The 52,878-nt window shown below is 39.1% G+C and overlaps 2 protein-coding genes across 3 annotated transcripts; one reads left to right on the forward strand and one right to left on the reverse strand.

Annotated features, from left to right (window-relative positions):
- Positions 1-13,533: 13,533 nt before the first annotated feature.
- LOC111584633 (heparan sulfate glucosamine 3-O-sulfotransferase 2-like) lies at positions 13,534-36,134 on the reverse strand. Of its 2 annotated transcripts, XM_055004634.1 has the most exons (4): positions 32,980-36,134; positions 27,410-27,491; positions 19,382-19,750; positions 13,534-15,552 (listed from the first exon to the last, which is right to left on the reverse strand). In XM_055004634.1, exons 3-4 carry the CDS (start codon positions 19,741-19,743, stop codon positions 14,934-14,936), a joined length of 981 nt encoding a protein of 326 aa, XP_054860609.1. In that variant the 5' UTR covers positions 19,744-19,750; positions 27,410-27,491; positions 32,980-36,134; the 3' UTR covers positions 13,534-14,933. The 2 variants fall into 2 exon arrangements, with proteins under 2 accessions (XP_054860609.1, XP_023149584.1); XM_023293816.3 differs by lacking the exons at positions 27,410-27,491; positions 32,980-36,134 and having other exon boundaries at positions 19,382-20,461.
- Positions 36,135-36,234: 100 nt separating this feature from the next.
- On the forward strand, positions 36,235-44,796 carry lrrc4bb (leucine rich repeat containing 4Bb). Its single transcript, XM_023293804.3, has 3 exons — positions 36,235-36,666; positions 40,498-41,116; positions 41,351-44,796. The coding sequence occupies exons 2-3, from the start codon at positions 40,874-40,876 to the stop codon at positions 43,343-43,345; spliced, it is 2,238 nt and encodes a 745-aa protein (XP_023149572.1). The 5' UTR covers positions 36,235-36,666; positions 40,498-40,873; the 3' UTR covers positions 43,346-44,796.
- The last annotated feature ends 8,082 nt before the right edge of the window (positions 44,797-52,878 follow it).

Genomic DNA, 52,878 nt, shown 5'->3' on the forward strand with positions numbered 1-52,878 from the left:
TCATGAATATTGGCGCAAAAAAAACGCCTTACTATACTATGTCGAAAAAAAATGCAATTTTTCAAACATGTTGTAAAAACGTGCCATATGATGAAATAACGTAAAAGAGGCCATGAAAAAGACTCCAGAAAGGTTTTCTTTGAAAAAAAATCATCATGAATTTTGGCGCAAAAAAAACGCCTTACTATACTATGTCGAAAAAAAATGCGATTTTTCAAACATGTTGTAAAAACGTGCCATATGATGAAGTAATGTAAAGGAGGCCGTGAAAAACACTCCAGAAAGGTTTTCTTTGAAAAAAAAATCATCATGAATTTTGGCGCAAAAAAAACGCCTTACTATACTATGTCGAAAAAAAATGTGATTTTTCAAACATGTTGTAAAAACATGCCATATGATGAAATAATGTAAAGGAGGCCGTGAAAAACACTCCAGAAAGGTTTTCTTTAAAAAAAAAAATCATCATGAATTTTGGCGCAAAAAAATGCCTTACTATACTATGTCGAAAAAAAATGCGATTTTTCAAACATGTTGTAAAAACGTGCCATATGATGAAATAATGTAAAGGAGGCCATGAAAAAAAAACCATGGTAAGATTTTCTTTGAAAAAAAAAATCATCATGAATTTTGGCGCAAAAAAAACGCCTTACTATACTATGTCGAATAAAAATGCGATATTTCAAACATGTTGTAAAAACGTGCCATATGATGAAATAATGTAAAGGAGGCCGTGAAAAGCACTCCAGAAAGGATTTCTTTGAAAAAAAAATCATCATGAATTTTAGCGCAAAAAAAACGCCTTACTATACTATGTCAAAAAAAATGCGATTTTTCAAACATGTTGTAAAAACGTGCCATATGATGAAGTAATGTAAAGGAGGCCATGAAAAGCACTCCTGAAAGGTTTTCTTTGAAAAAAAAATCATCATGAATTTTGGCGCAAAAAAACGCCTTACTATACTATGTCGAAAAAAAATGCAATTTTTCAAACATGTTGTAAAAACGTGCCATATGATGAAATAATGTAAAGGAGGCCGTGAAAAACATTCCCCAAAGGGTTGCTTTGAAAAAAAAATCATCATGAATTTTGGCGCAAAAAAACGCCTTACTATACTATGTCGAAAAAAAATGCAATTTTTCAAACATGTAAAAACGTGCCATATGATGAAATAATGTAAAGGAGGCCGTAAAAAACACCATGGTAAGATTTTCTTTGAAAAAAAAATCGTGAATCATGATTTTTGGCGTAAAAAAACGCCATCGTATACTATGTCAAAACAAAAATGCGACTTTTCAGCATGTTGCAAAAACATGCCATATGATGAAATAATGTAAAGGAGGCTTTGAAAAACACTCCAGAAACGTTTTCTTTAAAAAAAAAATCATCATAAATCTTGGCGCAAAAAACGCCATAGTATACTATGTCGAAAAGACAATGCGATTTTTCAGCATGGCACGCCTATCTTCTCACCGAAAAAATCCTCTAATATATAAATATAAATATAAATAAATATATATATATATATAAATATATATATATATATAAATATATATATATATATATATATATATATATATATATATATATACAGTATATATATGTGTGTGAGTGTGAATGTACGTATGTGTGTGTGCGTGTGTGTGTGTGGAAAAGACCTCTGAGCTTGCATTGTGATAAAGGGAATCTTTTAAACTTGAAAAATGTAGCGAAAATGAGAAAAAATACACTGTACTAGCTCCCACTGTTCATGTTAGCTTGTTAGACGTACTAGCCCCCAGTGGTAATGTCGTCCACATTTTGGACGACATACTAAACTATGACGTTTTTGTCATATTTTGGATGACATACTAAACTATGACATTTTTGTCCACATTTTGGACGACATACTAAACTATGACGTGTTTTTCCATATTTTGGACGACATACTAAACTATGACGTTTTTGTCATATTTTGGACGACATACTAAACTAAGATGTTTTTGTCATATTTTGGACGACATACTAAACTATGACATTTTTTCCACTTTTTGGACGACATACTAAACTATGACATTTTTGTCATATTTTGGACGACATACTAAACTATGACGTGTTTTTCCATATTTTGGACGACATACCAAACTATGACCTTTTTTTCCACATTTTGGACGACATACTAAACTAAGATGTTTTTCTTTCTACTTCCTGAAAAGTTTGGTCAATAGAAAAGACAAAAACTATTATTTTCAGCTCAACTAAAGACAGACTTTGTGATTTCTCTGCTCAAATGTTGTATTGTAAACTTACTCTTTCAAATAAATAGCCACCTTACCCCCTGGAAACCAGCTTTTTTCCTGTGTTTGTGTTGCTCCTCGGCGACCCTAGACATCCGGGTTGTAATGTTTTTTGAGCAACACACCATACTATGACGTTTTTACAATGATGGTTCTACTATGGAACCAGTTTGACATGTTCAGGCGTTCTTTGTGTAAAAACTCAGAGATTTCAGGTATCAGAAGGTGGTTTTCAACTTTCTTTGTTAACTTTCTGCTTCAACTTTAAATTTCCTTGACTAACCCAGCCCTCTGGACTTCCAGTAAGCTGTGTTCCTATTGGCTGTCCAGGTGGCTGCTTGGTGTTATCAGGAACACCTGAGCAGCTCAGTGTCTTCCTGCTTTATTTAGCTGCAGGCAAACATTTCCTCTGCTTCTATTCACCACTGACCTGGGTTTGGCTCCGTTGCTTTAGGTTGTTCTTTAGGCGTTGGCTTGCAGCTTCCAGCTTCCAGCAGTAAAATCATCTTTAATGTGTTTCTTGGTGTGTTTTAAGGGCTTTGTACTGGATGGTTGTCTTGGTAAAGGTGGTTCTTTAGCCACGCAGTGATTAGTGGATTTGGTGCAGCTGAGTTGTGTCTTTATCTTGGCTGTAGTGAGTCTTTAGAGGTTTTTGGTCAGACACATTCTGTATTCTTGTTTGTGAACCCACGTTGGTTGTCCAGAAGGTAAGAGTTCCTGTCCTGATTCTCTGTTCTCAGAGGTTCTCTGGTAGGCTGCAGGAGACTTTAGCGTTTGGGTTGTGCTAGTCCTGTACCAAGAGTTTGAGCAGGTTGTGAAGAGTCTGTAGTTTTTTGGTCTGAAAGCACAAGAAGAGTCGACTCATTAAAGGAGAAGACGGGAGATGATATTGGTTCTTCTGTCGCTCTGCAGTTTCCTTAGACTGAATATCAAGTTTATATTTTAAATGATTTACCATGTGAGCCCAAGAAGACTTCAATAAACTCCCTCCATCCCCTGGACACAACATATTTTATTACCATGTTAAATCTTTTTTTTTTTTTTTTTTTTTTTTGAATATGTCTTTGAGTTTTAATCATAGTTTTAGCAGTTTTTTCTCTCTTTGCTTGTTTAGTTTTGTCGTCTGTGTGAAAGGTGCTAAACAAATAAAGTTGAATTGATAAACTGAATAATTGACTAACTCATGATTGTGACAATAGAAGTATTTTCATTGTGATTTAAGAGTTTGTTTCATTTTTAAGGTTGGGGTTAAAATCTTGACAGGAAAAAAAGATTAAAGAAATAAGCTACATTAAAAAAGAAATTAAATCAAAGGAAAAAACATTTAATACAATAAAACATTTAAAAAGAAAATTAAACATTAAATATAATTAAATTATATTTAACAGACAAAATATTTCATTAGATAATTAAACAGAAGATACAAAACATGTAATTATGAAATGAAACAAATTCTTTATACAAAAATATTAAACATTAAGGATAAAATATTTTAGATAAACATTTAAAAATACAATTAAACAAGAAGAATATTAAACATTTAAAAAAATACAAAACATTTAATTAGATTATTAAACCTTTAAAAAGACAAAACATTTAATTAAAAAATTCAATGTTTAATCAGAAAGTTAAATCTTAAAGACAATAAAATTTTAAATAGGAATTAAACAGAAAATACAATGAAGCATTTAAAAAGAAAATTAAACATTAAAAGGTGGTAAAACATTCAAAAAGACAAACCTTAAAGATTTAACTGAAAAATTAAACATTGGGAAAGAAAATGAAATTTTTCAAACAATCCGATAAAACATTTGAAACAACAACAATTAAACATTAAAAAGACAAGGCATTTGGAAATCAAATCAGACATTAGAAAAGAATAAAAGGTGAAAAAAAGGGAAAAACTAAACATTTAAGAAGAATCAAACTAAAGACAAAACATTTGAAAAGACATCAGTTAGACTTTAGAAGATGAAATTAAACAGAAGAGACAATAAAACAATCAAAAAGAGCAAAAACAGATAAAAGTCTTAAAGCATTTTCTAGTCTGAAATGAAAACATCAAGTTGTTTCTTCAAACATTTACTCTTTCTATGTTCTTGGTTTGATTGTGGACAGATTTACTAAGAACTCATTTCAGAAAACTGCTTTCCAGATAAAGTCTACTAGTAGTTGAAGGCATTGATCAAACTAATGTTACCTTCTGATCTCCACAAACTTTACTGTTCAGTGAAGAGAATCAAAGTTTGTTCGGGATTTCTAAAGAACCCACAGGTGAAAGTCTGAGAAGAACTCAGATTGTTGGTCTAAATGTGAAATCAAGGTTCATGGTCACAAGTTTTAAGGCTTCTGTTAACCAGAAAGTTCAAACTAACAGAGAAGTGCTGAGAAACTTTTAAAATTTCAGTCCTCAGACTGTCTAAAGGTTCAAACTAACAGAGAACTGCTCAAGAACTTTTAGATTTTCAGTCCTCAGACTGTCTAAAGGTACAAACTAACAGAGAGCTACTCAAGAACTTTTAAGATTTCAGTCCTCAGACTGTCGAAAGGTTCAAACTAACAGAGAACTACTCAGGAACTTAGAAGATATCAGTCCTTGGACTATCTAAAAGTTAAATCTAACAGAGAACTACTGTGGGACTTAGAAAATTTCAGCCCTCAGACTGTGTGAAAGCTCAGGTCTTGAGGACTCGGGAGGTGTGGAGGCTTTGGAAAGTCTTGGAACTGAAGGTTCAACCCACCAGCACAAACGCTGAAGCCCAACCTCCTGAGAAAAATGGTCGAGATGAGACTGGAGTTTAAAAAAAAAAAAAAAAAAAAAAAAAAAAATAGATGATAAATACGCAAAAAAAAGAAGAATTAGTATCTGAGCAGGTAGCTCGGGGGATAAGAAGAGAGACTACAGAGTGGAAGGTTGTAGGTTCAAGACCCACCACTGGCCTTTTTCTTTCTTTGTCTTTGTCAGGATTTTGATAAAAATTTAAGAAGGGTCTGGTCTTGAACCAGCAACCTGCAGCTCCACAGGTAAATCCTTAACTCACTGAGCTACAGATCAGATAAAAAGAAATAAATTCGTCCTCCCTTTGGCATCGTAGTTCCTGAAGTGACCACATGGGCAGAGCCAAGGCGGAGTCTGGGTGGAGTCAGGGCGGAGAGTGGGCGGGGAGGTGGGTGGCGGCCTCCCCCCTCTACTCCCCCACACACCCCCCACCACCCACCACACCTTCCCCCGCCCAACGAGTTCTTCGAGTCTCCACGAGTTCTTCGAGTCTCCACGGGTTTTCCCCAATTTCTGGAGTTTCCACCAAGTCAGAGGCAGAACAAGTTGTCATGAAGAGGTGTTGAAGTCGGCCAGGATGGACTGACTTTTTACAGCGACTAGAAGGAAGACCACTAGAAGAGCGGGTCTTTAACCACCATACATAAAATCCATGGAGTCATAATTTAAATATGACAAAAAATATATAAAGCGTCTTGAGACAACTTGACCTGTAACTGGCGTTATATAAATAAAACTGAATCAAAACTGTATGTATCTTGTAATGTTGGAGTAATTCAGCTATATGTTGGAAAACACATTTTCTTTGTCCATTAATCTGTTGATTGTTTTCTCCAGTAATTCATTTCTTGTTTTGGTTTATAAAATGTCAAACCCAAATATATTCAGTTTACTGTCATAAAAACCAAAAAGATTTACATTCATGATGCAGGAATCAGACAGTTTTTCACTTTTTATCTTAGTTTAGTCAGAAAGATAGTTGATAATGTGTGAATTGTTGCAGCTTGTGAGCCGTAAAAGGTTTTAATCTTTGGTGCCGGGAGTCAAAAAACATCTAGAAACAAACATCAACAAAACACTCAACAAAGATTTGAACATCATTAAAGGGAAATCCAACTTTTGCATGACAATGTCTAATAAAAGGACATTTATTTCCAAAGTAAATGTGTGATATTCATCCTCTGGAGCTTTCTCTTCACATCGTCTTCCACCTGGACTGGTTTGGTCGGGAGCATGTGCAACAAACATCTGAAAAACTGCACTTTAACATCAATGAATGACACTGAAGTTTAATCTCTACATAAATGAGACTGAGTCTGGATGTGCTGCTCTGTCATTAACTCCTAAGTTTAGGGAAAGTTCAAACAAAAGAGGACAGTTCAGATAAGACTTGAGAATGAGCTTATTCTGAACAAACATCTCAGACTTTATGAGCTTCAGCACCTCTAGCAAGATATTTTAACAACAAGCAACTCAAGAGATCCAGAAGTTGGAGAGAGTTAGCTTTAGCTGAGCCAAAGAACATGTGGGACGCTAACCTAGCAAACATTTCAGACTTTTCTCTGTGAATTCTGAGAAATAATTCCCTATTTAATGACAGAGCTACATATCTTAACTCAGTCTCATTAAAACAGACTCTAATTCAGTGTCATCCATCCATATTAAAGTGCAGTTACCCAAAATGTTTGTTGCATGAGCTCCAACAAAACCTGTCCAGGTAGAAGGCCACTTTGACAAACAGGAAGAGGAAGATTCCAAGCAGATTTATAGAAGGGGGAACCGGACTGTACTAAGTGTGGTGGAGTATAGAGGGGTGTTTTGTGGGTTTTTAAGGCTGATAATGATTATTAGTGAGACATTTGGAGTAGATATTCGTTTGCAGTAAATGAAAGTATTTAAAATCTTGGAGTTAAACTTAGAAGAACACAAACTCTAACAGAAGACTTTGTTGATACGTTTTAGTTTTGTTTACAGATGTTAAGTTAAAGGAGTTTTATTCATGACGTATAACCAATCAAATCACTCCAGAAGACAGAACGACCACAGGTAGATAAAGGTTCAGAGCCAAAGTAGCGGCATTTTTAAATTGATTTATTACCATAAATCAGTAAAAAATAAAATACTGATAATCAGTAAATCAGTCAGCCCACAATTACTACAATTCTACAATGTCTGTCTCTTTCCTTTGACTTGTTATTTGTACAATATACGATGTATATGATGCCGTTTTTTCATCCCAAAGGCTATACTATGATGTTTTCTAAGAGACATACGATGCAACTCTGCTTGTTCTGGCTCTGGGCTGCTGCACTCCTCCTCTGTTGTTTTCTGGATTGTACTCAGCTGCATGTCTTCGTCCACCAGGCCTCCGTTGACTCGTCCTGCCTGCCGTTTCTGGAGCTGAAGCTGGATTGGAACAGACCAAAGTACAGTCCAATCACGATGCCAGCTGCCTCTCAAAAGGCTCCTTCATCTGGCAGGTGGCGGCACTTCTTCTGACGGGAAGCTGAGCTGGCCCGGCAGAATTTTGGAGACGTGTTACAGTGGTTGGTGGATGTGTAGGGAGATAGAGAGGGACCTTTGAAATGTTAAGAAAGGAAAACAGGGAACCCATTGGTAGTTTTAGTTTAGGGTGCTACTGCGGTGTGTTTTTGGTTTTTAAGAGGTGAACAGGAAGAGTTCTTTTTCCTATTGATTATCTTTAACTTTGTTCCTGTTTGGAATGTCCATCAATGTCAACGTGAAGTTCACTGAAACTTTGCCCCCACTAGCTTAACCTTGCCGTAGCACGCAGCTCAAAGGGGTGTGTCCTATCTACTCATACTAAACTATGACGTTTTGGTGATATTTTGGACAACATACTAAACTATGGCGTGTTTTTCCACAGTTTGGATGACATACTAAACTATGACATTTTTGCCACATTTTGGACGACATACTAAACTATGAAATTTTTGTGTTATTTTGGACGACATACTAAACTATGACGTTTTTGTCATATTTTGGACGACATACTAAACCATGACGTTTTTGTCATATTTTGGACGACACTAAACTATGACATTTTTGTCACATTTTGGACGACATACTAAACTATGACATTTTGGTCACATTTTGGACGACATACTAAACTATGACATTTTTGTCATATTTTGGACGACATACTAAACTATGACATTTTTGTCATATTTTGGACGACATACTAAACTGACATTTTTGTCATATTTTGGACGACATACTAAACTATGAAATTTTTGTGTTATTTTGGACGACATACTAAACTATGACGTTTTTGTCATATTTTGGACGACATACTAAACCATGACGTTTTTGTCAAATTTTGGACGACACTAAACTATGACATTTTTGTCACATTTTGGACGACATACTAAACTATGACATTTTGGTCACATTTTGGACGACATACTAAACTGACATTTTTGTCATATTTTGGACGACATACTAAACTATGACATTTTGGTCAGATTTTAGACAACATTCTAAACTACTAGAAAGCACTCAGAGTGCAGTACTCTGCCAAGGCTCCTCAGTTGACGTATCATTTCCAACGGAAAATGACCTTGTGCTGAGCACAGGTATGTGTTGCGCATGTACAATGTGAAATATTCATGAAAGGCAGATGTATTTTTTTTATTTTCCACCAATTTTAATCGGATTTTCCACGGAATTTCCCTTTAAAAATGTAATTCTTCCCTCCTCTTGCTCTGCATATACAATACTATATGTGTCAATGTGTCTGTTGGGAGCTGACTGACGTGTAATTTAAAATAGCTTCACACATTGTCTTATTCAGGATCATTTTTGCTTCATGAATCCCATAATCGCACACTCGGGGACGTCATCCAGGTTGAGTTGGCTCCTCCTTTCTCTCTTCTCCTTGTGATGATGAAAAGAAAAGAGAAAAAAGAAAAACCGTCCATGTTGTAGAACAAGAGGCAGCGTACAAATCCCCACTGTGGTCTTGGAAACATGTTCATTATCTGAAAGAAGTGTTTGGGCATTGAAAGCTGCCTGCAGAGCCGCTTTACCTGGCTTCTCCTCACTGCTGCTCAGCAAGGCTTCCTGCTTTGAGAGAATGCCGCCGCTCCATGCAAACACCTCATCTAAATCCTAATGTGCCGGATGTCGGCTCAGGTGTGGTCTGAAGTCCGGGGGTTTGCTGATGCATCAGATGTGTGTTTTGGTTTGCTGGGGATGCGAGGTTCATCTGGAGGCAGGCTTGGGACGAGGCTTGTTATTCTCCTCAGTGAGACATGAGGCACGCACTCTAATTAGAACACATCTCCTGCTGAGAGAGACGCTGAGGTCTGACTACTCCTCCAGTCTAATCAGCTTTTTACCTCACTTTAGCCGCTCCACAGAAAACAGACTCTCACTCGTCTGACAAATGGATCCAACAACAAGGAGATGGCACTGAACAAGTGTTTCTAATTTGGAGGAGTTTACAGGATTTCACAGATCTAAATCTTGAGAGGGCACCCGGCCAACAAAACCTCACATCTTCGCCATCTTCCTCTCACTCTCTGCTGGAGACGAGTTAAAAAGGGGCGTGCAGGTGGCTGCGGATTTGAAAAACGGCTAGCTACTTTTAGACCGGTCCTCGGTGATGCAATTATTCTGTCAGAATAAATGACACAGTAGTGCAACCAAGAATGCGACCTACATTTAAAATCGCATTTCACTCCAAACTTTGTTTTTATTACACTTCCTGGAACAAGTTTATAGGCCACATCACACGGACACGCTTATTAAGTGCCGTCCCCACAGACTGCAGTTCTAACGTTGGTCTGCAAATAGTTGTAGAACATGCATCATGTCATAGTAGAGACTGTGCCACAGTTGTCAGCACTTCATTTTAATTTGGCTCCTAAGCCACTGGTGATTTCGACCACTGGGACATCCTGTCGGCTGCACAAGTTAAACTATTCTGAAGCATTAGGACTGAGCGAGGTACACTGCTGAATCTGTGCCTCCGCAGTGTCAGCTGCTGTCTCATTCGCCTACCGGGGAACCTCATTCTCTCCCATGAGAGCATCCTGAGCAAAAAAGGACGAGGAGGGCTGTGAGAAAAAGTGTTCCCTTTTTAATTCGGCGTGGCTGAAATAGAGCATGCATGTAAAATGTATTTTCCTGTAGGCGTCCATTAACACTTGTTATAGCATTGTTAACAATTACATATAAAAATGATTGCAATATTCAGAGGGAGGAGCCCTTTGGAAAAATAATCCTCTGCTGCTGCTTCCATCTTACTTCTCCTTCCTCATCTTCTTCGCTCATTAAAAATCCAAAAGAGTGGATGTTTGCAGCCACATTAAGCAGCAGGGATTCTGAACTACATTATCTGCACAAAGAACATTACTGTGACATTTAAACACTTGAAGTCTGCCCTCAGCCTCTGCCCTGATTATTTTTTTTCCTTTAAAGAAAACATTTCTGTTAAAAAAAAAAGAAAAACAATATTGCTGCTTTAAGCATTAATCAATATCAGATCACAATGTTCAAAAATGATTATCACAACAGCTCTAAGCCTCTTTCTGAAACTCTCTGTGGAGTGTGGGAGATAAAAAAGAACAATGTGTGTCTGTTCTCGTCCTTGAAGTCTTGGTATTAGTCTTAGCAATAACTAGTGCTTATCAACTCCACACTGAAGTATTAGCTGATCAGCTTCTTCAGGTATTTTGAGTATTTAATAATTACTAGGAAGCTCCGCAGGAATGTGGTGATGTGAATTGTGCCATACAAGGCAAAAAATCTTTTGATTAAAAATGCAATCTGGCACATTAAACGCAACCTCGCATGAGGATTTGTGTGAACTGCTTCATTTTAGTCGTGATGTTTTATGACAACAAGACCAGAAATGTTTTAATCAACATGCTATTCGCACATCATTTTTAACAAATACTCATTAAGCTTAACAAGCACCTCATTAGCCGCCAGTGCAAATGGGTCACATCATAGCGCTCGGAAATGCAAAGGATTTCAAGATTTGCATGGGCTGGTTCTGAGGGGAATTCATATTTGAAAAGAAAAAGCTGAGTGAGTGTGTGTGTGTGTGTGTGTGTGTGTGTGTGTGTGTGTGTGTGTGTGTGTGTGAGGGAGAAAGAGAAGGGGAGATTTGTCCTGCAAGCAATCTCTGGAGAGCTGTTCGCTTGCAGAGTCTAATCAGACTCTGGCTGATGCTTGTTCTCGGGGATTGCTTCTCTCCAGCCCTCAGGCCTAATTAGGACCCCTGTGTACCAAACAGAGAGTTGCCGCTCACAGTGACGACTGGATAGACGCTCACCTGTGTGCGCGCTCAATAAAAAGCCACAGAAATGAGCTGCCGGCGAGGCATGATGACAAGAAGGGGCATCGGAGGTGGTGCAGGCCCACTCTCACCACCCACTCCACCCCACCACGGAGGTCGTATGAGTTTAATGAATGTTAGGACAGCGAGAGAGCCGAAGAGAAGCTGTGAGGAGAGAGAACGAAACCAGAGGCAGACGTCTGTCTTGAGAGAGGGTCACAGAGAGGAGAGCATCTTTCATGATTCCTTTTCTTTTTCTCTTTCTTCCTAACAATGCTCCGTGACCGTTTGCAGAACAGTGAGAGAATATATAGCGGAGAGAAAGATAAGAACAGCTTTCCTGAGCTCGACTTTCTGGATTTTCTAATGTCAAACAGCAGGGAAGGCTTCAAAGGATACACGGTTACATGCAAATTTCACGAGACGCTTCGCTATTCAAACAGATAAAAGTGTTCGGCCTCTGAGGTAACACAGAGGACTATATTTTGCTGCGAGCGAAACTGTTATTAATGAGTATTATTAGCTAAGAAAACTGATTTTTCAGAGCTCACTGATCTGATGTGCATTTCTTGTGAGATTAAGCTTGTTTCTATCAACATATTTAACATACAGCAGACTCCTAGAAGAAAAACCATCATAGCAAAAGTTAACTAATTTATCATTAGCTGTGTAACTGATGATGATTTTTCTTTTAGGAAACTTAAAATTAATTAATATGTATGTAGTACAATACACAATAGTACTTTTATATAGCATCCTTTGATTCTCGTATTGCTCTCAAGTGAAATGATTTCTTGTTATATTTATACAGGTTTTAGCAGAAGACATTACATCTCTATTGGTTCCCTGTTCATTTGGAGTTCAAGATTTTACTGATCACTTTTACAGCACGTCTGGTTGCGGCCCTGAGCTGCATGATAGCAGAAATGTTGACCTAATATAATCCATCCTCAGATCCTCAGGTGAAGCCCTTTGAACCGTTCCAAGGTCGAGGCTTAAATTTAAGAGTGACTCTGCAGTGACCTGCCTGAGGAGATAAGACTCCCAGAATCAGTCGTTTCAATCACTTCTGAAAATCCAATTTTTACCGACTTGCTTTTATGAGATGTCCTCCTTCTATTGCTTATTAAGGTTTTTATTGCTTTTTTATTATTTTATTTGTATTTATGACTGTTTTGTTTTTACTCGTCTTCTTTTAACTTTTATCTTCATTTCAACTTAATTCTGCTTTGCTTTGTTTGGCTTCACTATCTGGCTCCCTTTTGATATTTTTGCCTTCTGGGTATCCTGCTTTGGATTTGTCTGTCAAAGCACTTTTAAGCTTATGTGTTGTAAGGTGCTGTACAAATAAATTTATGAATATTATTGCTGTTTGTCTAAAAATTTCAGTAACGCCATGATCCCGCTTGCCATTCTGGTGCCATTTAAAACTATATTACTGATTTATTTTCTACATTTATTTCACATCTTGGAGCTCAGCAAACATCAAATATCTCTCCTTTCAAACGCCACCTTCTGCTGCCTTCAGCCAGAGTTAGATTAGTACTTCTTCCCTACACTCACACCATGTCAAGACACAACATTTTAGTCTTCTCATGCATGATAGAACTTAAATGCTTATTCTGATACTCATTAAACGTTTATCACAACAGCAGTCACTGTAGTGGAGTAATGTTTGATTTGTTGTCAGAGCACATTAGGTTTATTTACTAATTTCATGGCAAACTATTATTTAATAAATAGTTCTCTCTATTAAAACTGCATAGATGGAACTGGATGCTTTGGACAGAAAACAATAATATGAAGTCATTAGGAATGAAATGCACAAAAAAAAACAATGAAAAATTGCACGAATGAATGAAGCACCTGTGAGATAAAACTTAAAGTTTACATCTGAGGTTTGTGGGTAACTGAGGGTTAAATGGTACACAGAAAAATACTGAGCAACCCTTTCCTGTTCTGTTTATACAAAAGAAGCTGCACCCTGTCGGTCTATATGTAATGTATAAGACTTCTTAACTGCAACTCTACAACCCAACTACTTTATAGTCTTTAAATCATTTATGATCTGAGGTCATTTCAGTTTTTTCCTGCCTTGTTACCTGTTAATAAGTAAAAAGTTCTTCCCTCTCGTCTTCTTCTCTTGTACTTACATATAGATGTTGGTACACTGTGCATTAAATAATTACACTTTAATTTAAAGCATATGTTTAAATCATAATCCAAAGCACTGCCTCTAATATGATGCTGTGTGATGAAGAATGGAAGTATCCAACTGTACACCACACACTACTTCATTCTCCCCGTTCATGTATCACGTAGTGTTTTTCCTTTGTTTTTGCAGCATCAATCTGGCTCAGACTCAGACACTCTTGCTTTTTGTATTCACACCGTGTAGCCAAATCCAAACTTTTCGCTGCAATCTTGTGGAACGCAGTCCCGGAATCTATTTGATAACCCGCCACGACTAGGTGTTCCCTGCTTTGTCTTTGAAAAGTGATTGAAATTCCTTACACCAACACCCACTCATGCTCCTACACCACCACCGAGGCACACAACAAACCTTACAGAATGCAATAAAACCTCAAAGGATAGCGGTCTGGACCGTAACCGAGCAAACTAGATGTGAATAAAGGGAGGTAATTTGCAACATTTGCAGGTTTAGATTATTTGGGTGATGTGAAATTTTCAGTTCTGGTGTTTTTGTGTTTTTTAAGCACCAAATAAAAGTAGGGAGCACAGACGTATTTTTTGGTGTTCAGTTTCCCAAGGTCAAAGCTTTGGATGAGACAGTTTCATAAATTGTGCTTTTGTTTCATTTAATGAAGAGCATGGACAAGCGTTGTGGTTAATTCAGTGATTAAATGCTCTTGTAACAAAAATAAACACATGGATTTTAGCAAACAAAGCGCAGAATACAATGGGATCCAAAGTGAGGCGCTGCTTTTTACAGCGTATTCTAACTTATCTGATTCATGCCGGCAAGAATGGAAAATAAAATATCTTTCACTCTGTGAAAACTGAACAGTAAGTACTTCAGACTTGCCTCATGGCTTTACACTTTGGATTTACCACCACAGCTCTGCAGCTTAATTCTGCTCTCCCTGAAGACTTCACTGACATTTTCCAAGGTCTTGCTTTCAACCCTGCCTTGATTAGTGAAGCAGTTTTTAAGAAGAACTAATCCCATTCCCTGGAATTTCCTCTCTGCTTTTTTTTTTATGAAGCAGTCAGCAATCCAGTCAGCAGCAATGTACAGTAACACAAACGAAAACCACGTGATCCTGAAGCTGAAATGATGGCCGTATCTAGCGGGAAGCAGGGTGCTGATGCTGGTAAGTGATCATTACAAGTGCAAAAGGCAATGTCATCTCAGATCCGGCTCCGTTCATTAGAGTCACTTCAAAGAATAACACTGCCTCCGCTGTTTCACTCGAAAAACTGTCTGGAGACTGCTGATAGTTACTTACTCGCCTTAGCCACGACGCATTACTGAAGGCAAAACATTTTTCAAAGAACATTTGTGGAATAAATAAATCTCTCCTGTGCCGTGTAAAAATAAGTCTCAAACCTCTACTCCCACTTAAAATCATGTCCCACCATTTCATAGAACTTGACATTGTAAGGTCGATAAAAGTCCCGCAGCTGTTCGATAGCATCCCTGTCTATCTGCACGTGAGTTCTGCCCTTGGACTTGCCAAGACAGCGAGGCGAACCGCTGCTCTCTGGCTTTTTAAGGCAAGGGAAGCCTTTGGTGCGGTTGAAATAGAAGTGTTTGTCGGTGACGATGCGTTTTAACCCAAGAAAGTCTTGCACCCGCGCCAGCTCCCCTGCTGGATCCGTGATAAGACGCTCTCCGCTCACGAAGTGGATCTGCGCCAGCGGGAAGTAGCGGAGCCAGTTTTCAAGGTGCAAAGCGTACAGGCCGATGCGAATGGCGTTCCAGGACATGTCCACAATGCCCAGGCTCTGGTTTCTGAAGGCCAGCTCCTGGAAGCTGGGCAGGTCGGGAGTTTTGGATAAAGTCTGGGTGTAATCGGATATCGCTCGAGTGACGGGGTCTCGCACCACCACGATGAGTTTGGTGTCCTGGGACATGGCGGAGATCCGGTGAGGCGTCTCCTTAGTCACAAAGTAGCTTGGCGTCTTCTCCATTGTGATTTGGCTTTCAAGAGTCCTTGGCATTAGACCTCTAAATGAAAGACAGAAACAGAAGGTAAAAGTTTCAGTAAGATAAAGGTTTCTTATGTACATTCACAGTAATTTATGCATTTTTATCACATTTTCTGCTGTTTGGAGGTTAACAGATTCAGATATAGAGGACATGATGTCCTTGGATTCACTCTGTCATAAGTAAAAAAGTGTATATTCAACGTCTATTTAGGGCAGCATTACACAAGTGAATTGCAAAGGCATAAAAACACCCTAACTGAGCCGCAGCTCGGCCATGAACCCAGTTTCTCGATGTAAATGATAATAGCAGCACTGGAAGCAAAGTCATAGTCTGTTGCCACTGGAGACTTGTCTCGCCGACAGCTTTCCTGTGCATCAGCCCAGCATGGTTCAAGAGTAATAAATCACCACGAATGCAAACAGAACGGTGACTCTGTTAGGTTACGTCTGGGTCTTCAAACTAGGCCATTGTGAAAGAAGTGATTTGAACAGATAGTAAAAGATGAAAGTGGAGATTGATTGGAAACCATTAAAGACCAGGACTGGAGTTCAAAAGAGCCCGTTACCAGGGCTGCAATTATTATTATTTTCATAGTTGAATGATTTGCTGATTTTTGTCTCAATTCTCAATTAACTTTTTCAATTTATAATTTTCAGCAAAGAAAAGGAACAAATTTTCATTTGAAAAGCTTCAAAGAGAAACTGTTTGAATTTTGTTCATAAAAAATTCTTATTTGCAATAATTCATTATTAATGTAGCCTCTGATTCATTTCGTGTCAATCAAATTAGAGCAGCTTTCAGGCAGTTCTGATGATGTATTGATTTTGTTGGTTGATTCAGGTCAGGTGTTGCTTTTAAACAATTCATTTCAGTGTCTTCAGCAATGTATTGACATTAGCTCTAGGTGTTAATAGTCATGTTTCCATGTAACTGTCAATCAAATTTAAAAAGAATTTTTAAAAAATGAAAAAAATGCAAACAAGACTTCTTTCCATTAACTACTCTGGAGTAAGTAAACTAGGCTGAATAGTGCTGTCAGAAGGTGGTGGCATGGGTACATTATACATGACTGTAATAAAGTAGAACAAGTACATACAGGTCAGAAAGTTGTGACAAAATCAGATCAATCTCTAGTGCTGACAGAGCGCTGTGAAGAATGGTCTGACTCCCCCTTAAAGTCTCAGGGTCGTTTGTATTTCCCTAAATTAATCCCACTCGTCTTGGGTGGGGCTAAGAACAGGATGCTGTGATGTTGTTCATGCAAACCAGTGTCAGGAAATTGTTTTTGTGGAACATTTGCACGCAGGGAAACGAGCACTGTCATTAAAATGGAAAATTCCCTGAAAGAAAGAAAGATTAGCTGGGCTTCCTGTTTGCCAAACCTTTGGCAAGACTTAAAGATTCCAGTGTGGTAGGTTACTTGGATGGAGACTGCTGTTGTTGTTTCCTGCAGTAAAGGAGATTTCAAAAATAGTAACATATAGATTGTGGATTGGAAATAGAAAACCACATGAAATGTGCAGCCAACAGCAGCAGTCTACATCTGGTGAGTCAGACTAGCCAACCCCCAGAAACATGTCAAAGAAGAAGAAACAAGTTTTTGTTTTCTGTATCCATTAACATTTTCTAAAGCAATACTTCATAAAATGCAAACAAATATGTTATGGAAATATGGCGACTGTTTTGGAAAATTTAAAAAATCCTACACAGTGGCTTTAACTCGAAATGCTAATGAGGCACTGAATGGCATCAAGTCACAAGATGGACACTGTTATATGTCTAAACTGGTGAAGTATCAGTAAAGCAGTTACATTTTACTGACCAGTGAAACAAATAAGGTGCTTTTTGTGTGCTTTCCACAGGGTTACCTTGCTCACCTCATGCTGCACAAGAATTTAGTACAACTTAGATTTGGCATGTCAAGTCAAAATTTGATGCTTGTGTCAGTTCACTCAAGGGGAAGTTTTTATTTTTTATCACTCCTCCTTTTTTATTTATTCTTTTATTTAGGTTAGGGGTGCAAATAGTGATTTTTCCCTCAGATTTATTAGTATTTTGGTCAATAAAATATCAGAAAATGATTAAAAATGTTGATCAGTGTTTCCCAACACCCAAGATGATAAATGTCTTGTTTTGTCCACAACCCAGAGACATTCAGTTTACTGTCATTGAGGAGTGAAGATAACAGAAATTATTAAAATTTAAGGAGCTGGAATCAGAAACTTGTGATTTCTTTTTCTTAAAAAAAATGAATCACTTATCAAAACAGTTGCAGATCAATTTAACAGTTGAAAAGCGATCTGTCAATCATTCCAGCTCTAGTTACGATATTACATAAAACAAAACATTCTCACAGCGCACTCAATTGCATATTCAAAATGAGACTCCTCCAGACAGTCATTTTGGCTTCATTGAGGGGTGTTTACAAGGGAAGCAACTGTTTTATTTTGAAAGCAATCCTCACTTGACCTTTTCTGAGCAGGTCTGACAGCTGACAATCAAACTACAGTAATGGGCGAAGGTTCACATCTCTAAGACACATCTCTGAGATAAAAGGGCTTCAGCTGCCAACCGTCCTGAAGAGTGCCAATTAGTGGAGATACTCTGAGTCTATAATTATTATATAATACTACTGATACACATCCCTCCTGCAGGCTACATGACAGCCAGTCATTAACATGAAATGTATTTGGAAGAAGATACGTGTGATTGTGTATAATTGGCTGTCTGTTTATGTGCACACATGCACCGTTTTCCATTAGCTAAACCAACACATTTTTTTGCTTTAAGTCTATAATTAAGAAGTTTAAATAATTATGTGTTTGCTTCATGTTTCGTGCACAGGTTGATGATCAGTCAAACAAAGCAACTGGAAGGGGGATGCACTTTGTTAAGCGTGCGTCGCGTGGCATTTTAAAATCAATACATCATTCACTTTAGGATTCATTTTGAAATATTAGAATAAACAAACAAGACTACAGCTCGGATGGCTGGCAGCCACGGCGGCTCCGCACACTGCAGTTTACACAGATTGCCTCCAGAGGTTGGATTTTATGAGAAATCTGATGAATTGCTCTACAGTACATCAAAAAAACGAGAGAGGGAGGGCCAGTGTTCTGCCAGTGTAAACAGAGCTCAGTCCTCCAAAGTTCTTTGCAATAAGAAGTTGGAATGAGTCAAGAGACTGCGGAAAAAACACATCCAGCATGTTTACCCACCTCAAAACATACAGAGAGGCGAGGGGGGAAGGGGGAGGGAAGAAATATGACTCTGAATTTCTGAAAGTGAGCAGCTGATGTTGTGTGGAAAGTGGTAAGAGCGCTTACAGTAATTAATGACACATTAATCTCTGCTTCTTTTCTGATTCCTTAAATTATTTCAAACCTAATTTTTAGAAAATTATGACAGAGCTTTGAGAAAAACTCAAAACTGCATTTAATGAGCTAATTGTATTGGCCTAATTTCACTATTATCTTTTTAAAAATCGTACCAGAATGTGTCATTTACAGAATTTTCTGTCATTATAAATTATTTAATCTGGAGTGAAACAGCCTCAGCAGATACATGCAGGATCATGTCAGCACATCTGACCATTATCTAATATCCATTCAGGGTTCAGCAGCAGTGAAATTGCCAGTTTGTGCAACTAATTGCTAAATGTTCATTGAAAAACTGCTATAATTCAATTTAATTTACCACAATTTATCCAAAGCAACAATCTCAAACTCAAATTTTGTGCTACGGAACCTCATTAAACTGTAATCTGGTGCCATCTATTTCAAAATGAACTATATGAGATTACTAGTACAGCTGGACACGCACCTGTGCAGGTGAGATCAGTGCTTACCTGTACCACTCCAGACCTCTGTCATAGTTCCTATCGAAGAAGTGCGTCTCGGTGCCAGCAGCGCGCACGTCCGGATGGATCCTGATGAACTCCAGAACCGCTCTGGTGCCTCCTTTCTTCACTCCAACTATAATGGCGTTGGGTAACTTTTTATTGCCAAACTTTAGATTACTCATGGGAGTGCTGGGCGTGTCTGTGTGCACAGAGGAACGGGCTCTTTGGTCGGGTTTCAGCCGAAATGCTTCCACGCTGCTCGTCCTCGCATCCAACGGCGAGACGCAGGAGGAGACGGATCTCTGAAGCAGCCTTTTGGCTCCATCGGCGCGCTCGCAGCTTGGCGTCGGATCACCTGACTTTGGCATGACGGTGCTGTCAGGGAACAGAGCACAGTAGCACAAATATGAGAGGAAAAGGGATAATAAGCACACGGACGTCCCTCTGAGCCGGTGTGAGAAGGGCAGGAGTCGACTGAAGAGGAGCACGCATGCCATCTCTCCATGGACATGAACAGTGCATGGTTTTCTAATTGATTTTGCGCTCCTTCCTCTCTGGTTGTGTTTTCAGGTGCTGAGCTGAGAGCAGGAACACATGAGCAAACTTCATCTAGTCAAACACGGAGCGCATTAACACGATCCCTCTGAGCTCCGTCTCCTCACTTCATTAGCTGGAGACGCATCCACCGCTGCGCGCCGAGCTGAGGAGCGACGTCCTCTTTGGAAACTCCTGGACGCCTCCATGGTCACCGGGCAGCAGCGGGAGGCGGCAGTGGGGAGCTTCTCTCTCCGGTAACTTGAGCGGACTGTCAGCTGCAAACCGGCTGAGCGACAGGAAAAGATTTCTACAGCGTGACGTCAGAGCATCTTTGCATTTCAAAAAAAAAAAAAAAAAAAGTATTCAGCTGTCTCCCGTCTGACTTCTCATCATGCAGGTTGTCTTTTTGGCACATAGCTGCTGCATAGTAATCACCCTCAGCTCTGTGCATACACTATGTTTGTGCCAGTTGAATGCAACAGTATACGTTTTTATTTTCTCCCAGCAAGTGCGATTGAGTGTAAATTTACATACTTTTGAAGCCTAGGCTCAAAATAAAGTGGAATAGTTGTGGAATTTCAGCTTAAGACCGGTTCAGAGACATTTACATCACAAAAAACATGAGGAAAACACCCATAAACATCCATAATTTAACACTTCGTGTCCCTGCAAATCCCGCCCTCCATCCTCAGCTGGGCTCCTGCTGATGCACCAATCACAGCACCAGCTTCATCTCTTCTGCTGATGTGACCTGAGGGCTAATTTCTGGGTACTCAATCTTTATCTTATGGTTTATCCACAGTCTTTGTTACCATGGTTCAGATAACGGTTGAGTTTCTTTTAGTTTAACAGATGGAAATCTGAACATATAATTCCATGACAACTGGCCAACTGGTCATGTGACATAACTAAAAGTCCCAGAAGAGTCACATTAATCAACTCTTTACTTTAAACTTCATAATATTCCCTACACTGTCAAAAAAAATAAAAATAGAAAAATCGATAAGGAAATGGTGAAAATCTGGCAGCCAAGAGCTCCAGAAAGAAATATGTTACAACTGTAAAATAGTTTAATAAATTGATGACATTTTTTTAAAAAGTGATAATAATATTTTAGCTGATTTAAACAAAGCAGAAGAATATAATTTTACGGTCACACATTGTAAAAGAGGAGATTACTATTTGTAAAAAGACAGATTTTTAATATGGATATTATGTACAATTTTAAAAAATTGTTTATCAAAACAAAATTTAATTAAAAAAATTAAAAACAAACCTTTAATAACACATTTTTCTTTCAAGTAACAACCACTATCTGTAAAATAATTATACTGATTTTTAGCAGGCAAAAAATAAATAAATAAAAATTACCACTTGTAAAAGTACAGATGTTTGATTAGGACATTTTTATAGTTTTGATCTGTTTTTTGAGGGTTAACATATAAATTATTTTTTTTCTCTGTGATTTTAGCAGTTATCTGTAATTTACCAAAACATGGAAAATATGTAAAGTAACAGTAATAATTACCATTTATTTTATTTATTTTTACATTTTTTTACAGAACAGGAGGTCCCTTTGTGATAATCTTGACGCAAAAATAATTAGCAGCCACTGGTGATCATCAAATTGTTTAGTTTTGAGTGCCAATGACAATATTCACCAAGGCTTGTCAGATGCAGTTATTAACATTTTCCAGTCCTCTGTAAACTGGATACTTCTGGGTTTTTGACAAGTGGTCCGACAAAGCAATGCTTTGAAGACCACCCCTGGGAAAAAACGTATTCTTTCCCCTTGTCAAAGTGTCTATATTGTATTTTAACATGCTACTAAGAAGTGAACACCATGACTGAGCATTTCTACCTCGAAACCACAAGGTAACAATGACCGTCTCATATACAGATATTCAGCCTTTTTTTTTTTTTTTTACATAACAAACATAATCCTCAGGACATTCAGTTATATTTCTCCTTTGGTTCTTGAGATTGTTTCACCACACAGCAAGAAGCTTTTTCAGTTCTAACTGACAGATGGGATTCACAGATAAATACTGTCACTGCAAAATCACATGACTAATGGCCCATTATCGACCCAGGAGTCACATACCTCAAGGTGTGAGTGGCTGTGAAACTACCAGGTCAAGATTTTAAGTCCCTAATAAATGGTGTTGCAGACCCCCTTCCTCTTGTGTTGAGCCTTGCACTTGTGGTTCACTTATTTCTTCTCCCCTATATAGGTCTGTGCACTCCTCGCTGCATTGAACTGCATATACAACATCATTTAGCTTGTTTGGGTGTTTTATCTTCAGTGGGAACCAGTTTTTGCCTGAGAGTGTTAAAGTCAAAGGCTATGTTGGGTTTTGGAGAACGTCTTTCTAAGTTTCGTGGATGCACCAACTTCATAAGAATGGCAAACTTTTTCCACCTGTTCTTCTTTTCTTCTCTGTCTGATGTTTCATTGTTTTTCAAAATGTCTTTGCTGTCTAATAAACCCAAGGAACCAAAATCACGAGCTAGGAGGGTGGGACTTTTTGTATCACTATTATTTTTCAGAATCGGTTTCCAGTTGGGACGTGCATGGCTGAATTACTCCAATGTTACAACTTGTCGCCGTGTAAAGTAGTTTTACAGTGTTTGAGCGGAGTCATGGGAGAGCTGGTGTGCTCGAGCTACAGACAGTTGCAGAAGGGTGAGCTGAGAGAGGCGAGGACTTCATAAATCAGGAAATTCTCAACAAAGAAACAGAGTAGAAGCATTTAAACTGAGGAAAGGATTATTTTCACGGAGAAAAAAACGTCTAAATGTGTAATTTTTATACACATGGAAGAGTTTAAAGGGTTTGATCAATGACTGTAGAGAGACTTTAAGAATGTGTGATGAACAGTTTTTTTTTTTTGGCATTTTATTATCCAACTAATTACTTAGTCATCACTGAATATGAGTGGTGTTAGAAATGTTGCAGCTGTAATATATACTAACTATCATGACCTGTCTTTACTCTTTATAGTCTATTTCTTGATCAATATGTGAGTTGTTGCAACTTGTAATTGCAATATTACATGCATATGGATGTATTTCTGTTTGTATTACATTTCATAATGTCCTTTACAGTTACAGTTACTTAGTAACTGCTCTGGATCTTCAAACAAAACCCAATCTGTGGCTGACAATAACAAACAGCTGAGACAAGTGTGCAGAATGTGACTCAAACAGATGCTTCTCCTCCAAAGATGGTTTTGTTTCAGGAAAATCTCATTTCTGAGTATGCTGATAACATGAAAAATACAACAACTTTGTGTTTTCGTCCCTTCTTTGTTTTCAGTGATTGAGTATTTTAGTAATATCAGAAAAAATTGCCAGAAAACCAGAGTTTGGCTGTTTAAACTCAGTGGAACATGAAGTGAAAATCCCACATTTATGTAATTCATCTACGCTGATAAACTGTCTATCCTGAGGTCTGCTGTATGACAGTTTGATTAACATGTTAATTTAATAATATATAGCAAATAAGCACATTAACAAATGAAATAATGAAGGTCTTGTCACTATTTTCACATGTGAAGGTCTTGACATAAAGGCTGTGTATAACCTCCTCATTGACTCATCTGAATCTTTAGAAAGCATGATGCCTCGTGATTCAAAGAAACCAATACAACAGCGATGAAAGCAGCAGTGGTAGTTTCTTCCTAATAACTAGAGTCCATTTAAAGCAAATAGTACCTTCTTAAACCTTTTCTGTCATCTAAAGGGGCCACTATTGAATCACAGTCCAAGAGCAAAATGCTTCCCAGGTTCTTGTCTTCAATGTGGGTGAACATTAGTGAGGGAAAAGGCTTCAATATCAGGTGATAAAACAAGATCCTGAGTTTACTGAGCTTTAGTGATGCATTCCCAATTTAATTTTCACTTAAATTACCACAAACTCTGAGCTTCTAGGAGTTCTGGCAGTAGCACTTCACCCTGTACACCTCTACTCTCCCACAGAACCAGTAATCTTGTCCCTGCTCCTTTATGGCATCCCTCGCCGCCCTTAGCGGAGGAACTGTTGGTGTGTGGCCATCCCTCTTAGTTCCCTGATGACTGATACAAATGCAGACCAGCCCAAGGTGGAAACAGAAGAGGATAAAAACTCCCAGCATGGCAGAGACGCATGGGGAGGAGTTGAGGTGTCACAGCGGTGCTCCTGCGGGTGTCTGCGCCCAATCTCAGAGGCCTCTGATTAAAGAATGATTTATAGGGGCTGGTCGGAGAGACCCGCTCAGCAATCCGTCTAGTGAATGAGATTTTTCCTCAGGAAGAGGGCGGGTAAATCAAAACCTCTGGGCGAGAAGCCTGCAAAGCTCAGCGATAGGGCTCGGTGATTAAATGTTATAATCACCTCTGCTGAGTGCACAGCTCGGCTTTTCAGCGCCACTATCAAAAATACTAAAATCAGTTTACCCTTACTTTCATTTGTAGAACATATGTCTTGTTGTGGCTTATTACAGAGCTGAGTGTCACCTTTATTTGGGGTGGGGGGGGGGCTATGACAGCAGTACAAAGTGGAATTCTCTATTTAATGGCACTTTTGCAGAAAAAAGATATGAGAGAGCATCTATTTTTTTTTCTAGTTTTTGCCTCCTAAGCCTTTAAGATTAACTAAGAGTCATACTCAAATTTGAGGAAGAAGATTGGTTTAGTCTGGTAGAACTTAAGGGGGGAACAAACACAGCAAAAATAAATAATGTATCTGTGAATACACAATGTGTTTTTTCATATTGGTGCTTGTCTTTCACAGCTCACTGTATATAGGCCATAGTTTGCCCGCTGACCACTCCATCAGCTGCTCTGCTCATTTGTCAGAGCTAAGTGAAGCCTGAGGGGGGAAACATCAGCCCGTCTCGACTCTGATCAGACGCCGAGGACAGATACAGATGATGGAGACAACTTTACATCACAGATGGATAAAGAATCACTCCCACGGATTCAGTTCACACCCCCTTAGGAAAAAAAAGTGCACAAGCGGAACTGTTTTGTTATAAGTGACAGTATCGGTGTTGTTTGCGTGTCAGGATGCCAATTAACACGGTGTTACAGAGAAAATAGCTGCTCAGATCCATGATTTATTTCTACCTGGCACAACAAATGCTGATGGAACGAGCAAAGATGCTAAAGCTGAAACTCACTCTTTGGTAAAACACTTCATACATTAGTACATTGACAGTGCAGGTGTTAATTTTGCGTCTTCGGTTTTCCTCTTTGTCAAGTGAGGCAGAGACAAGTGTCACCTGGAACAAATGATGTTTTAATTGATAAAAGAAGGTAATACTTCTTGTTATATGGTGTGAGAAACTACTTTCAGTTTCTGCTGATGTTACTCCTAAGCTGTTGAATAGAAAGGCCCAGAAACCACAGATGCGCAACCAAAAAAATAAATAAATATCACAATACTGACATCTGCTGGTCAGTTTGTGGCAGTGCAGCCTCGGGGCGTAACTTCAGTCTGATCTCAAAGGGAAAGTGAAAGCTTCTAAGTTGGCCTTCCTGTAAATATCAGGGGCTGGTAGGACACAGAACAGCTTTTCAACAAAAAGACAGTAAGTAGACCTGAACTAAATGCTACCTAGAGATACTACAAAGGGGTTTGAACAAATGTTTTTATATAGCATGTTTGAAAAGGGTTGGAAAATACTTCCCTAGTTTTATTTCCTTCACCTACTATGTCTACTACCTAACTACTGCAAGGCCCCTGTTATTGGAAAAAGGTTGCGTTTGACTTTGGCTGTTTTTCCTCGTTGTTTATTGTCTTTTTTTGACCTGCTTATTGGGTAAAAATACCTATACAGCAATATAAAAATACTCCATTACATGTACAAGTTCTGGATGAAAAGTTCTACTTAAGTAGAAGCACATAGCTATTGGAAGCAAAGGGTGTTTAAAATACTGAAGTAAATGTTCTGGTTTGATCTGTCAGATTAATATATTACATATGGCATTTTAAAGATTATTAATCCTGAAGAATCAGTGTCAGCAACATGTTGGAGCTGCTGCAGGTTTGAACTACTTTACATCCAGTTTTATATGCAGCAGATAAATCTGAAGGGTCATGAGATGATTTATTGAAAGAACAGTCTTATTGGTGAGAAACTGGATCATCTGTGCATGCATGTAAAAAGAAATCATATGAGAAGTTTTACTGTTTCAGGGAGCTGTTAACATTTGAAGTCTTGACTACTGGCTGCTTTTTGTAAGACAAAAAAACTCATAAAACTCATTAATTTAATGTTTAATAATAAGTTGTATTATCAAAGCTTGTTATACAGTGGTGGAAAAAAGTCACCCCATACATTTGCATGTATATTGCTTTTAGAATCACTCTTAGGTGCACTCTTGAAGTGCAATTTTTTGTAGTACAGCCACAGCCATAACACTAAACAAATCCTTAAAAAGCCATTAAAAAATTAAAATTGATTGGTTCCAAAAAAAAAAAATCAAATTTTGAGTATTGAGTCATTTTGGTAGAATTTAGTTTTGTTAGTTTTTCTTGTAAACAGTAAACAAAAAAATAGAATTTGCATTTGTTTGCGTCTGTCTAATGCAGCCACACCTTTTGAAACACACAAAAAAAAGATTTTTCCACAAATCTATCATGATAATATTTGAGATTGTGTAAAATTTTAGGGGTGTCCGAAAACTTTTTCCACCACTGTATCATCCACGGAGGAAAAAAAAATAAAGAAACTACAGCTGTCAAGTAAAATGTAGAGTATAAAGTACAATACAAATGTCGTAAATGTATGTACCACATGGGTGCATATGCCATAACTTTCTCCTTTGCTCTCTGTCCCCATATTTTCTGTCTCCACTCTTCTGTCTGTTGCTACCAAATAAAAATGAAAATGCCAATAAATTAATATTTTTTTTCAAAAAGTACATAAATAATAAGTAATATAATTTAAAAGCTTGTTATATCCTCCACTGAGTAAAATCTCCATCTTAAAAGGAAACTAAAGCTGTCAAATACATGTATTATAGTAAAAAGCACAATATTTCTCTCTGAAATGTAGCAAAGTGGAAGTATAAAACATAGAAATACTAAAGGACTTAAAAACTGGGCTTAAGTACAGTACTTGTACTCAGCCAGAAAATATACTCAGTTATTTCCCACCACTGCATATAATTTTGTTCAAAAGAAATCACCAAAAGTATCAAGCTGCCAAAAAGCCAATCGCTGTCTCTCGCCATGGTTACTAACAAATCAAGGTGAAAATGCCAAGGAAATAAAAAAGGTATAAACCTGACATAATTATATTTAAGAAGTATTTTGAGGCTCTGGGATCACCGAGACCTTAAACAGAAGAGTACAATTGTGTAAAACTTAAATTTGACCACTTGTTTTTTGCTTTTTTCAGGGGAAAAAAATGGTAAAAATCCACTCGCATGTTGCCGGAAACACCTTGAACTGTCATGAGGTATTTCTTGAAAAACTCCGCAGTAGAGGAGCAAAAGTAGTCGACTCACCTGACAACAGTGAATATATCATCCTCTTCTGTCCCATCGTCACTCGCTTTCAGACTGATGTTAATGCAGCGTTGTCCGAAATCTCAGGTAAACATGCAGAAACACAAACGTGGAAGAACATATTTTACTATATTGTTTTTGCTGCAAAATGACCTGTGTTATTTCTCTGTACCAAAGACAAACAAGGGAAGGTGATTGTGGTGGCGATGCATCACACCTTTGACCCAAACTACACTTTACCAGACATGAGACAGATTGACTCTTCAATCCAGCTTCTTGTGGACTGTCTGTTCCATGAGACGAAAGGATTTTATAAGTGCGCTCGCAATTCAAAGGCAAAGAAGATGGTGTATAAAGAGGTAATCACTCAAGCCTTTTTTTATAAGTTGGAGTAATTATTATATTACATTAGCACATGGTAAGGATTGTAACTCATGAAAAATGTTTAGTCCTGTTAACGGAAAGCGAGAATTGAGAACACTGAGGTGTTTGAGTGACGTCTAGATGCCAAATACTAAAGTTGTACAGATTAAACCTTTGATTTAATAAATTTAGCAATAATTTATTTGTCTAATATTAATGCGAGCTGGCTGACTGAACTGTGTTTTTGGAGATGTGATGTAAACATTTTTACTTATTTACATCATGTTTGCATTGTTTTAACATACATAAGAGACACATATATAGAAAGACACATACTGGGCTCCTTTATGTAATTTGTATAACCCCGAAGAAGAAGTGCATGCTGGGAAACATATGCAAGTGAGCTGACAATTTTTCTTAATAACTTAATTCAGTTCATTATGGAAACAATCCATGAAGCATTTAGTCATGATCTCAAGCTCTGAAAGTGATAGTTAAATATACATTTTTCAAAATACTAATCTACATGGAGAAAATGTGTTTAATACACCCTCATATTTTACATCTTCCTCCCACTGAGGAACACGAGACAATCTTAGCTCACTAATAAAACACAAATTATTAATCAAAGTTATCAGGACTATTGTGCAAATGTTAGAATTTCAAGTATTGCTTTAAATGTTATCAATTTAAATTTGTAATGCTTTAACAAATTTTTGATTGTTTTATTTTTCTTTTTTGCAGCTGGGTATTAAAAGTAAAGTTCTCCAGGCTATAAAAAAAAAATTAAAGATTTAAGAAACAAATTTAACCGAGTCTTAACTCAGTTGAATTTGTCTGGAGATGAAAAACAACTAGAAAAAAACAAGAGGGCCTCCTCAGATGTCTTCTGTTGGACTGAAGAAAAACACAGACTGCTCTGTAATAGTCACCAATGTACTTTCACAAAAGCTTTAAACTCTTTAACTTCCCTCACTTTGTACTATGGATTTAATCACCCAACCTGGATTTGATTAAACTGTGCTACACATGTGATCATGACACATTCATTCTGCTTCTCTTGGTGTAATTTAACTGTTTAATATGAAATTATTATGAATGCTTATTAGAGGATATTGTAGGATGACAGTAGATGTTGGCTTGTAAATTGCATAATAAAGCAGTTTCACGTATAAGCTACACACTTCCTCTGGTCTTTGTGATCTGGGCTCATTTCTTGGTTCGAGGTTTTCTGTGCAGCAAAATGTTCTCACTGAGGTCAGCAGGATGTTCTGTGGTTCTCTACTTTTATGCTTCATGAGAAACCGAGAGAACAGCGGTGAAGCTGCAGAGTCCAGTCCCCTGCAGGTACACTGATCCTGTTAACATTAATCTGACTTGTTACATGCTTGGAGCTGTGAGTGGGTTCTTCGTATCAACACCAGTGTGCTGCACATTGTCGCCTGTTAAAAGCCTCCACTGTGCCTCATTCAGTCTAACAAGTATCCTCCATCTGACCATATCTGTTGGTACCAATAGCACATATTGTGTCAACCATCCCAGCACTTTGAAGAGAGGAAGACAACACAAGTGTGACATTAATTATTACTCTTTTGCACTGTTTTCTTTAGTTGCTCTTATATTAGTGTGGCATTGAACTCCTGTTTCCCTTTTTGCCATGATGTGCTTCAGTAAATTAATAATAGTAATTCACTGCACTGTGTTGAATTATCATCAGTTTCATCTATCTATCTATCTATCTATCTATCTATCTATCTATCTATCTATCTATCTATCTATCTATCTATCTATCTATCTATCTATCTATCTATATATATATATATATATATATATATAGGTGCCGTCAAAAGATTGAAGATGCTAAATTTACCATTAAGACAACATGGAAGCTTGTAATTCTGCACATATCCTGACAACATATAGACCTCTATGCACAACATAGTTTTGTGAATGATTACCAAATTACCATTCTGACGTGGAAAAAACATGTAGATTATAATACTTGCTACACATTAAATTTTACTGATGCCAAAGGTGCCAAATGTTGTTGAAATGTCAACCAAAGTTTGCATTTTTGGTAGGAAATATGATACAGATAACACAGAGTAAAGAGCATGTGCAATTTAATTAGTTACTAATTGCATTCACCTTTTGATTATTAAATTAATCTTTTGAATATTAAAAACAGTGAAAACTGCTCATCACACATTTCCAAACTCCCTCTACTATCACCGCTTAAACCCCTAAAAACCCATCAGAGTGTATCAAAATGACATTTATTTGTTCAAAATGTAAATAATCCCTTTTGACTTTTAACAGTCTCAGATGTAACTTTATACCGTCGCTTCTGTTCGAATGTGCACCACTAACCTTTCCACAACTTGCTGCAGCTCAAGCACACCAGCTCTCCTATAAATCTCTTCAATTACCTGAAATATACTCTACACAATTTCAAGTTTTATTATTTAAATAATTCTGCTGTACACGTCACACATGTACACGCCAAATGGTTTACACCTTACACAAAACCGGAAGATGATTTTGAAGAATGATGGTACAGAAAGCTCCACCCTGCAAGCTGACATAATTAGTTCCTTACATATGTTTCATATACACCTCTGGAAGTCTATTCAATTTTTTTAAACTGTCATGGAAGGAAGAATTGATCCTCCATGGTATTAACTGCTTATTTTGCCCATGATATGCCTTCAAACCTTTTAAAAACACTACATAGACATGTTATCCAAAGTTTAAAACATGATTTTCACAAGAGGAGGTCTACAAAAGAATCCAAAACTGATGTAACATGCTTATTAGGACTGATGCGGTTACCAGAAAAGCATTTTGTTGCTTTCCTTGGAGAAACTACACAATGTGAAAGCGACTATGTCAACAGAGAACTTACATCATAACATGTTTTACATCACTGTTACTTCAGCATCTATGTAGATAAAAAAAAAATCTCACTAATTAAGAATAATCTCAGAACATAAAACTGATGGATATTATGTCTCCTGCTACTCAATTTTTCACGCCATTTTTGAGTAATTTGTCTCCTGTGACAACTTGTAGAGCATTATCTACACTGCACTGATTTATGTCAGCTGCTCTGATCCTTTCATTGCATCGTGCCATTGTGTAGTCTTTATTTTCTGTTTCTGTTCATAATACTTTCCTGGAATTACCCATATGGCCTCGATTAATAACCAACTGCAAGTATAATCTGTCTCGTTCTGTGAATGTAGTTTTGTTTGTGGCTGTTAAACATGGGAGATTTAATGTTGCTTTGGAAAAAGGGGTTTTGTGAGGTTTCTTGCGAGGCAAATCTGAGGACACCTCTCATTACAGGAAGGTCCTCGGCATGCCCGTTGTTAAGGCTGATTGAAAGTCATTACTGGTGAAAAGTTGAAAGGCCTCAGCCATAAAACTGAACAACTGCACACTGAGGAAAGCAAAACATCTGGGAATTTCCTCTCCTTATGCTCCTGTTTGTCAGTTCAGACTAAATAAAAGGAAATGACTATTGATTTAGTTGTGCAAACCCTTTGTGTACTTTGGATTTTCTATTTTGGTTATATGCGCACCAGTTTCCTCTTTTTTTTACTACTGTCATCATTTATCCACAAAACTTCAAAAGCTGAGAGGAAGATGTGAAGACATTACATCAAGTCATCTAGTACTTCTCTGCATGCAGCACTTATAGGGCATGCGGTGTCGACTTCTGGACTAGTTTTGCAGAGCAATTTGTCTGGTTGTCGGCCTGCAGCAGCAGTGAGTTTGCAGCCTTACTTTCCTCGCTGCTCCTCCCATTGATTGAAGGTACTTTAATAATAATGTTGTGTTCATGAATAAGAATGATTTGCTGAAGTGTGCAAAAATTTGCTGAAGCATGAGCTTGGCACTGTGTTGGACACTGATTCCCCTGAGATGTCTTGTAAATTGTATGCTGATGAATATGATGGCTGGACTCTGTTGGCTGCTGACTTTGTTGATTCTTATGGGCCTAAAATAAAAAATATTAATCTAGTAGAAGAAGTTTGCATTCACTCATGTATTGACTAACATTTCTGTCTAAGTCTATGTCATGATCTTTCTTGGACATTAAACTGTGTCATTTTGCATCTTTTGCATCTTAAAATCATGATAACTCATGACCTTTATGTGCCATGATTTCTTTCTGGAATGAAACCACTGACTTTGGTGAGTGGTTTCTGTGCTGTAAATCCACGTTCATAGTGAAATTAGTTATTTTCTTCAGTATATTGGGTTGATGTTTTCCTATTTTCGTAGTCTGTCTCTGCAGATCCTGCTCAGTGCATCCACAAAACAAAATCATTACCTTCAATGTATCTGCAACCAGCTCCATCAGCAAATGAACTGAATGTCCAAACAAATCTAAATCAATGGTTCAGTGTGCTACACTTTGTTTGTAAGTGCATTCTTTTAAATGTTTCACTGGCTTTGAGCTTCCCATTTGGGAATGTAGTTCTGCGTTGGTCGTATCGTGTTCAGTTAGGAGACAAATGTTAATTTCATAACTTCTCCTGTAGTGCTGGCTAACTTTGTCTCAAATGTCAGTGTAGTTTGCTTGCAAGTTCAAACTTTACTCCTACAGCTGGAGAAGCTAAAACCTGCCGGCAATATCATTTCATTTCATTTTTTGCTGAACTTTCCTTTACAAAGTGAACCTCGTTACAGTAATATAGTTTGGTGCTCATTTTTTAAAAAGTTGTGGGATGTGATACAAAGAAATATCTGCTGGTTACATAAAACAGAAGCCACCGAAACCTGAAAGCAAAAAAGGGTTTGTTTGTGTTTTTTTACAGTGTCTATAAAAAGTATCCACCCTCCTTGGAAGTTCTCTTTTTTATTGTTTTTATATCATTGAGTTTTTGTCAATTAATTTAGACTTTTTTGACACAAATTTACACAAAAAAGACTCTTTCATATCAAAGTGAAAACATATTTCCACAAAGTAATGTCATTAATTAAAAATAAAGAACGTAAAACATGTGATTACTCAGTACTTTGTAGAAATCCGTTTCCACTTTGACGCGAAAGAGTCTTTATTTTGAAAATTTTTGATAAAAACAGCCAGATTAAATTGACCATAATTCATACTGAAAATCAATAAAAGGGAAAAACTTTGAAAGGTGGGTGAATATTTTTACAGCCACTATATAATTGCACTTCACTCGTTTACTCACAAGATGGCAGTTGAAGATGACATTTTCTCTGCGTTGCACAACAGGCTGTTCGGTCGACCTACACGAGCAGCAGACTCTAGAAACTGACAAACATGATGACATAAACACAGAATCTCAGCTGTGAAGGTAGAAATAAAGACAATGTAAACATTATACATTACACTGGTTATATATTTATAGCAAAACTAGATCAAGTCCTGGGTTCAAACTATGTTTATGGAGTCACTTCATAATGTAAGAATCTGAAATGTTGGGAACTGAAAATTCTGTTCATAGTGGCCTTGATGTTATTATTTCACTGCATCATTTTAAACGCCAATTCCTGGAATACTATTTCAAGATAAAAACAAGTGAGCTGAACTTTTAAAAAACCTTTCTGTTGACTTCAAACAGTGCGACATTCTTGCACACAACCTGATCGAGACACCAGAATGCGTCCTCTTTGCGTTAGCGCTCATACTGCAGGTCCACATCTGCATATGAACGCACAAACACGGCCGCACACATACAGACAGACACATAGGCACAAACAAGTCCTCAGAATTATATGCACAAACACACTGTGTACAAACCAAAAGTGAGTTCTCACAGACAGGAAATGATGTCAGTTCTTGTCTCCAAGGAGATGGAGGCAGTTGCTAAGATACTGTGACACTAGGATTTTTCTCTCTATTTTCTCTCCCTCTCTGTGTCTCTAACAGACACACACACGCACGCACACACGCACACACACATACATACACACACATGCACACACATACACACACACACACACACACACACACACACACACACACACACACACACACACACACAGGGATGTCACCATGAATAAGTCCAAACTCTCCCTTGCATCTCTTTTATTCTCTTGCACAGATGGCAATGAGCACCAACTTTTTTCCAGTTACGTTTCTAAAAATAACCACCAAAAAATGCTACTTTGTTCACAATCCCAATTGGACGCTCGGGGCCATTAAAGAGATCACTAATGCTCTGCACCCGAATCTTAACAACAGAGCCGCTGCCGCAAAAATTAGCCACATTCTTAATCTTTGTTAACTACGTGCAATTACTCAGTCACCCACTTCCAAAGCGGTGAGGCCTGTGGCTCCCGAAACGATGCAAGTGATGGATGTTTATCTGCGCCCCTCTAAAGCTTCCACACAGTGTGAGCTGCACCTCTGTAGCGCTATCAGCATGCCACATATGTCTTGGCACTAGCATGTTGCTGCCAAAATCCTCATCGCCCTCCCCTTCTCCTCCCCTGTGGCTCCTAACACGGCATTAAGAGTTTATGGGGTTTGGGTTTGTATTGGAAATGCCATGCACTCGTCCTCTGGATAGTGGGATTAGCTCTCTCTGCTGTATTTCTACTCCAAGAGCCTTCCTGTACTGATGACACAAGCAATACAGCAATGAGTGTTTGTTCATTTACTGTGCACAAATGCATGTCCTTCTCCCTCCCTCCACTCCTACACACACACACACACACGCTCAAGGGTGAGTGCACACACACACACACACACACACACACACACACACACACACCAACGTAGCATACATACATAAGGGGAATATCAGATTCAATGTGCAATGACACAGTGAGGACATAGAGTGGAGAGAGAGAGGGGGGAAGGAAGGAGAGCAGAGGCACAGGGTGGGTTTGGCATGGGCGGCATGGAATCATTTTAAATGGTGCGGGGGTTGGAAGGCAAAAAGATGTACAGAGAGAGAGGAGAGACGAGAGTGGCAGAAAAGCACTGAAAGGCAGCCAGGGTTGGAGGAGAGACTGGATAGGGGCTAAGATTTTAACATGAGTGAGAGGGAATGAGGGAAGAGGGAGAAAGAGGGAAAGGAGGAATATCCTCTGCACCACTGTGTGACTGGAAATTTAATAGAGGGAGAGAGATAGAGGGAGAAAGAGAGGAGGGAAGGAGAGAGAGAGAGAGAGAGGTAGATGGGGTGGGAGAGAGAGCCAGAGGAAGGGGGAGGGGAGAGGAAGAGAGAGGCAAAAGGCACAGAGACCTCATTGCTGTGCAGCTTTCAGCAAAAGCTAGTGGTCGTGAACAATGCTCACTACGGCATTCACCGAGATGGGAGGAGGGGGGAGGAGGAGGAGGAGCAGGGTGAGGGAGGGGAGGAAGGAGAGAGATGGGGGAGGAGGAGGAAGGAGAGTATATATCTCGAGGGTCTTCAGCATCACTGGCCTTCTCTGTCCTTTGACCTTTAGTGTGAGCTGAGACAGAGCAAAGATGTACTGAGGTTTATTTTAACCCACAAACCATAGTGGATACAGAGCTGCAAAAGGAGGCTCTTCTTCTCCTGCACTAAAATTTGACGCGAAGTCTTGCAAGGAGGGCAATGATGATGACGTGGAGGTGCTGAAGTATTCGTGCACATGTGGACGTGACAAAGATCGATATGGGGAGGCCACTTAGCCAGGCTGGCATCTCTTCACTGACTTTCTTTATTGGCTAATAACCTGCAGATGTTCTTTCCAGTTCACTAATTAACACATGCAACAGACCACTGAAACCTGCACACATGCACAGGAACATTAGGTTTAAGTAAAACTCACACGGCTGCAGAGTTTTGTCCTCCATGTAAGGATGCTGACAACAAGTAATAATGGTGGCCGGCCTCCTAAACTACAGCTTTAAATCCTCCACAGAGGCTTTAAAAGAGTGGGGGGAAAAAATACTCATATGCAAAGTCTGCAGAAAACAGACCTCATTAGTCTGCTAGATTTAATCTTAGCTGGCCATTACCAAAATGCATGTGCTAGCAGTGAACATTCATTATGAATATGGACATTAGTAGGACTACAAAACTCTTTAGGAGTCAGTGGACCAGAAATGTTTCTTCTTATTGCAGATGTTTGGTGATCTTTGGGGTGAAACAGGTGCCAGTTATAGGAGACACACACTGACTCATTTCATCCTGTTGATCATACAGAGCTGCTGAGTCATATTAATAAATATGTGACTACTACTCATGTTGCACCAGGAATATGAAACCTGTTCAATAAAGGAGAAAAAAAATACAGTAACGCATGAAATATCTCTTATTTTGCTTTGGGTGTGCAGTTTTACGCACGAAAACATATGCAGAACGCATCCATAGGTCGCTGGGTCTTATTCTCCCATTGCTGCCTTAGTAGGATTCAGACTGGAGCATACGGAATGTGCGTAAAGAGCCGCTTATGCTGGACGCAAACTGCTCTGCCCAGCGGGCGCCGTCGCGTTTGCTGCCTGCGTTCCTCTCCAAGGATGATAAGGCGCATCGATGCACTTCGTCCCCGACCTCGTTCCTAAATGTGATAATTACAACATCATTCTTCTCTCCAACGACCCTTAATCTGATCTCTGTTTTTTTTATTTTTATTTTTGATTTCCCCCCCTCTTTTTTTCCGCGTGTGTGAGAGTGGATTGTGTTCATCTTTAACCTGCCATCACTGTAGCCCCCCGCGTTGCGTTGGCGCTGCGGATCTAGCCTTACAAGAACAAGAGCCAGCTCACAGCCGTGGAAACAAGCGAATCAATTTAGTGGGGGAAAGACGAGGAGGAAGGAAAAAGAGAAGAGACAGATAGCGAGGCTGTGGGGGAGAAAAAACGGACGATCGGATAAAAAGGAGACGAGAAGGAGAGAAAACATCGACCTTAACGCCGCAGCCGCCGAAACATTAAGGTACGTGTGGGCTGTGTTGGTTTGTACAGGTGGAAGGGACTGAAATGGCCGGCGTAATTATTGCATTTGTTACCAAATGTGCGTGGATGCCGGAATCGAGGATGGCAGAGGATTTTAATGATGAAATAATGCAAAGATGCATAGCAGTTTAGGTTAATAATTCATTTGAGCAAAAAGATCCAGTCGATGCTGGTGGAATAAATCAGTGGGAGTCCTTCAAAAATATCGAAATGATCCGTTTCTTTGCGTAAACGTGTGTTTTTCACATGGATATTCCTGTTTTTAAAAGAACATACAGAGCCTGTGGATTATTTTTGGGTGCAGTCATGTTGTCATTACCCTGAAGAGAGAATGGATGCAAGCCATTTTGTAATGCAGCATGTGCAGAATTAGGCCTATTCAGAATTTCAATTGCGCTCCCGAAGAAGGTGCGCCGTAGTGAGCGCAGCTGCATAGATGAATAAGGCCATTCTGTTCAATTGTAGGAGATATTATGCTGGAGGCTATATGATGAGGAGAGATTGCAGATTAGAAGGACTGCAGGAGGAGAACGGTCAGTTTATTGCTCGTCTATCCGTTTTCCGTGACTTGATATCAGGGAGATGAGCGAATAAACTTGTCATCAGTTGGAAGTAAAAGGGGAAAATATCTGGCACTGAACCTGAAACAGCGCACTGGTGGTTGCTGGTGAAATGCGTCCCATCCTTCTCCCTCCTCCTGATTCCCACGTCCTGAATCAATCTAGTGTTGTCATAGTTACAGTAGATGATGTTGGCCCTGCTGCACCTGTGCTGCTTTGTGTTCATCCACACCATCTGTAAATACATGAGCTTCTAATTGGGCCTTGTGTACAAGAAAACACAGTCCACAGCCCCAGTGTTTACTGTAAACAACACCACTATTTCCTTTTTTTTGCCTCTTCATGAACCTTAATGACTCTGTTGTGGGAAGCAGGACGTTGATACAATCAGGCGCTTACGATGATGTGATTGGTTTGTAGCAATTGGTCAGCAGCTTGCAGCTAATTTGTCTTTTCACGACTGAGCGCTCTCTCGGGCCTGATCGAATAATCAATATCTACATGGTTGCAATCTGCTCTTGACATGAACGAAAAAAACAGATAAATAAATAAAAACTTGCCCGAGATCAAGAAGCAAAAATGGCTTTAAGTGAAACTGGTTAGAAAAACGCAGCCTGTCATAAAGACAAAAAAACATTTTTTTCTTTTTTTGCACAAGGATGAGGATTGAGGCCACAGAATTTGGCCCTGAAGATGAGCCAAGGTGTAATATTCTAAAAATAAAAGATCATCATTGCTCCTGAGCTCTCATGTGGTGGAGAACTTGGAGATGGGAGGTCAAGTCAACAGGCGTCCTGCTTTTAAAAATTCAAGGTCTCTCCCTCAATGCAATTTTTACAGTATACTGTCTCATCCCAGTGGCTTTTTTCCACCTCAGTGGAGCTCAAATCCTTAAATGCACTTTTAGGAAAAAGAAATCTGCATTAATAAGTGCCAGTGGCTTTCGTCTGACAGAATATGCAGCCATACTTTAATGAAACAAGTAATTAAAAAAAAAAAAATGCTGCCAGAATGTTACTCATCATTGATGCAAAACAAACTCCACCATCCCCTCCATTGATTCTTGCAATCACAGTTTTTAAAGGTAGCTCCATCCAAAATAAATCACATTTTGATAAAAGAGGTAAAGCGGCACTATCCTTGTGTTTATAAAACACTGGTATGATCAGTGGATCGACCAGCTGAATGTTAATGATGTTGTGTTTTGATGCTTCCATGAATCATTGCACATATCAAGCCCCCATCCTGGATCAGATGCAATTCTGATGTCCAACGGAGACATTGAAGTTTTATCTATTTATTTTTTAATTCAGTTAAAATTTTTTGAAATGCATAATTACCGGCTGGATGGGGATGAGCAGGAGACTCTTCAAAAAAGGACAGCAGTGAAAAGAACACCATAATGAGGAGTGCTGCAAAGGAGCTGTACCCAGTAACATTTAGGTTTATGATTTGTATTCATACATTTATTCTCCACTCAGAGGTGGATAATGTGTTCTTGTTTTTCTCTGTGGCAGTTACAGTGAAGATGCACATAGATATGCATGTGTGTGTCTGCATCTGTCCAAAAAGAGAGAGAGGTTGTAGGATGTGCAGAGCATCTGAAAAAGTCTATTTTTAGCATACATTCCCTTATGAGCTTTCTTAATAGCATCTTTAAGAGTTCTCAGAACTGTGTTTTTAATAAAGACTCACACTGACCTAATCCTCAGACCTTGTAGATATTAAGATCAAGGCCGATTTGTTCCCCACATTGTCATACTGAAGACCAGGGTTCATCCGTGTGCTTTATCTGGTTTACCTGCTTTTACGTGAATGTGTTTTTTCAACATTCAGTTTTTGTTTCTTCACATAAAGAGACAAAATCTGTTGATTTCCTATTTGACGTAATAGTAAATGTGACGGGAATAATTATTAAGGTTTATGTTGAATTCATGCTGATTTCGACGGCGAAGGTGTTTTGAACGGCAAATGTTCATCAAGCTCAGCTAAACAGTAATGTGGAATAGGGCACTGGACAGTAAAAACACAAGATGGTGAGTGAGCAGGTTGCCACAGCAACCGTGTTTCTAGGAGCGCATGCATCGTCGCCGCATAGGAGAGGAGATGCTAAGGACTGCCATGGAGCCTTTTTTCCCCAAAAATAATCTGTTTATTATCGAAATTAAGAATTAGAAAATACTGGCTCAATGTATCCAAGACATATTTTACATAGAATTTAGATAATAGTAAGATTATTGTCGTATGTGTGACAGGAAACAAGGGTCTTCTTATTTGTTATCAATAGACATCACAGGCTTGTGTCTACTGTCGTCACACTGTCAAGCATAATGTGCTTGAGAAATCCAATGAAGACTTTTTTATCATTACAAGGAAAAGAGCTTGAGCATTTCTAAATTTAGTGAGTCTGCTGATGCTTGCAGCCATTTCTGTTTCTGGATGTGTATGGCACTCTTCCCCAAAACAAGCCATAATACACATTTATGTATTAAAAAAACATGAAAGTGTTTTTTGTGCCATCTTTTTTCTTTGGGTCTCTTTGTTCACGATCTAGTTGTCATTTTCATGTCTGGTTCATCAACTTCAGGGGTTGGGGATCTTGTCTGATTGAGTGTTGCATATTGTACCCAGCATGTGCATTGCAGTAAAATGTCAGGAGTCAATAATCATTCCTTCATATCATAATTGCTAAATTACTGCATGCAGGCATCATTTGTTATCTCATTTGCAATGCTGTGCTGCTGCCTCATGATGGATTGCTTGAATCTCTACATTAACCTTAGGTCCTGATGAATTCCACCAGCAGTTACAAAAACATTCAACAACTTTGCATCCTTGTAAAATGCGAGATTCTCCCTCTGTCACAATGAATTTTACTAGAAGCATGCCAGTGTCTTAAAGCAGATAACGAGAGTGTCGTTCCAAAGGGTCTACTGCAGCATTTGTGACCCAGCTTGAGGTTTCAGAATTTTGTGGCCATTTCAGACCATGACCCCGATGTTAACTTGAACCAATGAAGAAAATGGCAGCTGACTCACCAGTTACAATACAAGCAGTGATTTGGGACACATTTCTTCGGAAAAGAATGCTAGACTCAGCTTATTATTCACTCAGGGCATTGTAATATTTTGAGATTTAAATCTAGTCCTGTGTATATTTGCATGTGTGTGTTAGGCTAATATCTTAAAGCTACTGCACTGTGCACTTACTTGACCTCCTTCCTCTCTCTTCTTTTCTCTCTCCCCCTACAGTGAGACGTAACAGCCTCCACCGCGACAACACTTTCACAAGCCAACCCTCCCCCTAAATTTGATTCCTCCTCAAAAAAAAATTGTCATGGGAACAATTGCACAGGGTTCCCCTAAAATGACATGTTGAAAAAATATCAAGGTGTGTGAAAGTCAAGGAAGCATGAGCAAAGTAAAATAGGAATCTATTAATGATAAATAGAGTCTTTAATATAACATTACAGTTTTCTCTTTTTTAAATTTTTAAAGTGAGTGCTAGAAGGAGAAAAACAGGAAAAAGAGCATTAAATATGAACATCAAGATAAGCACTTAAATTCCCTTGGCTGGAGGTAACTTATCAACATCATAGCAATAGGGGTGGGTCATGACTCAGTTGCCATGCGTGTTGTCATGGTGACCAGCCCCTGTACCCCTTTCCCCCTCCTCTGGTTGGTCCAGCTTCTGTTGTGGTTTCACAACCATGGACCTCAGCTGACAGAGGCAGCACCCCCCTGCCCCACACCCTGTACCTGCTCCAATCAGGCGAGCCGTGTCATCTGTACAAGGAAGACTTTAGATCAAATCCCAGACAGTATTTCAGAGAACACAAGATACCTCAATCTACAAGAGAACTCAATTCAGGTAAATATGGTTTCATCTACAACCAGATCATTCATTGGGATTGAGAGAATACTTTTTAGTGCTTTATGGCACTTATCTAGGTTGTTTTTTCCTGACTAGATCCATGCTTGTGTTGTTTGTACTCTCAGATACACGTCGCTTTGGCTAAAAGTGTCTCCTAAATGAAATTGTAGAATTGTAGAATATATTTTGATGGCATTGATTCTCATGTTGCTACAATTGTCTCCACACCAGGTGATCAAGTCTGACACATTTAAGCATCTGCGACATTTGGAAATCCTCCAGCTCTCCAAGAACCACATCCGGCAGATTGAGGTGGGAGCATTCAATGGTCTTCCCAACCTCAATACATTGGAGCTTTTTGACAACCGTCTAACAGTGGTACCATCCCAAGCCTTTGAGTACCTCAGCAAGCTAAGGGAACTATGGCTACGAAACAACCCCATCGAGACGCTGCCGGCATTTGCCTTTCACCGTGTTCCCTCCTTGCGGCGTCTCGATCTTGGGGAACTCAGGAAGCTGGATTTCATCTCAGAAGCAGCCTTCGAAGGTCTGGTAAACTTGCGCTTCTTGAATCTTGGCATGTGTGGCTTGAAGGACATCCCTAACCTCACCCCACTAGTGCGACTAGAGGAGTTGGAGCTGTCAGGAAACCAGCTGGGGATAGTCCGGCCTGGATCCTTCCAGGGTTTGGTGTCGCTTCGCAAGCTGTGGCTAATGCACTCCAGAGTGTCAGTCATTGAACGCAATGCTTTTGATGACCTCAAAAACTTGGAGGAGCTCAACCTCTCCCACAATTCCCTTCATTCCCTGCCCCATGACCTCTTCACGCCTTTGCACCAGCTGGAGAGGGTACATCTCAACCACAACCCTTGGGTGTGCAACTGTGATGTTCTGTGGCTCAGCTGGTGGCTAAAAGAAACAGTCCCCAGCAACACCACATGTTGTGCTCGCTGCCACGCGCCTCCAGGTATAAAGGGAAAGTATATTGGGGAACTAGACCAGAGCCACTTTACCTGCTATGCCCCGGTGATTGTTGAGCCACCCACTGACCTCAATGTCACTGAAGGCATGGCTGCTGAGCTGAAATGTCGTACTGGAACCTCAATGACGTCTGTGAACTGGTTCACTCCTAATGGCACTCTGATGACCCACGGATCATACCGAGTTAGGATCTCAGTGCTCCATGACGGAACGCTTAACTTCACAAATGTGACCGTGCAAGACACTGGGCAGTATACTTGCATGGTAACCAATTCTGCTGGAAACACCACTGCAACCGCCGTCCTCAATGTGTCTGCTTCAGACCCCAGCAACAGCTACAGCTACTTTACCACTGTCACTGTGGAAACAGTAGAGACGGTAAGAGGAGAGGAGGAGAACTCTGCAAGACAGTATATTAATGAGACCTTCATAGAGTTGCCTAATCCTACGGTTCAGAGAGGGTTAGATGGCCGACCTGGCATCACTATATCGCCTTCTCTCTCTTCTCTTTCTTCGCTGTCCCCAAGAGCCAACAGAGCTACTGAAAATGCAGTGACTGTGTCTATAATGGATGTAACTAACATTCCAGGCCTGGATGATGTAATGAAAACAACTAAGATCATCATTGGTTGCTTTGTAGCCATTACTTTTATGGCAGCTGTAATGTTGGTGGTCTTCTATAAACTCCGTAAGCAACACCAGCTACACAAGCACCACGGCCCAGCCAGAGCCATTGAAATTGTCAACGTAGAAGATGAGATCGGAGCAGGAGCCGGAAGTGGCATCTCAGGTGGTTCAACAATGAATTCTGGCACTGTTGGAGAAGGAACCCTAAGGATACATCATCCAGAGATAGTCAACCTGCCCAACATTGGCCGTACAGATACTCTCAACCATTACTACAAGACGCATCATTTCAACAACAACGTGATGGGTCTTAGTATTGGCACCGACACAATGGGACCAGGAGGGATGCTCAACAGCAAGAATCAGCAAGGCCTGGATATCCCCATCTCCTGTACCTCAGTCCCTATCTCTACATCTAATTTGCTCTCTTCATCAGGCAATGGCACCAACACCAACTCCATTTCCATGTCCCCACCACTGCCGATGTCACTCCCCATGCCTACCATGGGCTTACATGGATCGATCAAGGGTTTCATGGGCCAAAACCAGAATCCCCAAATGGAGCCTCTTCTCTTTAAGGGGAGCTCAAAGGAAAACGTCCAAGAGACTCAGATCTAAAAACAAAAAGTGAGAGTATAGAGAGAGAGTGAGCAAGAGTCGAAGACAGAGAGGGGATTGATGTTGGGTTTATGTGCGGAATGAGACACTAGAGTGCATTGACATTACACCAGGAGAGAGGATAGACTGACACGGCAATACACAAACACATAGACTTATCTGTGACAGTGTACTGAGCCAAGGATTACCACAATGGCCCACTTGTGTTTGTAGTAACGATCATGGCCATGGAGATCAAGGAATGGACATTGCTACAATGTAAATCTGTGCCAAAGCAAATGTTTTTTGCAGTTTCTACAAGCTGTGTTCTCATAGGAAAAAAAAAAAACTAGCCTTTCAGAATAATCAGTCCCCAAATCGTTGTTGGCCAGCAGAGTTGAAAGACATGCACAGCACTTACCACACTGGAGATCAGAGATATTGCAGAATAAAATCCAAGAGACATTTTTCTTCCACAAAAAACATGAGCCACACTCTCTCTCAAGTGACTCAATAGACTCCCTCAAGGTGAAAATTATGTAGGCATAAATAGATGGACAAAAAGGTACAGTGCAGTACAAACTACTGTGAAAAATCCACAAATTATATAAATATATTTTCATCTAAATATGTATCATTGCAGACTCCGATGCAGACATATTTTGGGGTGGATGTATAAGCTGGTATAGTTTGTTTCTTTGTGAATAATCAGGGGCGGTGATAGTGGAGGTTTGTTATGATACGTTTTAAGTTCGGCTACTTCTCAGAAACATAAGGGCTCAATTGCAACACTCATTGTGAATCTTTGAATTGGCTTTGTGACATAAAGTCCATTTAGGTTGTAGAACAGTAAATGCAGATCTCTGTTTGACAAACTTTTGTCTGTTGTTTCAGTAATAATCATTACAAACTTTTGTGTTCTGAGAGTGTATTATGTATTTTGTAAAAGCCAGCTACTTGGTATTTGAATTGACAATTCTGATACTTAAATGCCAGCATCAAATAATGGTAAAACAATGTTTCACAAACTCGAAAAGGTAATCCGATGCAAAGACCTGTATGGGTAAATAAAGTGTTGACAATGTGTTATTTGAATCAGATCAGTAGCCAGATATTTGCTTTTAGACAGGAATTTGATATGACCTCCTTGCTCATGGTTACCATAATCATGCCATAAAATGCTGTCATAAGGATGATTAGACATCTATCTGCAGCAGCATTCAAGAAGGGATTAAACATCCATCTTAGGATGATTGGAATGAATGGAAATGTACAGTATATTAATAATAATAATGTCTGGTTGTATGACAATTGTAAGATCCACATTTTTACAGTGTAACTTTCATATGTTAAATGCCATTTACGCTTCTTGCGTTTCAACTATGTATTTCTTTATTTTTGTTAGTTTGATATAATGTGTACAGTTGTCTAGCCATGTATCATTACGTGTGAAATAAATCAATCATATATTGGGTTGTGGCGGGTCAATATGGCAACCACACAAGTAAAAGAGGGAGACATTATGCAGTTCTCGGTGCCAACCCTGGATTGAATGTATGGTTTGTGGTTTAGCCATTCGTCATCCTGGTAATGATAGGGGCCGCCTGCTCTGTTAAGACGCTCAGACAGGCTTTTAGTCACTCTTCTATAGATGGGCCACAGACACGACTAGTTTTGAAAAATTACCTTCTTCTTTCTGAGATTAGTCAGTCTGCTCCTCCCATAGTATTCTACTGCACAAGTGTTGAAATAGGATCGTATGTTTAACATACCGACTGAGTCAGTTCCATTTCTTTCACTATATTTATCAAACAGGAGTCTAAAATGTTTGTTGCAATTGAGCACAAACTGGATGTGTGGCCAGTTATTCCAGAGAATTCATGTTTGACTGTAATGCAGCTCTGTGTATGATTTTGCTGGGTTTTGTCTTTTCATTTTACCCCTCCCTCCCTCAGACCTCATGTTTCTAGCTGCGTATGTCATTTAAAACTATATATATGAGGTATTTTATGTGCACAATGAAGGTTTTTGTTATCAGCAATGAGCCCATACGTACTGAAGGAAGTATATTAAAGATTAGTAATAATAATGATGATAATATATGCAACCGATCTATGAAAGGAACATCTTCTACATCAGTTCACACTGTGTTCAATCTGTGTAATGCTAAACGTCTAAGCCATATTTATAAAAAAAAAAAAAAGAAAGTCTGGCTATATCAACAGCAGCACATGCAAACGGATTGATCAAATAACTCAGGTTGTCTAAATAGCAGCCATGCATTTTCTGAACTTGCTGTTAGTGTTTTTGGCCGTGAAAACCGTAGTAAATGTAAATGTGCCACCCAACCAACAGATCTAGCGAGCAGGGTTCATCTGTAGCCCCACAGAGACACAAATAGAATATAAATGAAGGCTAAAGACACAACATATGGCCGCTCCCTTGATGTGCTACATTTGGTGGTTCTGTCATCAGATTTCAAAGAGCATACCAGATACCTCCTTGTGTGCGGCGCGTGAGGGTACATTACCGCTAACCACGGAACAAATCTCCTTACCTGAACATTACCACGGCAACGTGTTATTATTATGACAGTGACTCACCTAATCAGCCCAGAAATGTTCCTTTCATACCTCTGAACATCGGTAAAACACAACATGCACCATTATCATCATTATTATTAACATTTAGAGGAAATGCAGAAGGGCATTGTTGCATCTTAGTATAGTGACTGCCATTGTACATATTGAAAAGAAAGCTCATTCTAGCAATGTTGAGACACATGTGACCCCTTTTAATGAAGATCACAAGCTTGAGACTGGAATCTGAATACGTACATATGGGGTTACTGTACCTCAGTTTGGCTACAGATGGAGTACTGACATATGTGTATCCTCTGCACCACCCGTCGCTTACAATGGATGCTTCAGTCCAGATGACATTTCTTGGTTTGCTGGGAGCAAAACTCCTTAATGAAATGGATTATGGTATCTGAGACACCAAATTGCAAGACAAGAAAATGGACTGACCTTTTGGTCCTTTAAAGGTAAGCTGCTCTGTTTGATAAAAACAATATAAAAACAAACCTGGTCTGCTTTGAAAGATTTTTAAAAAGGAAAGAGAACAGTGTTAAACACTAGAAGAATTTAGATTTCTTTGACACAAAAAATATATATAAAAAATGTCATTTTGTGTTTTTCTTTCCTTTTCAAAAAAAAAAATCCAGTTGTCGGTTGTATCTTAGTATGTGGTATTATCAGTTTGGGTCTTTATGGATTGTCATTAAATGTCATTTTTCCCCACACATTCATCCAGGTACACAGTGTGGCAGAGGAGTGTATTTCTTCAGTTCTAGCAAAATCAACACGTGCTGCACTTGCACTTCAATGAGTGTCACACAGTGACTGAGAGGTACATTATTTCTCTGTTTGCTACTTGTGCGACTTCAATTTTCCGCTCGCTTTAAGGAGTTATTCTGCTATCAGAAAACATTTACCACTTTCATTCTTTGTTGTGATTTCATCCTGCAGAACACACACGACTAACTAAATAAGAAATGAGCTGACTGGGTCAAAACGAGGAATGATGTTTCAAATAAGTTATTGAGTAAAATTTTAGAATACAAAATGAAAAAGGAATTCTGAACAATAACTGGTTACACTGAAATCTTTTTGTCTTTTTACACTTCGAGGCAGCAAAGACTTTCAAAAGAGTGGCAATAATGCACAATTATATTGTAACAGTTATATAAAGGTAAATGCAATGTTACGGCATTACAGAGAATGTAGCTATAAATAAAGTGCCAGCTGGCTGACAAACTGTCAAACAGTCACACAATTAGCAGAAGATGGAAACACATCAAGCAGATTTTCTCATTTCCTCTTTCCTTCTACTGTAAATATAATTACGACAAAATGATTAAGTGACTTTATTAAAGGACAACATAAACTTCTAGAAATATATTATACTGCCAGAGGTGGGCTCATAATTTTCTTGGAATAAAAACATCTTATTGATCTATTAGTCTTTAGTGATAGAAATTGTAAGAAAATCTAATTAGCTGACCGATTGATTAAGGGGCTGCTGTGGAAGTACAACCACATTATTCTGACAAATTCAACAAAACACCAATACATCCTGTAATCACTACAGCGTGGCAACCACCTTAATGAATCAAACAGTCTGTCACGTCGCATTAGCGTAATTGTACATTTACCTGCACTGCATTTTTTATTATTAATATATGTTATCAATTTGCAAATGTGACAAACAGCTCAAATTAAAAGGAAATCAAACAAACAAATCTTTTATACGATTACTTAGACATTTTCCCTGCAAATGCAACTCATTGTAGTCGGGCTACACTGCAGACATTTTAAGATGAAGTGAACTAACAGCTACATTTACGCTGGTTAAGAATGTGTGAGACACTGGAGCGTCTTCAGTGCATCATTACTTCTGTACTTTAAAAGGGCTGATGAAACAGAGCCTGATTCTTTTGCTTCACTGTGTTGTATTCTGCTCTTCAGTTCATCTGCATGCTCCAGATTTTATATTTTTCAACTTATTTTAAACCCTGAGGTGCTGGTAAAACTGTAGATACCATCACAGATGTCCACTTCGCAGTACAGGCCACGTTATGAAACAACAACTTCAAGGGATTCTTGTACAAAGAATTGCATCAGCTGTGAAGCCCAGTTGTGCATTTGAATATGCTTAGATAAAATATTTGGACATTCCAGCAGGGGCACTATGAGGAGGAATTTTCTTGAATGCAATTGTCCTCGGCTTGTGCTCTGGTCTCCTGAGATCTCAGTCCCCTGGAGACATAATGTTAAATGCCTGTGCATTGAAATAGAAGAGACAGCTTCAGTATATTGTAGTAAATCTGATAACTGTAAGCCAACATAAAGATATCACAACAAACACTCCCGAACACGCTGAGGTGGTGCATTTTGCAGCACTTTATTAATATCTATGCTTTGCAGCTCTTTGCCGTTTCTCAGCTTGTGTTAATAGTGAGAAAACATATGGTGGATGCACTGAAGACTTGAATCTGTCCTATTCTTGTATGAAAAGAAAGTGGGGGGGTGTGAGAGTGGGCAAAGAGTGTGCATGCAGCAGAAAAGAATACATTAATATGCACTAAAGATGAAAGAGAAATGCTCAAATGCAAATATATTTGGAGCATTCTGTGATCTTGGCATGAATATAATGTGATGCAGGGGGGTAATTTTAAATTAGAAAAGGTGGAATTTTAAAATACCAGTTTCATCCCTTGCAGCAAGAAACAGCCATAATCCACAGGAGGTATATATATAAATCAACATAAATCCCCACTTGTAATTTCAGACTGCGCTCTGTGTATTAAAATGAAAACCTGATTTCTGTTTGCAAACTGTAACATTCCCCCCGTGCAGCCACATCTTTCTTTTATATGGTTATGGTGCAGTCATTTTCAAGAAATCCACTGTGGCTCTGCACTCTCCTCTCCTCTTCCCTATGCTGTCGTTTTCCTTCAAATTCAATAACCTCCCAGCTGTGTGTTTCTCCAGGGATTCCCCCAGCTCCCCCTGGCCCACAGACAGACTGCAGAGTCTGTGGGGAACCTGACACAACATAAACTCCACTGTGAAGCAGAGGTGTCAGTCTGTGGGCTGCATCTCTCGGCTGATCGAGGGACCATGAAAATGTGAAAGCCTTTTATTTCTTCACACTTTAAAGGTTGCGCTGGAAAAAAAAAAACACAACAACGCGCGTTTAACACAAGAGTGTTCGATACGGCAGTGTGGGCTGCAGTCATAGCAGCAAAAAAAACCACTAAGTATAGATCCCGTGGCCTATTTAGGTATTGTTGATATGAAGATGGACTACACAGAACCAGCAGCCAGCTTCAGAATCCACTGTATCATGGACGGCATGAGAAAAAGTGACCCAGTTGGGCCTAATTTGTGCAAGACGGATAAAAGGGAACCGGAGGCCCTTTGATTTAAAGTCTTTGTTTAAAGATTCATTTTTTGACTGTTATTGCATGAAACTATGTTGGAGAATTACAGTATGAGCTTACTACTGATGTTCTCAGAGGGGTTTCTCACACTTTACTGAACATACTTTGCTTTTGTTTCGGTCTATATTTAGATTCCGGCTACTTTTTCAGTATTATTAAGAGCCATGCAGCAGATCTTTCCGCTTGGTAATCCAGTTTCCTCTTTTTCACCTAAAGAACTCAATTATTAATCCAGGGAGAGACGATAAACAAGGATACCGTTGGGGAGCTATTTTCGGCAGACATGTATAGCTATCTAGTGGAAGCACTCAGGAGCTCTTGTAACTCCAGACGGTTCGTCACCTCTTCTGGGGATAAAACACTCAACCTGACCAACAAGACATGTCACCCGGGAAAAAAAAAAAAGGCTGTGTTTGTTTCTCTTGCCTCTAAATGTTGCTGTTGTGGGTGTGGAATAGAGCGGTTGTTGTGTAATAGATTGATGGCACTTTTTTCCCCTCATGCCCAAATGCTGTGCTTTGTATATGTGGTATTATGACATAAGTTAATTCCAAATGTATATGCTGCAAAAAAAAGAAAGAAAAAAGAAGCAGAAGGTGAAATTAGACTATTTCAGACTCTAATTTGCTGCAGTGGGTCAGAGACAAAAATATCTCTCTTGATTCTGAATCCAAAATGGAAATCTAAAATAGCCTACTGTTAAAAGACAGCACTCAATGAGCAGAAATAACAAAAAAAAAACTTAAGAAATCTGTCCAGAAACACCTCACCGCTATCTCTGTTACACTGTAGGCCTGTGGAGGAAGATGAGATTTAAAGTAATTACTTTCCAATTAATATTTTCATTTCTAGCCGACATTATAAACACACACTTCCCATGTATTTACTGGAGGAAGGTATGTAGCAAATTGTTCCCCAGTGCATAAACTCCCACACACCAGCACACTCTTCAGGCGCTGTGCTGATGCTGTTATTAGATTATTACACTTACTTGAGTATTGATTTACCATAACTGCAGATAGGGGCAATGTTTTTACTTTGCCTGCTTAATGTTGTGATACTTGTTTTTTTCTCCCCGCTTTTAATGGCACTATGAATTATGTAGAGACTTTAAGCTTGCTTACTTTGTTCAGGCTTCTGTAGTATTCATAGATTCAGCTCTGGCACAATTCATTAAAGGGCACAAAATATGAAGATATAGTTAGGAGATGGTTAGCATAGCTTAGCATATGGATTTGAAATGGTGGGGGAAAGCTAGTTTGGCTGCATCCAAAGGTAAATGAATTGGCTTATCTGGACCTGTATGAGGTATTTCAGTTCAACTGTAACCAAAAAATCACAAAAACAAGAACAAAAAAGGGACAGACTGTGGAGCGTCTCCTCGCTGGAACCTTATGGAGATGACATAACCCCAGAGGGTTACTGAGACCGACCCAGATGTACTGTATACTCTTATTTTTGGAAAGACGCTGTTACCTCCTGTTTGCAGTTATTGTACTACCTTGTTTTAACCAGTTGCTGGCTTTATATTTGGATTCGAGATCAACTGTATATGTTGGTTTTCCCATGTAACACCGGGCAAGAAAGCAAATGCGATGCATACAACAAAATCACTTAAATATCAAGGGACACAAAATTGTATTATTGCTAAGCAGAAGTGTAGGGTATTTGATCTTCTGTATAATTAAATCTACAGACCCTCTCTTGATGTGATCCCACCAACTGTGACTTCCATTAGTTCTCGGACCACATTCATCTTCAAATGACAACCACATACCTGTAAAGTTTCGTGACTGCAGTGCTATTGTGTGGAAAAAAAAGCTTTCCACAGAAAGGCAGAGACATAAAAACACCTGCCAAAGTACTCAGAACTGACTGTTGGTAGCTCCTGCTGCAGTGGGTGTCTCTAGGACCACATATTGCTGTGATGACACACACAAACGCACACAGACTCACAATGTGAAAACAACACCAGTCACGGCTGCTAAACAAACCGGTTAGACTACAGTGAAAATACGTGCCCAAAAGTACAACCTCAATTCAACAGTGCACTCATGACCCCTGCAACAAAGTCATAAGACATGTAATTTCCATATATTGCATTGAACAAGGCTATAAATGAACCCTTACACACCACAGTTTTCTCAGTCGTGTCTGATGTAACATGGCTCCATATGGTAAAGAGCTGCTTGAAGAAACTCGACCGTAAAACTTCACAGCCCTAAATATGTTCGAGGATATAAGAGCATGAGTCGGAACATAAGGCGACCCACAGCTGCAGCAGTGGTGAGGAGGTAAAGGAAGAGACATGCTACCAAGAACAGAAGCAGCAATGGCCATCCCCCAAAAATGTGACATTTTCTATTTATGCATCTTTGCGTTGAACAACAGACAGGTTGTGATTCAGACTTGGCAGGGATTCCATGTGGAATGTGTCGTTTCAGTGACTGCTCAAAGTGCAATGCATCAAGTCAATGTCTGCGGACGGTTTCCAAGAAGAAAAACGTTGCTCACGAAACAGAGCAAAACTGTGGGATTCAACTTTGCCAGAGAACATGGGAAGAAGCTTGATGAATATTTGCGGCACACTCTTTGGTCCGATGAAACCAAAATAAATTCGTCATGATGGGGCCCAGCATGTTTGGCGCAGAACACTCCAGGACTCCCACAGTGCTGACCATGAAACATGGAAGTGGGAGTGTTTATGGATGACACTGTGAATGTGACTGCTGAATGAAATGATTACTGAATGGAAGAACATTTCCACAGACTTGAGAAAAGCTGGTATCAACGACACCCAGGAGGACTGAGTTTGTCTTCAAAAATATGTAAAAAATAACCGACTGGAATCGCACTTATGAAAGGTGCGTTGACTCTTGTTGCAGTTGGTTGGGAAATATAAAGCTTTGATTAAAAGCAGTAAACGGAAAGGACTTGTAATAATTTGAGACGTTCATTCTTGCCTGGTGGTGTCATCAGTTTTTTTGTGTTTCTGAAAATGTCTAACTATTCATGTACAACATTCGGCCACAACAACTACAGTTGGAGCGAATAACATGGGTTATCTCGTTCCAAAGTAATGTTCTGCTACAAAACTTTAGGTCCTGGTAGTCATTTAGATGCTCCTTTGCCATGTACCACCTACCTAAACATTGTTCCAGACTAGGACACCCCTCACTCACACTCTTAGACAATGTTGGTTGCCTTGCCACAACACAGAAATTGCTCAGGAATGGATCGAGGAACGTGACAAAGAGCCCAAAGCATTGACCTGCCCTCTAAACTCTCCAAATCCCAATTCCGACTAAGCTTTTTGAAGATTCACCTCAGCAAGCGCTATCTATGGAGGCTCCACTGCCAACGTCCAGGCACCAAACACTACAGGACACTTTCAGAGGTGTCACATGGATGCTCTGACAGATTAGAGCTGTTTAGTCGGCCCAAGTGGGATTTACACAATATCGGGCAGCTGGTCCTCATGTTGTGGCAGCATTAGAACCACCACCACAACACCTGTTGCGAGTCTGTTTGGAAACTGGATAACAAA

Source organism: Amphiprion ocellaris, chromosome 18, assembly GCF_022539595.1.
Source record: "Amphiprion ocellaris isolate individual 3 ecotype Okinawa chromosome 18, ASM2253959v1, whole genome shotgun sequence".
Classification (NCBI taxonomy): Eukaryota; Metazoa; Chordata; class Actinopteri; family Pomacentridae; genus Amphiprion; species Amphiprion ocellaris.

What these genes read in the sequence shown, in the direction of transcription:
- lrrc4bb (XM_023293804.3), top strand. Translation starts at nt 40,874, where the DNA reads ATGCGTGTTGTCATGGTGACCAGCCCCTGTACCCCTTTCCCCCTCCTC. An exon ending in TACAAGAGAACTCAATTCAG is followed by an intron (nt 41,117 to 41,350) that starts GTAAATATGGTT and finishes TCTCCACACCAG; the next exon opens with GTGATCAAGTCTGACACATT.
- LOC111584633 (XM_023293816.3), bottom strand. Translation starts at nt 19,872, where the DNA reads ATGGCATGCGTGCTCCTCTTCAGTCGACTCCTGCCCTTCTCACACCGG. An exon ending in AGAGGTCTGGAGTGGTACAG is followed by an intron (nt 15,553 to 19,381) that starts GTAAGCACTGAT and finishes TCTTTCATTTAG; the next exon opens with AGGTCTAATGCCAAGGACTC.